General features: G+C 54.8%; 2 protein-coding genes across 2 annotated transcripts; both read right to left on the bottom strand.

Moving 5' to 3' along the window:
• Nucleotides 1-22,287: 22,287 nt before the first annotated feature.
• On the bottom strand, nt 22,288-31,506 carry RHOD (ras homolog family member D). Its single transcript, XM_047071614.1, has 5 exons — nt 31,373-31,506; nt 26,906-26,993; nt 26,003-26,112; nt 23,494-23,628; nt 22,288-22,941 (listed from the first exon to the last, which is right to left on the bottom strand). Exons 1-5 carry the CDS (start codon nt 31,502-31,504, stop codon nt 22,774-22,776), a joined length of 633 nt encoding a protein of 210 aa, XP_046927570.1. The 5' UTR covers nt 31,505-31,506; the 3' UTR covers nt 22,288-22,773.
• Nucleotides 31,507-38,940: 7,434 nt separating this feature from the next.
• Nucleotides 38,941-52,458, bottom strand: SYT12 (synaptotagmin 12). The gene is made up of 7 exons (XM_047070036.1): nt 52,425-52,458; nt 47,777-47,970; nt 45,406-45,798; nt 42,468-42,683; nt 41,813-41,933; nt 40,819-40,952; nt 38,941-39,114 (listed from the first exon to the last, which is right to left on the bottom strand). The coding sequence occupies exons 1-7, from the start codon at nt 52,456-52,458 to the stop codon at nt 38,941-38,943; spliced, it is 1,266 nt and encodes a 421-aa protein (XP_046925992.1).
• Nucleotides 52,459-69,444: the final 16,986 nt, after the last annotated feature.

The following is a 69,444-nucleotide window of genomic DNA, read 5'->3' as shown; positions in this document are numbered from 1 at the left end:
TAACTACGATGAGTGCCATGATGGACATCAGGTCTCTGCAGGATACATGCACGGTCTGTACAGGATACTGTGAGGGCACAAAGGTGGGAGGGGCCAATTCTGCACAAAGGGGCGGGGGAGGGGTGTGCAGTCAGGGAAGTCTTTCTGGAGGAGGTGATGCTTGAAAGTTACTGAGGTTTTGATGTTAACCAAGAAGACAATGGGGGAAGGGCATTTCCTATCCCTGACACGCTCTGGACGCAGCAGGATGGCCAGCAAGAGCTGAGTCTGCAAAGGTGGGGGGAATTCTATCCTAGAGGAGCCCTCACACCATGTTCAGCAAGCAGATGGGGGCGCAGTGACCCCCAGTCCCCTTTGGATCCCGGCAGATATCTGGTCATCCAGGCAGCAAATATTTACTGAGTATCTATTAGGTAGCAGGCACTGCCATAGGGAATACGGTGGACATGACAGACAGATGGCTGTTCTGAGAGACATGGTGTGGCAGCCCGGCAGGGCCCCTGGAGATGTGCTGTCTGTATTCCCAGTCTAGCTGCATCCTGCACTGATCACTTTGGTCAAGCCACGGAGCTCTTAGGGTTTCAGTTTCCTCATCCATAAAATGGGGATGAGTCCCTCCTCATAGGTGGTTGTCACAAGATCTAAACGGGTTAACACTCACCGTGCTAGAACAGCACCTGGAACCTAGCAAGTGCTATACAAGTTTGTGAAATAAACCTGAGCTTACAGTTGGGGGCACCACAGCAAATTATTTATTAGATAAATTCTGTGAAGAAAATAGGAGGGCATCTCTGAGGAGCTGACACTGGAGTTGAGATCATATGACAAAAAGGAACATTCCAGGGAAAGAGAACCGCTTGAGCCAAGGCCCTCAGTGGGACCAGACATTCCTGTACTTAAAAAGAAGTGAGCCAGGGGCGCCTGGGTGGCTCAGTCGGTTAAGCATCTGACTCTTGATTTCAGCTCAGATCATGATCTCACAGCTCGTGAGTTTGAGCCCCTCATCGCCTCAGCACTGATGTTTGGGATTCTCTCTCTCTCTCTCTCTCTCTCTCTCTCTCCCCCCCTTTCTCTCTGCCCCTCTGCAATTCTCTCTCTCTCTCAAAATAAATAAACTTAAAATTAAAAAAAGGGGGGGCACCTAGGTGGCTCAGTTGGTTAAGTGACTGGCACAGGTCATGATCTCCCAGTTCATGAGTTCAAGCCCCTGCATCTGGCTCTCTGCTGCGAGTGCGGAGTCCAGAGTAGGCTTCCGATCCCCATCCCCTTTGTTTTCTGCCCCCCCCTTGTTCATTTTCTCTCTCTCTCTCTCAAAAATGAATACGTACATTAAAAAGAAGAAAAGAAGAAGAAGAAGCCGCCCAGATTGGCCAAGGTGGAGAGGGGTCTGAGAGGGGTCTGAGATGACTCAGGCTGGTCGTACAGAGCTTGCCACAAGCTGGGAGTGTACTCTCAGGGCAGGGGCAGACCATGGTGGTCCTGGAAACAAGGGGATGACAAGATCAAATTTATGTTTCAGAAAGAACTCTCATGCAAAAGCAGAATGCTGGAGGGAAAATTAAGGTGTTCTGTCTCTCACTTTGAACTTGAGGCCATGGCCTCAGGCAGTAAATCTGGTAGAGGAGAGGGAAGGTAGAGGACAGCTCCCAGGGTCTGGCCACACCCAGGGCTGTGTGGGCAGAGGGGTTGTGCAGCCCCTGAAGTGAGGGCATCCGGGAGAAGCAGGGCCGGGGCAGGAGGAGGGGGATCGCACCACTCAGTCGCTGAGACTGGGGCTCTTCAAGGGCTGGGACAGAGGAAAGCAGTGACACCCAGACCCACCGTGGGAGGAACGAGGACCATGATGGCCCATAGAAGCGTAGGAGGAGGGACGCCTGGGCGGCTCAGTAGTTAAGTGCCTGACTTCGGCTCAGGTCATGATCTTGAGATTCCGAGTTCAAGCCCTGCATCTGGCTCTGTGCTGACCGCTCAGAGCCTGGAGCTGCTTTGGTTTCTGTCTCTCTCTCTCTCTACCCCTCCCCTGCTCGCACTCTGTCTGTCTGTCTCTCTCTCGAAAATAAACATTGAAAGGAAGTTTTAAAAAGTGTGGGAGGAGACCAGAATCTCAGGGAGAGGGCTGCAGCTGAGAGGACGGTGCACCTGGCCCTTTATCGGTCCCTGCTTCTTGCCTGAAGAATGAATGAATGTGGGAAGCGTCCAGCAGGGGAAGAGGAATCCGTAAAAGCAGCTGAGAAGGAAAGACCGAAGAGGTAGGACACGGGAAAGAGCGTGGAGGACAGTGTCCAGCAGGAGGGAGGGGTTGGGGGCAAGACACAGCTGGAAGACGTCCCCCCTCCGTGGGGAGCCATTATGACATCACCTTTGACAGCAGCGTCGGCGCAGATGGGGGTGGGGGGCCAGAATGCGATGAGCCAAGAATGAATGGGAAGAAAAGATGGCAAGTGTAACCCTCCTTGAAGAGCAGAGGGAAGACAGGAGTGTGATGGGAAAGAACCGAGCTTGTGTGTGGCCTGCAAGGTGTCGGTAGAGAGAGGGCTTGGAAATGGAACCTGGAAATACAGGAGGCTCCTTGTGTGGAACAGCCAGCGAGGGCGGACCGGCCCTGAGATTAGCTCCGGCTAAGACACCTTCCTCTGAACTTGGAGAGGCTGCACAGAGATGGTTTGGGGGGTGCGGGGGCAAGAGGCTAATGCATTTACACCTGAGAACCCCTGGAGCTGTCTTAGGGATGGAGAAGGCAGTGTGGTAGGCTTTCGACCCCCATCCCTCTCTCTCTGACAGAAGCCATGTCCTTGGATTTGGGGAGCAGTAGGGGGCTGGCGGGGAGCCTACCTCCTGTGACCTGTAGTCATGCGAGAGGTCGGTGAGGAAGGAGAACTTAGAAGAGCCCAAAGCAGGCCACATGGGTCCCCAGCTGACAGATAAACATGGGTTTTCTGCCTCCCTCAGGTTCAGCTCTACCTCCCTCCCATAATTGCCCTTGGACTTTCTGCAAAGCCTGGCACTCAGCCCTCAGCTCTTCCTTCCCTTCAGGTCTCCACTTTCCCTAACTTCAGATATCATCAAGGTGGGGGTGACTCCCACAGCTACAGCAACCCTGACCTTCCCACACGGCCTGGCCAGCAACTTCGCTGTTGGAGCTTCCCCTGGGACTTTCCCGTGAGGAATGAGTCTCTCGCATGATCCTCGCCTCCAAACAGGTTCAGGCTCTGCTCCCTCCTCCCCAGGCCCTCCTCTGCCCCCAAACATGTGCACCAGGCCTTCCCTGCTGCCCCCCACCCCCGTGGATTCCCACAGGCCTGTAAACCACCCACCCAGTTTGGCATTTACTGCACGACCTTTTTGCATTTTAAAAATCTCCAGTGAGTATGTTTCAGTCTCCCCCATGGAGAATGTTCCCTGAAGTAAGCCCCTCCTGGAGTAAGCCCCCCTAAGGGCTGGGTCTTACGTGCTGATTTCCTACACCGTCTCTGGAATCAGCCCTCGAAAAAAGTCATTTCCGGGGCCCCTGGGTGGCCGGGTCAGTCGGTTGAGTGTCCGACTTCGATTCAGGTCATGATCTCACCGTTTGTGAGTTCGAGCCCTGCATCAGGCTCTCTGCTGTCAGCACAGAGCCTGCTTCAGATCCTCTGTCCCCGCGCCCCCCCCCCGCTCCTCCCAGCTTGCGCTCGATCTCTGTCTCTCTTTCTCTCTCTCTCTCAAATAAATAAACATTAAAAAAAAGAAAATAGCCATTTCCTCACTCATTTCATGTAATACGAGAGCAGGCCACTGTCTGGGGACGGAGGGCACGGGGAACAGACTAGAGGGCTTGCCAGGAAAGAGGTGAACTTCATAAAGTAACTCTCAGAGGAGAACATCGCGGGCACAAAGTATTTGCATCTGAGTAGAGACTCAAATGGGATGAAATGATGGAAGAGGCCATTGAGTCCCTTTGTCAAGAAGGCCCAGCCAGTGGGTGGCGGAGACCGAAGAGGAAGAGGGAGCCAAGGGCCTGAGGAGGATCTGGTGGCGAGTTTAGCCTGGGATGGCAGCAGGTTGGTGGCCAATAGTCTGTCTCGAGGGGCTCCAGAAAGGGCAGTGTCCCATACTCAAGGCCAGAGATAAGAAAAGCATCTGTAACACCAGCTCTGGGCACCTGGTCAGCTGTCGCTGGAGGCGAGGCTGGTAAGGGGGAGGGTTGATGGTCACAGGCTAGACTGAGGCAGTGACTGAGGGACGGGAAGAGGAGTGGAAACCAGGCCGAGAAAGACCAGTGTTTGGCAGAGGGCACGGAGCGAGGAGGATGACAGTGACTCATAGAGTCGAAGCTTCGCCCTGCGAGCAGGAGGCAAGGCATGAACAGAGGAGAGGCCTATGAACACTGCATTTCTTGGTGGTCCCCATTCAACTCCATTCAAAAGGGTTGAAGAGAAAAGGTTGGAAAGGCCTCATGGGTGGTCTTAAGGGAGCATGGCGGTGCCTTCCCTCTGTGCAAGTGGAAGGGGCCAGCCGTCCTCACCTCATCTGACGCAGTCACGGGTGGGTGCGTGGCTTGCGACCTAGGTTTGACCCGGCAGACCTTCTATTTCCGAATATTGATCCTGAGCCAGGTGAAGCTCCCTGGCTTCCCGCCGACCCAAATGTGGTCCGCCAGTCCCCAGAACATTCTGAGAGCCACCTCCCCCACCATACACGCACACTTAGATTAAACTCCTCTCTGGTTGGCTGGAGTCCATTTCTGTCGCTTGCGACCAAGGACCAAGAACTCTAAGTCTGAGAGCTTGACCCTGTTGACTGAAGGTTGAGGATGCGGTCAGATTCCTATGCGGATGTGGAGTCCAAGGAAGAATCCAGAAGAACCACAGATTTGTTCATCTCGTCAGTTTTCCTATGTGCTAGGTACGAGGGATGGAAAGAAATGTGGCAGACTCTGGCCTTTTTTTTTTTTTTTTTTAAGTGTATTTATTTTGGAGAGACACCGAGACAGCATGAGCAGGGGAGGGACGGAGAGAGAATGGGAGAGAGAGACAGAGAGAGAATGGATCCCAGCCAGGCTCCACGCCATCAGCACAGAGCCCGATATGGGGCTCAAACTCACGGAACCATGAAATCATGACCTGAACTGGAACCAAGAGTCGGACGCTTCACCGACTGAGCCACCCAGGTGCCCCGACTCTGGTCTTCATGTAAACAAAGTGAGTGTGTCTTGATTTGAGTTCACCCAGAAGCAAAACTCGGCACAAGGATTCCAGTGCAAGTCGTTTATGTGGGAGGGTGGTCCTAGGAAGGACTGGTAGGGAAGTGCAGAAATAGGACAGGGAAGAGAACGCGGCCAACAGAAGGGGCATCTCAGGCGAGCTGCTACAGCGGGTCCCTGCAGCTCAGCCTGGCTGGGGCCTCTGGGAGGGTGGAACAGGCCTCAGAGTTTCACTTACCCACCAGATGCCATCTGTCATTGGTCGAGGGGTGCCTCCAGAGGCCATGAGCTCCTTAGAACTTTCACTGCCTTGCACGCGTGCAGAGTTAGTAGCTTAAGGAGCCCTCAGGCAGAGACACAGAATGTGGGCTGCTAGGGGGCCATGGATGGGCCACCACATCCGGGACTGTGGAATGCAGTGGAGAGAGAGAGAGTTCTATGGGTTCTCAGCGCTGGGACAGGGGCCGTGGGTATCAGAAGAGAGCAGTCAGTTCCAGAGAGAAAAGATCCTCAGATTAGTTTTTCAAAAAAATTTTTTTAACGTTTATTCATTTTTTGAGAGACAGAGCATGAACGGGGAAGGGGCACAGAGAGAGGGAGACACGGACTCCGCAGCAGGCTCCGGGCTCAGAGCTGTCAGCACAGAACTCACGAGCTGCGAGATCATGACCTGAGCTGAAGTAGGACACTTAACCGACAGAGCCACCCGGGCCCCAGAGATGCCCTTTTAAACCAGTCGCATTTCTTGGGGCACCTGGCTGACTCAGTCGGTAGAGCATGCGACTCTTGATCCTGGGGTCGTGAGTTCGAGCCGCCTGTTGGGCGTAGAGATTGCTTAAATAAATAAACTAAAAAAAAAAAAATACAGGTGAGGTCGTGTTCCTGCTCTGTTAACACACAGCAGGCTGTGTGTGTCAAGTGACAAGTGACATAAAATGAAGCTCTCCGAGGGCTGCTGGCTGCCTGAATGGCTGCAGGGGGCCTCCCGCGGGAACCTGACGGCCAGGCACGGGTGCAGTGCAGGAACACGGTGAGGAAGAAGCTTCCCTGGGCATCAGACTGGGGCAAGGCGGAAGAGGGACAGGCACTGCTGTGGGCCGGGGGATGAGACACGTCCACCCAACATGGGAGGAGCCCAAGACAGAAGTCACACCATCTCAGGCGCCGGAGAGCACTAGGTCTGCAAAAGGCGAGGAAGACTCAGCCCTTTCTCTCAAGCAGAACCACGGTCCAGTGGAGGAGATCAAAAAGGCCACGATAAGTGACGGAGGGAGGTGACGGCTGCCGTGGCAGGGCGTGGCAGCAGCCTGGGAGCAGACATGGGAAGCAGAGAGAGCAAGGTGGTCTGATCCTGCAGCGGAAAGACCAACTCTGCCTCCCCCTTCCTCACCCCCACACACCCCTCCCTCCTGCCTGCCCGCTCCTATGCACCCGGCGCCCGGGCCAAGGACACCTGCTTCCTCCATGCCCAGCAGCCATGCCTGCCCACCACGCATGCCCCTGCCTCTCCCCTCGCGAGGTTCGGCAGATTGCAGTTAACTGTGCTCTGGTGCTAGAGCCAGCAGCCAGAAGGTACCCCGTGTCCATTGTCCTCTTTGACCTCTGTTTGCTTAAGGACGTTGAGTGTCAGCAGCAGCCGGCAGCGATGTGCTCTCAGGGGCCCAGACGGGACCCGGGGGCTCATCGTCTTGTGACAAGTCTGAGGGCAGCGATCCCCTTGGATGAAGCCCCCAGCCAGCCGTCGCAGCTGAGCTGTGCCTGGGGTGACTTCGGGTGGCTCTTCGGGTACCGAGGCGATGCACCAGGTAAAGAGAGCTGCTCCTCACGGGGTGCCGATCTGGAGATACTTTGGAGCACACAACTCAAGCTTTTTTCATCCCCAGATGGGCGGGTATGACAAGTTTGTGAAGTTGAAATTCTGCTCATTTCTGAGCGAGAGCCCCAGCGGGGGGGCTAAGGTGCCTTTCCTGTCTATATGCCCCTCAGCAATTGTGCCCAGGGGGGCCGGGGGTGGCAGGGGCCAGAGCCAAGGGGCAGGCAGCGGAGGGTGGGTCCGCTGCAGGGAGGCTACTTCGTGCTCACAGGCCCGGTGACCACCACCCCGACGCCTGCCCCGGTCTCCTCGGGCTCCCGCCTCTGTCTGACCACTGGGGAGGAGAGGAGGGAGTTGGGCCAGGCAAGGAGGGGCTAGTCTGCAGGGGTCAGCGCAGCCTGTGGGACTGGGGCAGAGCCCAGCGGGGTACATGGTTTTGGGGGCAAGATCCTCTCCCAAAGGGAGGTTTGTCCTGGGTCTTGCCCATACCTCCGAGTGACTGTGATGTCCCAGCTGTCAGGTAGTGTACTTGGCGGGAGCTGAAAGGGCAGCTTCAGGAGAAGGGAGCCAGGGTGCGGGCGCAGGTTGGGCCTTTGCTCCTTAGGTGAAGGGTCTCGATCCTGGCCCCGACTAGTTTCCAACCTGGACATATGCTTGGGCAGCCTCCATCTTGCCTGTGGTTCTCACACCTGCTCTATCCCCAGCCCAGATGCAAAAATTCTCTGGGGTCCCCCTGCCTGGCTTAGCCCAAAATGTTTCCCTCACCTCCACCACGGCCCTCTATTCCAGGGCCCAGCCCCACGCACAGGTGACCACAGACCCCTGCTCTGTGAGGCTGGATCGGGTAGACCTTCAGCCAGAGGCTTAGGGAGGCCCGGGCAGGGTGAGCGGAGGGGTTCGGGGCCCCTTCTGGCCAGTGGCAGCAATGCCTTGTCCTCCAGCCGCCTCAGCCTCCCGGACACAGGCGCTGCGATCTCTGCCCCGCCCCGGCAGGCTTTTAATACTTGCCATAATCCCTTCTGCTGACGGGGGCTGGGAAGAGGGGCCAGTGAGCTTGGAGAGGCACCGGGACCTGCTCTACCCGCCGCCTGAAGACCCTGGGAGGGACGTCCTGGACCCTCACGGCCAGGAGTCCCTGGGGCAGGCTGCCAGCCCAGGGGCAGGGGTCATGCCTTGGGGCTCCGAATTGAGTTCATTGGGACAAACTACCTAGTTCTGATTTGAAATTGTTTGGATAATTGACGTGAACTGGTTTCCCCAGACTCCTGGGGTCAGGGGAACTTGGGCTTGGGCGGGTACGTCTGAGAGTGAAAACGTGTGAGCAAGCCCATTAGGGGGCTGTTTACATTTCTATTGTCAGCGGCCAGAGTCTGTTTGTTTAAACCCCAGGAGGTCTCCCCTGGTCCCTCTGGGTCTCTGCTCCAGTTCAGAACTTGAATTTCACAAGTCGGTGTGAATTGCACCCTTCTTATCTGTCTTGCCTGGAGGTGGGCAGTTCAGGCTTACATAGCCCACGTGCATTTATTTAATGAACATTAAAGGCCTCTGAGAGAGGCCTCCAGGGGGTGTCACTAAGTCTCTGAGACCTGCCCTCAGCCATTTTGCCGGGGAGACACCAGTCACGGTACCGCACGGGTTCCTGCTCTGACAGGGTCTTTAGAGGCTCTCAGCCGAGAGATTATGGGGCCCTACCCCAGCATAAATAATAGGATGTCCAAGTAACACAAGATTTCTCCTGATGACTAACTACTTGGATTAATGTTTTAAATAATCTTTTTTTATTTTAGAAGTTTTAGATTTATAGGAGAAGTATCAGATAAGAGTTTCTACGTACCCCTTCACCCAGTTTCCCCTATTACTAGTGTCTTATATTAACCTGGTACATGTATTATAAGTAATGAACATAGATATAGATCGTATTTAAAATTTTAAAAATTTTTTTAAGTTTATTTATTTATTTTGAGAGAGAGAGAGAGAGAGAGCACGAGCAGGGGAGGGGCAGAGAGAGAAAGAGAGAGAGACAATCCCAAGCAGGCTCTGCACTGTCAGCGCGGAGCCCAATGTGGGGCTCAAACTAAGACCACGACCTGAGCCGAAATCAAGAGTCGGACGCTCAACCAACTGAGCCACCCAGATGTCCCTAAAAAATTTTTTTTATTGTTCATCTATTTATTTATTTTTGAGGGAGAGAAAGAGAGAGCAAGCAGGGGAGGGGCAGAGAGAGAAGGGGACAGACAGAATCCCAAGGCGGCTCAACGCAGAGCCTGACGCGGGGTTCACACACACGAACCGCAAGGTCATGACTTGAGCCGGAGTCGTATGCTTAACTGATTGAGTCACCCAGGCACCCCCACCCCCTCAAATTTTTAAGTAGGTTCCATGCCCAGCATGGGGCTTGAACTCACATCCTCAAGATAGTCACATGCTCTACCAACTGAGCCAAGGAAACACCCTTAGTAATGAACCAATATTGATACATTATTAACTAAGGTCCGTACCTCATACAGATTTCCTAATTCCTTTTCTGTCCCAGGGTCCCTTCCAGGACACAACACTACATTTGGTAGTCATGTCTCCATAGGATCCTCTGGGCTGTGACAGTTTCTTAGATTTTGCTTGTTTTTGACGTCCTTGACGGTTTTGAGGAGGACCTGCCGGGTAGTTTGTAGAATGTCCTTCAGCTGGGGTTTGTCTAATAGTTGTCTAATTAAATAGGGCTGGAGCGCCTGGTTGGTCAGTCAGTAGAGCACGCGACTGGATCTCAGGGCTGTGGGCTCCAGCCCCATGTTAGGTGTAGAGATTACTTAATCGAATCTTCGGGGCGCCTGGGTGGCTCAGTCTGTTAAGCATTTGACTTTTTGGCTCAGGTCATGATCTCGCAGTCCGTGCACTCGGGCCCCCCGTCGGGCTCTGTGCTGACAACTCAGAGCCTGGAGCCTGCTTCTGATTCTGTCTGCCTCTCTCTCTCTGCCCCTCCTCTGCTCGCGCCTGTCTTTCTCCCTCCCCAAAATAAAAATTTTTCTAATCCAATTATTTCCAAAATCGTCCACTTTTCTTCTCCCTCCCCTTCATCCCTACCTTTTTACAAGTTTATCTATTTTGAGAGAGAGAGAGAGCAGGGGAAGGGCAGAGAGAGAGGGAAAGAGAGAGAACCCCAAGCAGGCTCTGAGCTGTCAGTGCAGAGCCCAATAAGCGACTCGAACCCACAAACCTTGAGATCATGACCTGAGCTGAAGTCAAGATGCTTAACCAACTGAGCCACCCAGCACCCCCCGCATCCCCACCTTCTTTCCTGCCTTCATCTTCTGTCTTCTGTGGTGCACCTGATTTGCCTGCCCCAAGCACTTCCTCCATCTGTCTGTTGGGTGGAGCACCGGACCTGGCCATTAGAGCTAAGGAGTTCAGGGGCAGGGCGCTCATTGAGACAGGAGAGGACCTGGAAGGCCTCTAGGGGCAGGAGAGGGGCCAGCGAGGTGTAGCAGTTGAGATCTTGGATTTCCTGGGTTCAAATCTCGGAGAGTCTCGTACTTTCTGCATCTATGTTAAGAGCGCTCACCTTGTCACGGTTGTTAGGACCATTAAGTGAGCCGGTAGAGAACAGACCCACCGAAGGGGATGCTTGAGGTGAGTCCGTGACGGGAGTGGTAGGGGGCGAGGAGTGACACTCCCCCCATGCCCTCCCCCGCCCCCAAAGGCCCTTCAGCAGCTGCCGCAAGGTCTGCAGCAGAAGCGCCCGCTGGGCTGGCTCTCTGGCTGCAAGGACGTCACTAATGACAGAGCGGCCTCCCTAGAACACCCACTAGGCTCCCATCCCCCGGGCACTCGCTAGGTGCTATGTGAAGTCCTCCCATACACGACCTCCAAGACTGTCAAGCCTGCGACCCAGGGAGGCGCTACCCCTGTTTTACAGAAGAGGAAGCTGAATCCCCACCCACATGTTAACTGATCTTGATCTGATAATATATCAATGCATCTGAAACCAGAAGTGTCATGGACAAAGCCAGAGTTTTTCCCTCTCTAAAAGCTTTCTTCTCTAGTTTACTGGACTCCCTTCAACAATTCTGAGTAAGAGCCACACTAGCACTTACGTAGAGAGTTTCAGTTGGAGAACCGCCAGCCACTCCAGTCAGGATTTAGGGGCAGGAAGACCTGAGCCCGCCTCCAGCCAGCACAGGGGACCAAGTCCCGTCAACTTTTTCCTTATCTGAACACCAGGGTGTGTGTGGAGGAGGTGGGGGGCCCCCGGGCAGTTAACACGCACTACTGATCATCAGCGCTACTATTAAATATCACTTTGTTTCTTTCATTTGGTGCCAAATTCTAGGTGTGAACCCGCGTTTGTTTTTGAAGAAGCTTTCTTATTTTCATTTCTTATGAAATCAGTTTTCTTACTTGTAAAACTAGAAACAGCGCAAATACATGTACAACAGCCAATAGGTATTTAAAACAAAAAACCTTGTTGTTACAATATTTACTAGAGAAATACCATGCAGGCGCTAAAAATGATATTCACCTAACTGTGCCATGCTATCCTGGACTGGATCTTGGAACAGAAAAGAGACATTAGTGGGGTGCCGGGGTGACCCAGGTTGAGCGTCCGGCTTGGGCTCAGCTCAGGTCATGATCTTGCGGTTCATGAGTGTGAGCCCCGCATCGGGCTCTCTGCTGTCAACGCAGAGCCTGCTTCGGATCCTCTCTCTTCCTCTTTCTTTGCCCCTCCCCCACTTGGCTCTCTCTCCGTCTCTCAAAAATAAATGAACATTAAAAAGTTTTTATGGGGGGCGCCTGGGTGGCTCAGTCGGTTAAGCGTCCGACTTCGGCTCAGGTCATGATCTTGCGGTCCGTGAGTTCGAACCCCGCGTCGGGCTCTGTGCTGACAGCTTAGAGCCTGGAACCTGTTTCGGATTCTGTGTCTCCCTCTCTCTCTCTGACCCTCCCCCGTTCATGCTCTGTCTCTCTCTGTCTCAAAACTAAATAAATGTTAAAAAAAATTAAAAAAAAAGTTTTTATGGGAGGGGCGCCTGGGTGGCTCAGTCGGTTAAGCGTCCGACTTCAGCTCAGGTCATGATATCGCGGTTTGCGGGTTCGAGCCCCGCGTCGGGCTCTGTGCTGACAGCTCAGAGCCTGGAGCCTGTTTCGGATTCTGTGTCTCCCTCTCTGCCTGACCCTCTCCCGTTGATGCTCTGTCTCTCTCTGTCTCAAAAATAAATAAATGTTAAAAAAAATTAAAAAAAAGAGTTTTTATGGGAATGAAAGCTGGTGCAGCCACTCTGGAAAACAGTATGGAGGTTCCTCAAAAAATTAAAAATAGAACTACCCTACGACCCAGCAATTGCACTACAAGGGATACAGATGTGCTGTTTCAAAGGGACACATGCACCCCAATGTTTATAGCAGCACTATCGACAATGCCCAAAGTATGGAAAGAGCCCAAATGTCCATCAATGGATGAATGGATAAAGAAGATGTGGGATACATATACAATGGAGTATTACTCAGCAATCAGAAAGAATGAAATCTTGCCATTTGCAACTACATGGATGGAACTGGAGGGTATTATGCTAAGTGAAATTAGTCAGAGAAAGACAAATATCATATGACTTCACTCATATGAGGACTTTAAGACACAGAACAGGGGCGCCTGGGTGGCGCAGTCGGTTAAGCGTCCGACTTCAGCCAGGTCACGATCTCACGGTCTGTGAGTTCGAGCCCCGCGTCAGGCTCTGGGCTGATGGCTCGGAGCCTGGAGCCTGTTTCCGATTCTGTGTCTCCCTCTCTCTCTGCCCCTCCCCCGTTCATGCTCTGTCTCTGTCTGTCCCAAAAATAAATAAAAACGTTGAAAAAAAAATTAAAAAAAAAAAGACACAGAACAGATGTACACAGATGAACACAGAGAAGGGAAGCAAAAATAATATAAAAACAGGGAGAGGGACAAAACAGAAGAGACCCTTAAATATGGAGAACAGAGGGTTACTGGAGGGGTTGTGGGAGGGGGGGATGGGCTAAACGGGTAAGGGGCATTAAGGAATCTACTCCTGAAATCATTGTTGCACTGTATGCTAACTAATTTGGATGTAAATTTAAAAAATCAAATAAGTAAATAAATAAATAAAATGAAGACAGGAAAAGAAATAATAAAATTTTAGAAAGAAAAGAGTAGTGAAAAACTGGTAAAACCCAAATAAGGTCCAGAGTTTAATTAATAGCGTTAATGTTAATTTCTTCATTTTGATAAAAGAGTGTTAACATTAGGGGAAGCCAGGTGAAGGGTTTGTGGGGACTTGATGTACTATTTTTGTAATTCTTTAAAAAAATTTTTTTTAATGTTTGTTTATTTTTGGGAGAGGGAGACAGACTGCAAATGGGAGGGGCAGAGAGAGAGGGAGACACAGAATCCGAAGCAGGCTCCAGGCTCTGAGATGTCAGCACAGAGCCTGACGTGGGGCTTGAACCCACGAACCATGAGATTATGACCTGAGTTGAAGTCGGAAGCTCAACTAACTGAGCCACCCAGGCACCCCCTATTTTTGTAATTCTAAGATTATGCTGAAATAAAAATTATAACGATATTCATGAGATGTTTGGAATATAGGAATGTTTAGGCTGAAATTTTGAAAGAAAAAAGCAGAATTCAAAATTGTATGACAGTGTGAGCACAACTATGTAAAAGATTTTCATAGAAAAAAAGGAAAAAATATGCAAATTATCAAGAGATGTTTGGGTTGGCCATGAAACAGAGTAATTTGAAGGTTATTTTTTATTGTTTTCCAATTTTCCCTTAATATGGGATCTCAAGCACTCAGATCTCTTCAGAGGCCCTGGACCTCAGAAGGGGCCGGTTAATTTCTGCACAAAGGGCCTTATGGAAAGGCTGTCTGATCAGTGTGAAGGCAGGGGAGCAGATCCCCACGGGCCAGGTTACGGCCACTGAATGCTGTCCGTGGCCAGGCCACCCCCACCCACCGGCTGGACAATGCAGGGACCCAGCTCAGGTTTAAATCCTAGACCAATTACTTGCTAGCTTATGACTTTGGGCAAGTTTCCTAACCTCTCTGCCCCTCAGTTTCCTCATCTGTAAAGTGGAGCTGCTGACAACTGTACCAACGTTTTATGGTGGTTATAAGGATTGAATGAGTATATATATATATATATATATATATGTAAATATATATATATGTAAATATATATATGTAAATATACATACATACATATATATGGTAAGTATATATATAGTAGGCATATATATATATTTTTTACTGACTAATATCACTTAACATAATACCCTCTAGTTCCACCCATATAGTTGCATATGGCAAGATTTCATTTTTGATTGCTGAATAATATCCCATTGTATATATATACCACATCTTCTTTATCCATTCATCCATCGATGGACATTGGGCTCTTTCCATACTTTGGCTATTGTTGATAGTGCTGCTACAAACATTGTGGTGCATGTGTCCCTTTGAAACACTTGTATCCCTTGGATAAATGCTTAGTAGTGCAATTGCTGGGTCATAGGGTAGTTCTATTTTTAATTTTTTGAGGAACCTTAATACTGTTTTCCAGAGTGGCTGCACCAGCTTGCATTCCCAACAATGCAAAAGAGATCCTCTTTCTCCACATCCTCGCCAACATCCGTTGTTGCCTGAGTCGTTAATGTGAGCCATTCTGATAGGTGTGAGGTGGTATCTCATTGTGGTTTTGATTTGTCTTTCCCTGATGATGAGTGATGTTGAGCATTTTTTCATATGTCGGTTGGCCATCTGGATGTCTTCTTTGGAGAAGTGTCTATTCATGTCTTTTGCCTATTTCTTCACCAGATTGTTTGTTTTTTGGGTGTTTAAGTTCTTTATAGATTTTGAATACTAACCCTTTATCTGATATGTCATTTGCAAATATCTTCTCCCATTCCATAGGTTGCCTTTTAGTTTTGCTGATTGTTTCCTTGGCTGTGCAGAAGCTTTTTATTTTGATGAGGTCCCAGTAGTTCATTTTTGCTTTTGTTTCCCTTGCCTCTGGAGACGTGTGGAGTAAGAAGTTGCTGTGTCCGAGATCAAAGAGGTTTTTGCCTGCTTTCTCCTTGAGGATTTTGATGGCTTCCTGTCTTACATTTAGGTCTTTTATCCATTTCGAGTTTATTTTTGTGTCTGGTGTAAGAAAGTGGTCCAGGCTCATTCTTCTGCATGTCGCTGTCCAGTTTTCCCAGCACCGCTTGCTGAAGAGACTGCCTTTATTCCATTGGACATTCTTTCCTGCTTTGTTAAAGATTAGTTGGCCATACGTTTGTGGGTCCATTTCTGGGTTCTCTGTTCTGTTCCAAGGATCTGAGTGTCTGTTCTTGTGTCAGTACCATACTGTCTTGATGATGACAGCTTTGTAGTATAGCTTGAAGTCCGGGATTGTGATGCCTCCTGCTTTGGTTTTCTTTTTCTTTTTTTTAAATATATATTTTTTTCATTTTTTATTTATTTTTGGGACAGAGAGAGACAGAGCATGAACGGGGGAGGGGCAGAGAGAGAGGGAGACACAGAATCGGAAACAGGCTCCAGGCTCCGAGCCATCAGCCCAGAGCCTGACGCGGGGCTCGAACTCACGGACCGCGAGATCGTGACCTGGCTGAAGTCAGACGCTTAACCGACTGCGCCACCCAGGCGCCCCTGGTTTTCTTTTTCAAGATCGCTTTGGCTATTCGGGATCTTTTCTGGTTCCATACAAATTTTAGAATTATTTGTTCTAGCTCTGTGAAGAATGCTGGTATTACTTGGTTATAAGGATTGAATGAGTCTCTCTCTCTATATATATATGTACATATATATATATAGTAAGTATATATATATAGTAAGTATATATATATATATATATAGTAAGTATATATATATAGTAAGTCAATATACGTATTATATATATATAGTAAGTCAATATATATATAAAGTATATATAGTAAGTATGTATATATATAGTAAATATAGATATAGTAAGTATATATATAGTAGGCCTATGTTTGTTAAGGAAAAAAGTATTGCCTGTGTCACCAGAATGAATGTAAATATTCCTCTCTGTCTCTCCGTCCAGCTTCCAAGTCTCAAGTGTGAGGGACAGGTTAAGGATGCCAGGTTAAGGGTGAATGAGGGTCCAGTGGGGGGGTCCAGCTTCCATAGAGAAGGGGTGCTGCCTCCCAGTCAGGCTGCACAGAGAATTGAGAAACCAGGGAGGGGAACAGGTTCCAGGCTGGGAGGTGCCCAGCGAAGAATTGTGGAGTGAATGACTGGATAGGCAAGCTGAACAAACACAGGCAACAACTAGGAGACTGAAAAGCTGGTTAGGGAGGAGGAGGAGAGGTGGGGACACAGAGCCGGGAAAGAGAAGCTCTTCATGATGTGTCCGGCTCGTCACCTCTAGGGTGATGGGGCGTTCAGACCCCTCCCTCCATGCTGTGCTCAGGGTGGACCTCGGCCAGGGGTGGGGGCAGAGATATAGGAGAGGCGAGGGAAAGTTGCACACGATGAGTCCAGGCACGCGACTGGTAAAGCACTCTTTTTAATTTGGGGGAAGCGTCGGAGTGGGGAAGTTAAAAACAGTTGGGGAGCCCCGGGTTTCTGAAGTTGGGAGACAGGCCAGAGGGAAGACCTCAAGGACCTCACCTGTGCTGTGGAAACGGCCCCTTGTCACAGGATTCAGCGCCTTCAGCTGGTGGGGACATTGGGGGAAGATGTACTCAACTCCGCTGACCTTTCCCAGCACCCTCCCGCCCCCATCACAGGATCTGAGTCTCTGCTTGCGGTCTAGGTCTAGTTCTCCTGTAGAAAGGACTCCAGGGTCCTCCAGATCCTCTCCTTCCCTCCTCCTACCAGCTCCCCAGGTTAGTTCTGGCCAACGTGGGGCGGGGCGTGCCCCCCAGGGGCCGGCCCACAGTGTCTTACTTTCTGGGAGCACTCCCTTGGGGTTCCTTGACATCCTTAAGTATTTTGATAATCTCCCACAACTATGTTATAAATTCTGGGGTGGGATCAAGAGAGAGGAAGTGAGGGGCCGAGACCCCACCTGCCTCCCCAGGTACAGCACAGAGGAAATTAAGCGAGCCTGGGTCACAGGGCTTCGGTGAAGAGAGGTTCTGCCAGGATGTCTCCTTTGATCTCACTCCAGCCCACGCACTGTAATCCTGTGGGCTGGGATTCTAATTCCGGGTTCTGACACCAGAACCCCAGCGACTCTGGGCAGCATGATTTTCGTTCTACGTCTGCCTGGACTGGCCAAAAGGTCAAGTCACTTGGCCACTCTGAGACTGTTTTTTCTTCGGTCAACTGTTGGGATGGTCATGGCTAGCGGGTGGCAGCTGGCGGGAGCGGTGTGGTGCCCCACGGTGCCCCAGGCAGGGGCGGTGGGACCAGGTCTCCACGCCCGGTACGCCTGCCTGCCAGCCTGCCCTGTCCTGGGGAAAGGCTCCTTCCTCTCCCTGGGCCCTGCTGCCCTCTGCTGGTCGAGGTCCAGCCACCTGGCCGGTGCCCAGGGGAGGTCAGGAGCCAGGGCTGGGAGTCCCATCGAGTGTCCAAGAGCCCAGCTCTACCGCTCACTGCTTCTGGCCCCACTCTTTAGCTTTCTGAACCGGTTTCGTCCTCTATAAAGTAAGGGCATTGTGAGGACCGAATGAGGGGGGATGTGCAGAATGTTACCTGCAGTGCCTGGCCAGACAGGACTCTGGGATGCTCTTCTGGAGGGCGGACAGGGGCACGGGTCCTACAACAACCCTGTTTCAGATTTGTGGGTGTGACGGGGGAGCTCTGCATGCGTGTCTTTCCTTCAGCAACAACCCCCGACCCCCACCCCGCTCCTGTGTATCTCAATGGCAGGAGCAGGCTGGGAGTGACTGTCAGACGCTCCCTCCCCCGCCGGTTGTGTCCACACTGGAGGTCCCGTGGAGGATGGAGAATGGAGGCTTAGAAGGTAAGGACCACGTCCTGCTCACTCGCGTACCCCCGCTGCTTGGCGTTCAATGTCTAGAACAGGAACCGCACGTGCTAGGCAACCAATACATACGTATTTCCTAATCAAACGCATCGAGTGTCTGCCCTGAGATTAGCACTGGTCCAGTCTTCGTGTTTCTGCAGATGTGAGCTCTGGAGGACATCCCAGCCCATCCTCCTGCCTCCCCTTGGAGGGTCGGGCCAAATCCAACCTGTTTAAACAGAAGCATTTAGCTGGAGGTCCAGCCTTTAGAACGCAGGGTGAGCCGTCAGCTATCTGGCTCTCTTTTGGATCTCTCTGTCCCTCAGCCTGCTTTCGGGCTTGGTTGGTTCCCAGCCAGGGGCTTCGGGGTGACTTCCTGGGGTCCGTGAGTTTTCATCCTCCAGGGGAAGGGCCCCCGGGGGCAGAAGGAGGCCCGGGAAAACAAAGAGGTTGACCTGAAGTGGGGTGATCTGGCAGCCACCCTCCCCTCCCTGCACCCGGATGTGGTGCTGTCCAGGCAGAGGGAAGCTTCGTGACTCACAGAGTGTGCCCCACCCTCCCCACCCCCGGGATGCTAGGGAGTGGCCTAGTCCTGGAGGAGGTGACTTGGGGTCCCCACCCCCGCCCCCCCCCCTTGCCTTCCCGGCAGGCAACCCCAAGACCGGTGGAGGCGGTGTGGAGAAATGAAGACACTGTGGTTTGTGGCTCTTGGCCCCAGCTGGCCTCTGGGCTGTGCCTTCGCCTGGCTCCCACCAGTCTGGCCGCCGCCCTGCCAGGCGGGCTTGTGAGGAACTGAAAGGGGGGCTTGGCGGGTGAGGAGGAGGAGAACAACAGCCCATAATAACAACCTGGCTCCTGGCCAGGCGTCTCCAAGTGCTGCCACTTGCTGTGCCCTCCTGTGACACCTGGGATGGCTGCGTGGGGTGGCCCGGTGGGATCCGCCTGCCTCCTCTCCCACTGCCGGGGGAAGGCGCTCGCCTTCTCCAAGTTTCTCACGCAGGGGAGAGGACGGCATTCTTCCCTCACAGTGTCCCCACCCTTCCCACAGTCCACCATGCCGCCACCACGGCCTCCGGCCCAGGAGTCACCCGGCCTTGACCTGTGCGGGCTTGTTTCTTCTGTAGTGTCTGGACGTCTGTGGCTGCCCAACTGGTCTGCTCCCGCCTCTGCCTCCCAGCCGTCCTGCCCCGTCCATCACCAGACTCTCATCTTCAGGCTGTTCCCACAGCTGGGAAGCAAAGCCCAATTCCTTAGCCAAGGGGCCTGTGCAAAGACAGTGGACCCTTTGGGGTGTGTGCAGTGAGCAGGGGGTGAACAAGTCGGCAGGTCCACAGGCTTCCTGGGAAAGGTGGTGTCGGAGCTAGACTCTGAAGGATTTGGGGACGGAGGGGGAATTTGAATAGGCAGTGATCAGGAGGAAGGGCACGCCGAGGCGGGCCAACAGCCTGAGCAACCGTACTGGGTCCGTGGTGCTCCCTGGTGCGGTCCCCCACGCGTGGCTGGAGTGTCAGGTGTCTGGACAAGAAGTAGGGGAGGTGGCCTGCAGCCAGGATGCAGGAGACCCCAAGTCCCCGTCTGGGGAAGCAGGACGGCCTTCTCTGGGCAGAGGGGCTCGGGTGACGTGACTGGATCCGTGCTTCGGAAAATGGCTGTGCTGGTGGTGGTGAGGAGGATGAAGGAGGCAGGGAGGTTTATGCGGCAATCCAGGCAGGACGAGGTGTGAGCCTGAAGTGGAGCACTGATCCTTTCGTCCAGCCCAGGCTTCTTTGTGCTTCCTATAGGTTGGGCACTGCTTGAGACACAGGGGGTTCCAATAAACCCAGTCTGGGCTCTTGGGGAGCCCGCAATCCAGCAGGGGGGACAGACAGGACCAGGGCACATGGTGAAGAGGGTAAAGAAAGTAAAGGAGAGCAGCCAAGGGCGGGGCGAGGCAGAGAAAGCTGATGTGTGTCCCCGACTCAACTGCTCCCCTGCAGGGACCCCGTCAAACCAGGCACAGTCCGCTTCCCCTGCTGTGTGGTGGCTCCAGAAGCCCCTTCCCCGTGCACCACTGTGCCATCCACCTCCCTGACCACCCCCCCCCCCCCGCCGACCCCCGGCCTCCCCTCTGCTCAGAGATCAGCTCTTCTCTGCCCTTAACCTTGCAGCATGTGTTCTGGGTGCGACGCAGTGACCGCTGAGTTAAGCTTCAGGCCTACCTCCCGCCATGTGACCTTCTTCCTCAGGAAACCCGTCCGGTAAGGCCTTCCACTGATTGGATGAGGCCCACACAATACGCAAGGTCATCTCTCTACTCAAAGCCTACTGACTTAAATGTTAACTACATGCAAACAATATTTTCAGGGGCAGCATCCGGGCTGGTGTTCGTCCAAACGACCAGGCACTGTTACCTAGTCAAGTTGACACGTAAAGTAACCTTCAAGCCTGTTTCTTTCTCTATCTAATCATCTCATTCCTGGTAGAACACTGACTGCCAAGAGATAAGAGGCAAGGAAGCGGGACCCAGTCTTCCCGTTTACCAGGTGAGAAGACTGAGCCCGTCCCAGGACCAAGCACATCACTCCTTCCACCTCCGTGTTAATCCTCTCAGCCCCACATCCTTTCACTCTGCTTGCCTTGCAAAACTTCACACGGCATCTCAAGCTCTCAGGTCACCATGATGGGACACGTGTTCCCCCCTATGCTTACGTGTGGTCCTCTTTCCGGGGAAGGGCTTTCTCTCCAGGTAACTTCCCAACCACCTCTTCAGGCTGGGGTTGGGACCCCTCCTGTGCTTATGCCAGGGCACTGTAAACACACCTGGCTTTGAGGGCACAAACTGCGGTTCCCGTGTATTATCCCCAGCTCTTGTCACAGTGTGGGGCACACCAGAGAGCTCGTGAGACACCAGGCTGTTGAAGGAACAGATGACAGTCCCTGGTTGTCTCAGGGAAGGAGCCTACGCCCCCTCCCCCGTCTCCTAACTTCTTGTTCAACATCTTGCCCTCAAGTATAGGACATACTGTCCAGCCCAGCCGTACTCCGTGCAATTCATTCCATGCTTCCTGCATCTTCCTTTATGGCCAGCACTGTGCTGGGTAGCGGACAAGCATTTTGTCACTTTGTTCCCATAGCAACCCTGTAGGATGGGTATGATTGTTCCCATTTGCTAGATGGGGTATTGAGGCTCAAAGAGTGTTAACTCTCATAAAATCACATAGCTATGGAAAATGAGAGCACTGACATTCGAACCCAGATCTGCCACTGACTCCAGGGATGGAACACTCATCAATGCCAAAAGGCCAAGCCACATCCTCAGCTAGGAGCTGGGGGACAAAAAGATGAAGCCAATAGGATCCTTACTTCAAGGAAGTCAAGGTCTAGTGCAAGAAGACAGAGGCACAAGAAGTCAGTGTGAAAAGCATCATGGCGACATAAATGTCAGCGCTCCAGGAACACGTATTTTGGGAAATTACAGAAGACAGCGGTCTGAGCTGGGATTGGGGAGGGCAGGAAGCAGAGAATAGGGAAGAACATTCTGGGCATGGGGTATGCTTGGCGGGGAGGAAAAATCAAGCTAAAATCTAGGCCAGGAAAAGCTATTTCCCATTCCTAGCAGTTTCTAGTAAAACCCTGAAGCAGAGCCTGTAATCCACGTGGGGTTTTTACAGCGGGCCCCTAACACCATTTCACCTGCCTCCGTTCAGTTCTGTAACCCAGGCTGTGAGCCCTCACCAGGCAGAAGTGCTCCCTCCCTCGAGCTTTTTCTAAAGAAACCGAAGGGGTGTGTGTTTGTGGCTGGTTCTACGTGCTGGGACCTCATCCGATCAGTCGAAGGCCTTAAGAAAAATGACCGATTTGTCGAGGAAGAAGGAATTCTGCCTCAAGTCAGCAACACGGAAAGCCTGCCTGAGTATCCAGCCTGCCGCCCTGCAGAATTCAGCCTCAAGACTGCAACATCAACTTACCTGAATCTCCAGCCTCCTCCTGCTGGCCCCTCTGATCATGTGAGATAATTAATATAATATCGAGTATATTACGTATATTACAGCTCTGCAGTATTACATATTTATCATAAACCAAAATAAGACTTGTGAATGTTCTGTGAGCACTTACTGTGTGCCAGGCACCTGCTAAGTTCTTTGCGTGTGTCTCATGAGGCTCTTACTCATCTAAAGGCTCCATGACATCATTTGTGATTGGTCCCATTTCACAGATGAGGATATTGAGATGCAGAGGGTGGAAGTAATTTGCCCAAGGTCCCAAGGTGACAAAGCCAGGTTTGGATCCAAGAGGTTCCCCTCCAGTGCCTACAGGTGGTGAATTCTTACCTGCTACGGAACATGCGTGTAAAGCAAGAGACATGATATAACTGACAAAAGATGTTGTTTTACTTGTTATAGTTACCACTGGATGGGTAAGGGGGAAGGGGGAAGGGGGAAGGGCAAGGTGTGAGTTCTGACCCAGGTTCCTAGAAGCGCAAGGTTCTGAAGGTGCAGCCCTGGGAACAGCCGCTAGGCGGCACCAGGCTGCACAGGCTGCTTCCGGATGTGCGGTCCAGGCTGGGGGCTGGGCGTCTGGTAGTCATTCTAGGCCACTCCGGGGCTAGCCCCCACAGGGCTGGTGGGCTCTGGAATCCCCTTCCTCAGGCCTCAGGGGGGTTACGCTCCAGTCCAGGGACCACAGACCCGGGGTCCGGTGCCCGGCCTTCATGGTGTCCATCTGTTTTGAGGTGCAGTTCGGTGGTCACAGCCTGGGGACTGGGTCTAGCCCAGTCAAGTGGGCAGAAAGAAGGTCAGCACCCAGCTCCTTCCTATGCTGCTGGGGTGGTGGGGGCAGGGAAGGCCTCAAGATGTCAGGTCAGCACACAAAAGCTCCGGGTAACCCTCCTCCAGAAGTTGCGACTGCGGCTGCTCAGGGCCACCTCGGCTGCTTCCTGGAAGACCGCGTGGACGTTTTCCTGGAGCAAGGCCGAGCACTCAAGGTAGGCCACTGCGCCCACGGACCTCGCCATCTCCTGGCCCTAACAGAGAGAGGGCACAGGGCTGCCGTGAGGTACAGGACTTGGGGGCCTCACGTCCCGCCTCCCCGCAGCCCTCGTGGTCATCCTAGGGAGTCTCCAGGACAAAAGTGGAAGGCGAGTTTTTCTAGGACCCCTACAGCTCCTGCCCCCGATCTTGACTAAGCACTCTCGTGGCTTCGTTGGGTTTCCTGCCTCAGCTCCAGGATGGGTCCCTGCCTCTCAAGGCACCAACTAATTGACTTCCCAGGTATGTAGCGGAGAGGGGCCTGCAGAAGAGCTAAGGGTTCTTCTCCAGACCTCAGGTTCCCCATCTGTGAAGTGGATGGGTAGGATTATCTGAATGTGCACACCACTGGCTCTCTCTTCCATAGGCAGAACCTTCCAGAGTGTTCTAGGTACCACTTCCAAGCCCAGGCAATTCTGAGATGACCCCTGCCCTGACCCACTCTTAAGTGTGCTGGATGTCTGGCCCTGCTGACAGGCTGGGCTACATCAGCGTACCCAGAAGTTCCCCCCGCCCCCAGAACCGGGCCCCTGGGCAGAGTTTCCTACCCTGTGGTAGGTAACAGGCTCCAGTCTATTTTTCCGCAACTTCTTCACCAGCGACTTGTCCTTGCGCAGGTCCGTTTTGCAGCCCACGACAATGAGGGGCACCTCCTTGCAGAAGTGGTTCACCTCTGGGTACCACTGCGGGGAGGGGGGCAGTGCAGGTGTGTATTAGTCATAGGGACTGTTCTTTTCTGCAGATGGGGAGGATGGGTCACTCTCCTGCTCCCCAGGCAGACTCCAGTGGTGATAATCAGTACAGCCAACATTTAGGGAGAACTACTCTGAGCTAGGCTCTAAGACTTCACATGTATGATATCATCAATCCCCCAAGTCCCTGTGAAGCAAGTTCTATCATCAGTCCCATTGTACAGATGCACTAACTGAGGCTCGGAGAGGCTGTATAACTTGGCCTTGGCCACACGACTAGAAGTGGCAGGATTTGAGTCCAGGGGCTGGGGCCCAGAGCCCTGCTCCCACCTGGTCTAGAATCCTGCCACTCTGCAAGGTAAGGGCTCCCAAGTCCACCTCCCAGCTGGGTAAGATATATAAGGAAATAAGTCATCCTTTAAAAATAAAGCAGCTCACAAAATGGATGCAGCAGCTGTTTGCCTGTCGGAGGGAACACTTCTGTTCTGTGTCAGCTGCTCTTTGGAATGTGAGGCTCCGGGGCCTGGTTATTCCAGCCTGGACAACGACTGGGAAGTCTAGAATCTGGAGACGGGGGCTTTATATGTCCAGGAGTGCATGCCTGCTCAGTTTGTGTTCTGGAAAAATACTGGCATCAAACCGTCTGGCTCCTGGAGACAGATGGGGCTCAGGTGGGGTCCTGGGCTGACTCCCCAGACCCCAACCCCCTCCACACAACTGCACTTGAAAACAGTCTCCAAAAATGGTCTCCACCGTGACTTCACCTTGCTAAATCCAACAGTGAATCCTCAGCCTTCAACCTACCTGAGCCCTGGCACCAGCCAGGGATCTCTCCCTCCTCTACGACCTGGGTGGCGCTTTGCCCTAGGACCCTGCTCTCTTGGTTCTTCTCCTTGGGTCTCCAGGGGTCCTCCCCACCCCCACCCCATCTTGTCCAAAGCTGTTCCCCACTAGCAGTCCCCAAATGGATCTGCCCAGCCCGGCCTGGCCCTCTCCTGGGAACGGCAGACTAAGACCTCCGCCTGTCTACCTGGCCCTCCACTGGGATGTCCAACAGGCCCTCATCTCCCACCTCCTCGCCCACCCCTTGTTCCTTCTCATCTCAGCGGGGGGAAATGGCAAGGCTACCTTCCACTTGCTCTGGTCAAGGCGTCTCTCCCACCTACATCCAATCTGTAAATCCTGATGGCTTTCCAAACAGGGTCTATACCCACCCACCTCTCACCACGCCCCCTGCTAGCACCCTGATCACAGCCACCACCACCCACCATCTCTCCTAGGGCCCCAGCACCTAGAACAGTGCCTGGTGCACAGATGTGTTGCCATTTTATTTTTATTAAATTAAAAGAAATTTTTTAAAATATTTATTCATTTTTTGAAAGAGAGAGAGAGAGAAAGAGAGAGAGAGAGAGAGCGCGCAAGTGAGCACGAGTGGGGGAGGGGCAGAGAGACAGGGAGACACAGAATCCAAAGCAGGCTCCAGGCTCCGAGCTGTCAGCACAGAGTCCGATGCGGGGCTTGAACCCACAAACCGCGAGATCATGACCTGAGCCAGTCAGATGCTTAACCAACAGCGCCACCCGGGAGGCCCCATCAAGGCTGCCACTTGAACAGATGTGTATCTTGGAGCAACGGATCCATTCTGGAGATAATACCACTATGGGCTCCATCAGGTTGTTAGATGGAGTAAACGAGTGAACGTGTGGAAGTGCCCGCCCACAACGGTGCGTGGCATAAGGAAAGTTCTCAATAAATATTATCATCGTCACTGTGGTCAATGTTACTGACGCTGTCACCAGCTGTGCTCCGGAACCCTGACGCACACAGTTCACGTGGAGGCCTGGCAGCAGTGGGGTAGGAGCAGAAAAACTCCAGGGACCACATCCCTGACACCTGGGGGCAGGGAGAAGCCTTGGGAACCCCCGACATACCTGGGGGGTGGGTAGTTGGGGAGGCTGCTAAAAGCTAGCGGTCATACAGAAGGGGGCTGAGCTGCTAGAAGCTGACCATTCACGCATCCTTGGGCAGGCCCAGGCTGGGGAGACGCAGGCGCCCCTGAGTCATCCAGTATTCTCAGGCAGGGTCACCATGGAAAGAGCCACAGCATTCTGAGTCCAGTACAGAGCAGGCAAGGAGCACCGGACTGGGGATGTGAGGCCAGACCCTGCCACCAAATCCCTATGGCACCTCTGGCAAGTTGCTGCCCTCGCTCTGGGCCTCGGTTTCCCCATATATATGCTAAAGACGCTGGACTGGATGCCATCCAGGGCCTGCCACACTCTGGCAGTCTGCTGAGTCAAGGGTGGGGGCAGAGCGGAGTGGCCTGGTTATGGGGACTGTACCTCCCCAAGTCCCTGGTACCTACCCGGTTAAAGATGTTGTCAAAGCTGTGTGGGCTGGTTACATCAAAGCAGAGGAGCAGGACACTGGCGTCAGGGTAGAACAGGGGCCGCAGGCGGTCATAGTCAACTTGTCCTGCGGAGAGTGGGGGTGGTCACTCCCTCCAGATCTCCCCCAACATCAGGGAGGTCATCCCACCAGACAGGGGCGTCTGGATCAGGGCCTGGTTGTGTGCCTCAAGGTCTTAGCAGATTCAGTGCTTAGCTGGTCATTCCACGTGAATGTCTCCCTCGGGGCAGTGTTCCCCTGGCTTGCCCGTGGGATGTGCCAGCCCTGGCCTGGGTGACACCGCTTGCTGAGAGAGCCCTGTTCTGGAAGGAGCGGAGGGGAGGGCGGAAGCCCAGTCTGCAGGGACTGAGCCCATCCCGCAGAAGCCTGCTTTGCCCCGGGCATGGGGCTGAGGACTAAGAAGCGGTAGGACCCTGGGGAAAGGCACCTTGGCGCACGCATGACGGTAAGGGGGCTGCTGGGCCTCCCTGGGGTTAGCGGTCAGCTCTGGCATGGATGTGACTGCACCCTCATGTAGGCGAGGTCAGGAAGCTGGAGGGCAGAGGTCAAAGTCAGGCAGTTCTTACAGAAGCTAAAGCCAAGGTGGAATGCTCAGGAGGCCAGGAACAGTTCACCCCTTGAGAGGAAAGCGCTCTGGATTCCCCCTTGTCTGCAGGATGCACTTGGCTACCCTGGGCTGGGGGAGGCAGCAGACACAGGCACAGAAGCAAAGTGGGTTCGGGTTCCTGGGGACCCTAACCCTGGCCAACACCTGTCCCTTGGTGATTGGTTGGCCTCCCTGGTTCAGAAGGAAAGGAGTAGGGCTTGGCTTCTGGGCATGTGAGGCTCCCCTCCCGCCCTGGCAGCCCTGCATACCCACCTGCTGTGTCCCAGATTTGGAGGTTCAGGGGTTTGCCCTTCATTTGCAGATTAACGGTGACCCGCTCAAACACAGTGGGGGTGTAGCTCTGAGGAAGAAGGGGACAAGATGCAGGCTGTGAGGACAGCTTCTGAAGCAGGGTGGCCCGCACTGCCCAGGCCAGAGAGAGCCCACGAATGCCAGCAGCACAGCTCCGCTTTGGGAGTCTGACGGTGTGAGGGAGACAGTCTCCGGGAAGCAGGCTGTGGCCAGCAGGGTTGAGGCCTCGAGCTGCCGCTTCCTCCTAACTGTTTGCCCCAGCAAGGCCCTGAACCTCCCCGGCCTTCTTGACGGTAAAGTGGGAATATTAAAAGCACCGAATGCAGGGTGCTGCTGTAAGGATTCAGTGAGAGGCTCTGTGCAGAGCCTGGCACAAAATAAGCACTCTACACATGCCAGCCACTGTTATTTTTATCTTTGTCCCCCTGGATGGGGGACTGTCCCATTTCTGAGTCTTCCTTCATTCTGTCCCCTCCTCCTAGAATGACATTAACCTACATTTGTTCGTTTGTTCATTCATTCATTCGTTCGTTCACACATTCATTCAGTAAACATCAGCACCTTCTCTAGCTCTGGATATTGGGGAACAAGTAATAAACAAGGCTCACTGTGTGCCCTGGGGAGCTTGCAGCTTTTGGGGGGGAGGGTCCCTGCTTTGTCTCTCAACCTCTCAGGCCCCTGCCCCATGCCACGTCCCCCAGGATGCCTTTCTGGAACCCTTCCCACACCCTCTCTATTTCTGCCTTTCTTATTTGCCCTGCGGGCATCAGGAGGAAGTCACCCAGACCACATGCCCTTCCTGCCCAGGCCGAGAGCCTGACTGCATTCCTTCTCCATAAAGGCTGGGTGAATGGAAACAGGGTGGGTTTTGTGCACAAAATGCAGAAATGAGAAGGGGAAGCTTTTACGGATAGGGTCTGAGCAACAGGTGAGGAGGTTTTCAAAACTCTACCACAACACAAGCCCTTGGCCGGAGTGGGAAGCTAGACCAGCTACGTCTTGGGTCCCCAAGCCTCACTCGCTTGCTCAGGGTTGGTTGGTGGGATCACAGCATAGGGAGACCCTGCCCTCCCCACATCCAATGCCAGGTGGGGCCCCCAGCTGTCTGTGACTCAGGGGGACTTCAAGCCTGCCTGTCTGTCTGCCCGCTGGCATTCTGAGTCAGGCCCTGGCTGCGTGGAGGGGCGGCCCCTTAGTGGTGGGTCAGTGCGGTCCTCCAGGCCACGTGGGAAGGTACAGGGGGAGGATGGAGAAAGGTGAGTCCCAAAGTGGGCAGATGGGGAAGTCGAGGATGACCCTGGGATAGAGGTTCAATCCGCCCTGGACCCTAGCCACCTGTCACTCTCTCTACTAGTAGGTACAGACGAGGGCTCCACCCACCTCCCCAGCACCCCCCTGCCCTGGCCCCCTCCCCTCAGGCCCTTTGTCTGGTGGGAGGCAGCGTGACTTGGTAGCTAGAAGCACTGGCTTTGGAATCAGATGTTCCTGGTTTAGGACTGGCTCTGGCCCTCACCAGCTGTGTGACTTTGGGCCCGTCCCCTCTCTGGTTAAAGAAGAGTGTCCCTTTTTAGTGTAGGGGAGACCGGCTGGCAGGTAAGGCCCAGCATAAATGCCCACTACTTAGAAAGCTGGTCGCCAGGGGCAATGTCCACGCCAGCTGCCATCCATCCCTCTAGGTGATGCGCCCTTCCCCTGCCTATCACCGTGGAGGGCACTGACACCTGCTTCCACTCACCCACTCACCTGTGGCAGGACCCCTCCTGATGTGACGTGGAGGGCAACCTGCCACAAAGCTCTTGGGAGACACGTGTCAGTACCTTGCAAATGCCTGTGGAGATGACAGCGTCGTGCACATTTTCTAGGCATCTACTATGCGTGGCCCTCCATGTGTACTGTCCCTGACCCTTGCATCCTTGGGAAGTGGGCACTATTCCCATTTTCCTGATGAGGACAGAGGAGGGAAGTGAATTGCCTGAGGTAACATACTAGACAGCCGGCTAAGGATGGAGTCAGGTCTTTCTGGCTCCAGAGGTCAGGCTCTGTCCCCGGTCATGTGCCTTTTCCTGAGGTCACCGACTCTCTGGCCCCTGGTGCCAGGAGTGGGTAGGAAAGCCCCATTCCAAGCTTCGTGGCTGGGTTGCTCCCGGGGCTTGGAACTGTCACAACCCGCCCCCCTACTCTGCAATGTCATCCTGGAGACTTTTACACCTTCTGTTGTGTTCTTTGAACCACCAGGCAGGGTCACTCTGACCATTAAGTGCCTAATCTTATCTGTTAAGCTGTCCTCAGCCAGGATGGCAGGGTGAGGCCTGAGCTAGACTAGGGCGGAGATGACTCAGGCTTGGATCTATCCTCATGGGGCTCACAGACAGACAGATGGGTCATTATAGGACAGGAGAACGTAGGTCGAGAAGAGAGTCAGGGGTTTCACACCCATGAGGGTCCCTGTGCGGACCAGGAGGGGCTCAGCTGGTTCTGGAAGGTAGGGCTGGTGCTCTCTGCCCCCTCCCCTCCCCACTCCTCCATGGGACCCCTGGGCTTTGGAATGGTTGCTGAGCCAAATGTCAGCCAGGACTGGGCAGAGGCTGGTGCCCAGCCTGGACTTCCTCTGCCTCAGGAGCTCTCTCTACTCTGTTCCCCTGCCCCAAGGCTGGGCCACAGACAGACAAGAGTCACTGAGGCCCCTTTAAATCCCAGCCTACTCTCTGCTCTTTGGGGGACTCCAAGTCTTCTAGCTGCTGGCTCCCATAGCTTGGAGGGCTGCCAGGAGGAGGAGTTTAGGGGCAGGAGCAGAAGGCTGGTCTGGCAGGCAGAGCACTGGGGGCTATGAAGAGTATTCTGGTCAGGGGCGGGGAGAACTGGGCTCCTGACCTGCACTGCCACCACTGGGCTCCCTAAGGCAAGACTGTCCCTCTGGCTTCACTTTTCCCACCTGTAACATGAGGCCTTTCCAGCACTTGGACCTTGTAGTTCTCTTAAAAGGAGAGGTCTTTCTTGGGCCTGGAGACAGAGGGGTCCCTAAACAGATGAGGACAGGTCAGGTCCATCCCCCCTGGTGACAAGCATGTCCTCCCTTCTCCTGGCCAGCTCCAGCCTATCCTTCAAAACACACATTCCATCAACTTCCAGACGACCATTTCCACACCGCCACCTCTCTGGAATCAGGATGAGCCTTGCCATCAGGGATGTCTCAGAGCCCAAGATACTCCTCCCAGCTGGTCTCCTGGACCCTGGCTGGCCTGGTCCCTCTGCGGGCACTCTCCCCACCATGTCGTAATTGTTGGGTTCCCATGCGCAGCATGTGGGGGCCCAGAAACTTGTCCAACCCAACTTAAAAATGTGACTGGCCAGCGGAGGTGACGTCAGCTCCATAAACCACAAAGCAAAAGTTGGCTCGATGCTGCCACAGTGGAAAGGAAGGTCTGACATTTTACCAGGCCTGGCCTCTCCTGCCTCCCCCCGTCGGACTCCCAGGGCTTGAGCAAACCTAGGGGTTTGGAGGATGCTGGGACAGGCAGGAGGGAGAAGAAATGCTGGAAGCAAATCCCCGGACTCCCAGGAGAACTGGGCTGAGAGGTGGCACAGTGAGTGGGTCCAGCCCCTGTCCTGGTGCCTGTGAGTCCGCATAGACAGTCGATGAGCATGCTAGTGAAGGACTGAGGGCCCACGTGCCCAGAGCGTCCAGGATGTGCCAGGTACACAGGGGCTGTCTCTCAGCCTTACCTTAATTCTGCCTCGCCACCACTCTTAAGTCTCCTGCCCTATGAGATTGTGTGAGGAAACAGAGGCTCAGAGAGGCTAAGCAAGTTACTGAGGGCCACACAGTTTGTTAGAGGACAGCTGAGGTGCCAAACAAGCTGCCCGACCTGAGTCTGCTATGCTTTGGCCCTCCAAGACAGAGCCCACGACACGTCCGTTGTACAGGCAAGAGCTGGTGGAGAAGAGATGACATCTGCCAACTTTCGGTGAGTCTTCCTGTCGCCGGCTCAGAGGTGAGCCCTTGACCCGCACTAACTCACCCTTCACAGTGACCCTGGAAGGTGGGCACCATCCTTATTCCTCTGATGCGGTTAAAACAGGCACAGAGAGGGTAGGGAACTAGCCCAAGGGTGCACAGCTTTAGGTGGCAAAGTCGTAATTCGAGCCCAGGCAAGGGTGGCTCCAGTGTCCTCAGTCCCTCCGAGCCATGCCACGCCACCAAGTGCTCTCTTAGGATCTGCTGGGTACGCAGCTGGCCCAAGTCCGTCCCACGACACCTCTCCCAGGTAGGTGCCATTCTTGCCACTTTGCAGATGATACCACTGAGGCCCTCGCTGCCGATGGCGGAGCGAGAAACGCCTTGGCGCCCACGCTCTGCTGGGAGACCCCTTGGGAGGCCGGGGTTGGGGGCGGGGAGCGCGCGAGGCGGGGTTGGGGGCTGCCACTCACCTCGGGGAAGGCCCCCTCAGTGAAGACCATCAGCAGCGACGTCTTCCCGCAGCCGCCGTCGCCCACCAGCACCACCTTGACGGACCGTGCGCCCGGCGGCGCCTCGGCGTCCGCGGTCTGGGCGGCCTTCATCGCGGGCCGGCGGGCTTCGGCGGGCTTCGGCTCGCGGCGCGCGGGGTGGCCGGCGGGGCAGGAATGTGGAAGGGGCGGGGCGGCGGGAGGAAGTGCGCGCCCGCGGCCGGGGGGCGGGGCGCGGGGCCAGGTGAGAGCCCGGAGGCGGGGCGAGCGGGCGCGCCGGCCCCTCGGGACGCCCTTCTGCAGCCCCTGCTGAGGGCGGGGGCCGGGGCCGCGGGAGGGGGCCTCCCCCACACTCTGCCTCCGTCCTCGGGAGGGCACCCGGGGCTGATGCGGAGAAGACAAGGAGCTGGACAGGGTGTGGGGGCGGTGTGGACGGGGAAAGACGAAGGCACCCGGCCCCCTTCCCCTGGGAGGAAAGCGGTGGGGGGCGGGGGGTGGGGTGGAGGCGGGGGTCAGCCCGGTGGGCCTACCAGCTTTGCAGGGACAGGAGCTGGGTCCCTGGTGCCCAGCACAGGTGGGGCACCGAACAGGAGCCAGTGACTTTGGATGAATGAATGAATGAATGTGCATTTCCCCCAGGGCTCTGGAATCAGGGCACACCACAATCCTCCCTCCAGATATTGAAGGCCAGGTGGGAAGGGGGTGACCCGGCCATGCCCTAATGGGTCAGTTGCTGGCGCTGCCAGGCTGGCCTGCCCTGCCCTGCCGTAGCCAGCACCAGGAAGTTTCGATGCAGGTGGCTGACCACCTGTCTCACCTCTGGCTGTGGCATAATCTAAGGAAACTGAGGGAACCTTCCATCTATAAACTGTTTAGAGGAGCAGGGTCTGGTGCATGGTTGGTGCCATGTGTGAGTGATCTCTATTATTTAACCACCACTGACGCCCAAGGGCCTGGGGACCCTGAACTGTTCAAGACGAAGTCCCTATTCTGAGAAGCCCATGCCTAGGATGGGAGACAGGGAGGATGTCGGTGTGATTAGAGCTGCAACAGAGATGGGGACAGGCAGCAGGACAGAAGCAGGGAAGAGGGGCTCCTTATCCAGGTGGGGTGGGGGTCAGGAAACCCTTCTGAGAAGAGGGGGCTGAGTGTTGAGGGGGAGGGAGAAAGGTGTTCCAAACTGAGGGAGCGGTACATGCATAGTATGGAGGCAAGAGAGAGGGGGCACCTTGGGGGGTTTGCAGTCCTTCCCTGTGATGGAAGGTGAGGTCGGGCTGGGGAGCTGGTGTCAGGAGAAGCTGAGGTTCAAATGGGGCCTGGATAGTGGAGCACTCTGGATGCTGGGAATAAATACAGAACTGAAATGAAAACTCACTGTCCCCCGACTGCCCACCCCTGTTAGCAGCCAGAATTGAAATCTTTTGAAAATGGGCACAGGGGTCTCCCCAGAGTCTGGACCGACTGTTTTCAGTGAAGCTCAAAGGAACAGAGAGGGTAGAAGTCTTTGGGTTTCACACCCCCTTCCCCACGCAGGTCATGACGTCATCCCTTGTGGTGTACAAAACTGGGCAGGTGGAAAAGCACACTGAGCCCCCATTGGACCTCACTGTGGACCAAAGAGGCAGCTGGGGCAGGAGCCACTGTCTTCGTTGCACAGAGGTAGAGCCCAGACCCCTGACTCTTATTCCAAGCTCACCCAGGGCCATAGGCAGCAGGTTGAATGGAGCCTCACCTGGATAGAGAGAGCATCTCATGAAATCCCCACCCTTTAGGTGCCCTTTCCTCCCCGAAACTGCCAAAGGGCTGAGCAGTGACTTGGTGCTGAGCTGGGTGTGTAGCTACGGAGCAGGGCTCCCCGCCCCAAGGAGTGGTTGGGAGGCGCCCAGTTCCCCAACGATCAGCTGTCAGCCTTGTCATCCCCACTGATGCTGTCATCAGGCTTTGGGTGGCAAGGCTAGGAGGCAGGTGGGGCCAGACTGGGGGTGGAGGGAGCTGAGAGTCAGGCAGAGGCGTTTGGCCTTGGTTGCTATAGGGATAATCATTCTAATGATATCCTTGACGTCTGTCATGCCTTACAGTTTCACTGAGCACTTCCTAATAATAACAGCGCCCATTAATGGATTGCTAACCCTGTGCAGGCGCTGTCCCTTCGCAGGTGGGAATCATTAGCCCCATTTTACAGATGAGGAACCTGGAGGCCAGAGAGGTTCACTTCCCGTTTGAGATTCACAGCTAGTAAGAGGTAGAACTTGAATTGGAACCCGAGTCTGGGCACGCAGCAGGGCTCTCTCCCGACATCATACCTGGTATGCAGTATTTCATTCAGCCATCAGACTGTGAGGTGGGCAGAACAAGGGATCTGCTTTCTTCATTCTACAGATTTGGGAACTGAGGCTCAGAGAAAGGCAGTGGCTTATCTCAGCCTAGCTAGACACAGTCAGGATTTGAACCCAGATCTCCTGATGTGAAGCCCCAGCCTTACCTCCACTTTATGCTCATGCTTCTGCAGGAGGGAGCTTAGTTACTGGGTAAGGGGAATCTGCTCTGGTTGGCCAGGGATTTCCCTGAATCTCAGACATTGCTGGGCCCTGGACAGCACCATTTTACTGGGGCTTACTTTGGAGGTGGCCCAGGTCACAGTCTGCCTGGCCAGGGTACTGTTTACTGTTTTCTTGGGGGGGGGGGCTATCCTTGAAGGCCTGTGGATGTCTCTGTCCCTTGAGACCCCACCAGTCCCAAGTCCAGAGCTCTTCTGCCACTCTGCACAGTGGGCAACTGCCTTGCAGACCCCAGAACATCAGAGGTGGCCAGGCTGGCCCTCGGCCTGCCATGGAATCCTCTCCTGGGGATGCAGGTGGCCAGGCAGGATCTTCCAGCCCCCAGCCTTGAGCACCTAAAGGCCAGAGACCAAGGCCAACCTCTGTACCCCTAGACAGCAGTGCCTGCCCCAGGCTGGCACCCAGCTGTGGCTCAAGATGTTATGTCCAACTGACTGCCTGGTTGGACAGAGGGGAAAGGAAGGAAAATGGGGCAGAGAGGAGAGGAAGGAAAGAAGGAAGATTGGTTGACTCAAAAGAACAGACAAACTTGGAGAAATGAAAACAGGAACAAATGATCGCATAGTTGAGTAAATACAGTGCATGACCTGACTGCAGGGTCAGCAGACAGGTGACCACCCTCCAGCCTCCATCTGCTCAAGCCCACCTGGCATCCCACCCCATCCACCTTGAGGCCGGGAGTTCCCTGGGGCCCCAGCCGAGTCTCTGCTGCCGCCATGTGGCCGCTCTGCTCCCTGCACCATCATCATGAGGGCTGTGGGCTCTGCTTGGAGTTCCTGCCTTGGGGCGTGGGGTGCGGATGGGTGGTTGAAGGAGAGGGAACGTGGATGCCGGTGGTGCATGGAACTTCAGAGGTCCAGTTATGCACCCTTGGGATGCCTTGGTGGGATCTTTGCTCCTCCCGCCTCCCTATGTGCCCTCCCCTCCCTTTCATCTCAAACACCAGATCCCAAGAGGTCTTGCCCGTGGCCAGAGAACTCTTTCACCCAAAACCCTGGCCGCACGTTTACTGAGCATCTCCTGGGTGACATACACTTGGCACGTGTACATTTCATTCCATCCTATTATGTATTATTCTTATCCTTTGACAAAGGAGGAAACTGAGGCCTAAAGAGGACAGATAATTTGCCCAAGATCCCACAGCTGATACGTGGAGAAGCTGAGATTCTAACCAAGGCATTTGGGGCCTTAGAGCTCCTCCACACAGAATCCCCAAAAGTCAGAGGTGTGGGGAGCCTTTAGAGTTCTTCTTGTTAAGACAAGAAGGGGACAAGATGGGGAAACTGAGGCTCTCAACAGGAAGGGACTTGTCCAAACTATGGCAGGTAGAACCCAGAAGTGCCTCTTCTCCCAAGGTCCCTTCTGTCTGGTCTCCCCCAGATCAGCTCAACTCCAGCTACCATTTAACTGGACTTCAGGGCTGGGGAGGCAGGACTCCTGCCCTTGCCTCCTCTCCCCGCCTCCCCATTCTCGATCCTTCTGGGTGGAATGAGGTTGATAATGGGTGAGGGTGGGCAGAGGCTGAGGGGCCCTCGTGGCCCAATCTTAGTGTTTATTTAGCCTTTCCGTTTGTCCCTTTGGGTGTCTGCAGGCATAGATGGCCGGGGCAGGAGAGAGGAAGTGAAGGTCTGAGCGGCAGTCGGCTGTGGATGATACAGTGGCTCGCCCTGCCCCTCCACACGCAGGTGTGGCCCAGCCGCTGCCGAGGTCAGGTCACTGACCTCCATACCTGTGCTTTTGGGTGCGGCTCGGCTGATCCCTGAAGGCTCCCAGATGGAGGGGGCCTGGGACACTGGGGGCAGGCCCACGGGCCTAGGGCTGGGAGGGGGAAGAACGGGTGGGGTGGGGGGTATAGGAGAAAAGAGAGGTCAGTAGTGCACTCTGGGCTGTGCGGAATGAACCTGAAACTGAGAAGCAGCTCAGACTGCCCCGCGCTGACCAAGAGCAGCGCTCGCCGGTGTCCCTGCGCATCACTTCCAAAGCCGCTCAGAAGCCTCTTCCCCCCTCCCTCTGACCTGCTCCTCTGACCGGGCCCAGTGGCTGTGTGGCTCCCCAGACACATGCGACACCAAGTAGTTCCCCTGACTGGTGGAGTAGTTCTCCTCCACCAGGTGCACAGTCCTCCCTGCACTGCAAGGCTCCTGCTTTCATCTCCTCCAGCAAGAGGGGGAGTCCACGAGAGCTCTTCACAGGCTTCCTGGGGGCGGCTGGTAATCCCCACCCAGGTCATCCTCCAGCACTTGCTGTGATCTTCCAGGGCAGGGGAGGGAGAAGCCAGAGCAGCCTGGGATCCACAGGGGCTTCTCCGCTGCCCCTCAGCCCCCCCTGGAGGACTTGGTGAAAGGGGACAGTGTAGCTTGATGGTTAAGGGCCTGAGCTGTGGAGCCAGACAGCTGGAGCTTGAATGCCCGCTCTGAGACTTTCTGGCTGTGTGATCTTGGACTAGTTGCCTAACTTCTCTGAGCTTCGGTTTCCATCTGCAAAAGAGGGGATGACCACAGTACAACGGTACCTCCCTCTAAGTAGGTAGGGTTGTGGCTGGTACCAGCACGCACTGAACTTGCACGACCCTCCTCCCCTCTAAGCCTTTCTTCTGGCTCCCTTCTCCCCAGCCTCCCCCAACTTTGCTCTAGCAAGGTTGACAAATTGGCCAAGTTTTTGCCCACTCCTGCCCTTTTGTGCGTGTTGTTCTCTCTTCCAGGAATGCTTTTTAGGCCTTATCCACCTTTTTCGACCTTACACTTCTTTTTGCCCTGAAGACAACTCAGCGATACCACCAGGAAGCCCTCCGTGATATTCCCTAACGCTATCCTCCCCGCCAGACCTGACTCAGGGTCCCCCTCTTAGAGCTTCCCAAGCAGTCTGATGGCATTGGTCCCTGTGGTGGTCTCCTTTCCCTCTGGGCACCCAGCAGCAGGGTAATCGACTCAGAGTAACCCACACAAGTCCCTGATTCCTGGAGAAGAGACCAAGGTGATTTGGGGCTGAGCAAGGCTCCCTGGAAGCCCCCTCCTTCCTGCCCCAGCTTTATTTTGGTTCTAGAATCATTCCAGTCAGCAGACTTGGTCCCCACCATGCCCATCTCGGGTACACAGTCAACATTTCATGCAGTCAGAGGGACAGAAAGAGGGGGAAGAGAAGGTGGGAGTAAATGGCCTATACTGCGGAGCCACTGGGGCAGAAAAGAGTCTGGCGTCTCCCCAGCTCCAGAGGCTCACCAGCTGTGTCCCCGGACCCTGTGCTGGCCTGGGCCGTGCAGACCTCCTGGTATGGGCCACAGGCCTGGGCCACAGCTGTGTTAGGCGGGGAGAGCCACAGTTCTGCCTCCAGCCCATGACCACTCTGGGCTCCCGCCGCATCACTGGAGATAACTGGTTGGGCCTGGGTCTCTGTAGCTCATCAGGACCAGAGGCAGCCAGCCGGAGGGCCCATGTCCTGACCTGAGGGTGGCCCCTGGGAGCAGATGCCACAACACGCCCCGCTCCCCACCCCATCCTGATGAACCAGCAGGGGCACCCACCCCTCTGGGGCTGCCTTTGGCGGATGGGAGGCGCCTCAGCCGGCGACATCTGGAAGGTATGCACTCTTCCTCCAGCTGGGGTGGGGTGGTAGCCAAAGCCCTGTGGGGGCAAAACAGCCCAGCCCGTTTGCTTCTGGGCAGGACCCCTGTGGGGTGCCGGTCACAGAGCTCCTCCATCAGACTTCAAGCCATCAGCCTGGAGCTAGACACTCCTAAAGCCACAACTTACTTAGCTTCTGTCCCTGCTCCCTGGCTTTCCTCTCTCCCCTACAGTTTTCTCCAGAGGGCTCCCTGCCTCCCCCGCACCCCCACCCTGCATAAACCCCTCGCCTGAGAATCTCAGGGTCTGCTTTTGGAACTCGACCTAGGACACCCAGTGCCACCTCCTTCCCCGTCTGGCATTCAAACCTGCCCCCACCCCACCCTCCATCCGGACACCCCTCCACTTCCCCTCAATGCCCCAGCTCAGGCAGCCCCTTTCCTCCAAGGCCCAGCTCGAGGGCCTCCTGCTACACCACGCACCGGCAGCCCACAAAAGCCTCTCCCATGGGCCCCCTGCAGTCTGTATTCTGGCCCTCCCACTGCCCTCCAGCTCCCTAGAGGCCGAGGCATCTCTCTTCCCAACAGGGCCTAGCCTGGAGGTACCCCAGCAAACGCCGTGGAGCCAATGCCTAATTCAGTTGGGACCGAACACAAGGACCTGGCTCTGGGCCTCTTCAGACCTCTGGGCTTTGCAAGGGTCACGGTTCAAGGGAGCAGATTTCGTAGAGCGTGATTCCAGAGCCAGTGTTTGCCGCACCCTGCAGGCCTCTGCTTGGCCTGGTCTCCTGGTCACTTCTCTTGCGCAGAGAAAGGCCCTCGTGTCCACTGCAGTAGGACAGTTTGTGATACGGAAGTTCATGTCCCTGCCTTGCTGAGGCTGGCTGCCTGCCTGGGACACATTTAGTTCTTTCCCTGCCCCTCAGGGCTCGGCTCCCATCTCGTCCTAGCAGACCCCAGAGCCCTCCCAAGTCCACATTCAGCACTGAGCAGATCCCCAGGGCAGGGGGTCTTGCCCTCCGGACATGCTAGGGGCTGTGTCCTGTTCATGTCACGACTGCTGGTGCCTAGCACAGCACCTGGCCCCCAAGACTCACTCGGTTCCTGCATGTGGCCGAGCTTGGCACTGGCCTCCCAGCAGCCTGTTGGGGATCTTAAAATGGGGGCACAAAGGGCCAGTGCCAGGCTGCCCGTTCCTGGGTCACAGCCCAGCCACAGCTGGTCCTCAGTGGGAGAAAATCCTGGGTCCCTAGACACCTGGCCAGGCCTGTTCCTCCACTGCAGTCTGGACAGACGGACCAAGATGGCTCATGGGGGCTCCAGTGGGGGACCCCAGCATTTATGGCTCCTGCTGGACTATGGAGGGGCATCAGAGCGGAGCTTGCGCCGGGCCCCAGGCAGCTCAGTGCCCACCCTGGCCCGTTCTCCAGCTGCTAGTTTCGCCGAACAGGGTGCCACATGGACACGGGCCTGCGCAGCGTGGCCAGCATCTGGTTCCAGTGCGTGGTGCCCATGCCACTGGCTGACGGCCCGATGATGACATGGCCCACGTTGTCCCCTCGGCCATCGCTGCTACTCTCAGCCACCGTCACACGGAGAGACAGGTCCTAGGGAGGAAGTGACATGGGTGCTGGGGACCGGGGGCAGTCCCGGAGGCCCTCCGTGGCTCCCAGGACCCTGTCTACAGGTGCCAGGCCCCAGCGGGCTGCCAGGAGTGGCTCCCTGAATCTGTACCCCTGATCTGCCTATGCCCACAGGCTTCTGCTGCTGCCTCCCGACACAGTGGCGGCTCTGGACTGCCAGGTTCAGATGCTGGCCTCACCACCTCCCTTGCTGTGTGACCTTGGGTTCTTCCTACTTAGCCTCCCATCTGGAGGATGGTAATAATCGTAGTTCCTACCTGTACCGGGAACAAAATGAGTTAAAATGTGTCGACTGCTTAGAATAGTGCCTGTACACAGAGCATCTCAGATGTCTGGTTATTCCTAATATGATCACATGTTGGACTCACAGCTGAGGAAGGAAAAGAATGTGCTTGAGATCGAAGTGGAGAGGTTGAAACCCAAACCCAGACTGACCCTCTCTCTCTTCTCCTCAGCCCCGCTCTCCCTCCTCCTCCACCGCCGCCCTGGCCCGAAGAGGTCTCCCACCCTCGGAGGCTGTAGACTAGAGGCGCTACAGCCGCTCCGAGGGAAGTAGGGGACAGATGGACAGTCTGTCCCACGAAGGTGGCAGGACAAGGCAAGGACACCCAGCACCAACTCCAGGCACTGGGATATTTGCCTGGATTAGGAGCTTCCAGAGTAAGGCAGAGTTCTGGGCTTTCAAATTCAGATGGGGTGTCAGATTAGGTGGGTTCTGTACAGCCCCGTGACTCAGGGGCAGGTTTTGGCTCAGGGCACAAAAGGACGTTCTCACTGGCAGGAATGCCCCAGCATGGAAGGAGGTAGTGAGGGGAGGTGGTAAGCTCCCCATCCTCTGAGGCATGCAAGCAGGGCCACCGGTGTGGCACAGGCCATATCCTCTGTAACCCCCCACCCTTGGTCTGTGACATCTGTGCCAGGAGAGGGGTCTCCCTGGGGCCCATGACCTTCTGAAATCCATGGAGGTGTGGGGAGCTCGGCAGGGTCTCTGCAGGTAGAGTCTCCAGAGACTTCGGGCCAGAACTGTGGGCCCTTGGGCTCCCCTGGCTCATCTGCAGGCCTTTGCAGCTCCTTCCACCGGGAACCGGCTTCCTCCAGATCTCGGCTTAGCTAAGCCCTCTCGTTAAAGCCTCCCCGGGCCGCCAAAGTCTGGCACGCGCTTAGTGGATTAGGATTGTCTGGAGAGGCGCCTGGGTGGCTCAGTCAGTTAAGCATCTGACTTCAGCTCAGGTCATGATCTCATGGTTTGTGAGTTCGAGTCCTGCATCAGGTGAGTACGAGCCCCTCTTCGGGTGAGCCCTGCTTCCCTCTCTCTCTCTCTGCCTCTCATGGGATTCTCTCTGTCTCCCTCTATCTACCCTCGTTCACTTGTGCTCTCTCTCTCTCTCTCTCTCTCTCTCTCTCTCTCTCTCTCAAAAAAAGGATTGTCTGGGGATTTTCCACCTTCCCCTTGTGAGCAACAAGGAAGCAGTGCCTGTGTCCCAGCACTGACCACAGGGCTACTACCTAGTGGGTGCTCCATAAATGCCTCTCAACTAGAAAGGGAGGGCTTGAGACAAACCAGTACCACCTGCAGGAACCCTAAGAAGCTAGGCCAAGGGCCTGGAGTGGCCCCAGAGCCCAGGAGCCACCTGGCCTGGCCTCCACCCCTGAGCCATCCCCCCTCACCTGGAGCACGATGGCTGGCACCGAGAAGATCATGGCTTCGTTGAACACTGGGTTGGGGTCATCCCTCTTCACGGCTGTCTTCTTTTTGCTCATCTTCCTCCCATCCTGAAGCAGGTACACTTTGACGAAGGGGTCTGTGGGTGAGCAAGGGGTGGGGGTCAGGGCCAAGGCCACATCCACTTGGCATAGCTCTGCCTGGTCCTCGCAGCCTGCTGGCTCCAAGTTCCCCGAGCCTTCTCTGTTGCCATTATCTCCTACAGTCCTGCCATTGGGCCTTTATTTCTTTCCTATTTTACAGATGAGAAAACTGAGGCTCCTACACGAGTCAGGAGAAGAGCTGGGCCCTGGGCTCAGGCAGACTGCCTCCCGGCCCACACAAGTGCTCCCTTCACGTGACGCTCTGGGGAGTGGGAAGGACCCACCACTTCTCATTCTATAATGAGCACAGACGTCAGGCCTGAGTCACCCTGCGCCCGCTCAGTGGAGCCCAACTCTGAAATAATGAGTCCCTCTCTACTTGTCACCCTCCCCGCACTGGGTGTCCTTGCTGTACCTGCCTGGACCATGGATCCCCCGAGGCTCCCGCTAGGTCGTTCCCCCAGCCCTTGGTTTCTAGTTCTGCTCCTGTAGACTAGGGGCATCAGGTCCTGCCTGGCACCCACACCCTCCTGGTGGCCCTGGCCCCCATGTGGGATCTGGGATACAGTCCAATTTCTGGGAGTGGAGCTTCTGTCATGAATTCTAGTCCTGGGAAGCGGGTGTCTGTCTACCGTGGTTTCTTCCCCGCACCCCAGGCACCTGCTCTCAGACTCCCATCTCCCCCACCATCCTGAACTCCTGGGCTCCTGGCTCCTGAGCTCGGCCAAAGCTGGGGGTGGAGGGGCCTGGTACGATGCCCCACACCTGCTGACGCCTCCCGCTGCCCTTGGCCTAGCAGCTGGGTCACAGCTCCCACCAGCCACGTGAAGGAGCCAGCCAGCCAGCAGGGCCTTACCTGCCGTGGTCTTGTCGTTGGTCCAGATGAGATTCTTGGCCTTCACCACCACCACAGTGAGGCGCTCAGCCGTAGGGAGGTAGCTGAGGGACAGCAAGATCTCGCCCACAGCGTCGGCAGCCTGGAGGACAGGTGACTGGCTCAGAGGGCTTCCGAGGCCCCCCTGAGGACTTGAGAGGTCCAGGGAAAGGCAGGAACTTCCTTCTCCACTGAGAAGTTTTTACTCTTGCCCTTACATGAGGCACCAGGCTGGTGGGATTGAGAAAGGGGCCCCACTCCCCGCTCCACGAGGCATGCGCCAGCCCCCCCCTCCCACCAGGCCTGGGTCCTGCCTTGGAAGGAGGACCAGAGGTTGCCTGTGGCAACCAGAGGCAGTCCCTCATTCCAGCCCAGGGAAAACATTCTGTAGCAGTAGCACACAGAGGTCCAAGTGGACTGGGTTCGTATATCCTCTGCTTAAATAGCAACGACAGAAGAGTGGTAAACAGTAATTAGGGCATTTTTGCTTCATGCGGTAAACAGTTTCTGTGAACGTGGCTCAGGCCTCTCTCTCTGTCATTTCCTAAAGAAGTCAGGGCTCGGGCTGTCGTGGAGGACAGTGGACTCCCCGCTCGGAGATGGGTGCGTGTGACGCTCTCTTCATGGGTGGACTGACCTTGTTCTGGTCCTGTAGGTAGAGCCAGCCGCTGAAGGGCTGTAGCGGGAGGTCGAGCACAGAAAGCTTCAGCTCCACCACGCCCGTGCTGATGTTCCGCTCGTCCTCATCGATGCCAAACACGGAAAACCGCAGGCTCTTCTCCTCCAGGGCTGCAGGGTCCAGGGGAATGGAGAACTTCTCGTCAAAGAAGATGGAGTAGGCATTCCTCTGGATCTGCACAGAGAAAGGGACGTGGAGGGAGCTTCAGCTCTGGGGAGGAGGTGGCAGCCAGACGCCCGTGAGGCCATGGTGGGGAGAGAGCACCGGACAGAGAGTCCAGAGGCCTGGGCTAGAGTCCTGGCTCTGCTGTCCCACGACCTCAATGCCAATTCTTTCTTTGGTGGCTCAGCCTTGGGGATTTTTTTTTTTTTTTTTTTTTAAGTAGGCTCCACACCCGACGTGGGCCTTAAACCCCCAGCCCTGAGATTTAAGAGTCGCGTGCTCTACTGACTGAGCCAGCCGGCCACCCCAGCCCTGAGGATTTAAAAGCCCCCTGTCCTCCTCTCAGTGGCGGCACTGGAAGCTTCCACACTCTGACACCAACTGATTCCCACCCTCAGTGCGCACGGCTCCACAGAACCCTCGCGATGCCCAGGAGAGACTGGTCTCCTCTTTGTCGTGTGTGTTCAGGTCCAGCCCTGGGCCAGGCGTGCAGGAAGTACAGGTAATTGTGGAGTCGAGAGCTGCTGATGTCCCGGCCCCCGCAGAGCCTGGCCCAGGATGGTCTGAATGTTGTGGGATGGACGGACGGATGGAGCGATCGGGCGAGGCTGGGAAGACTCCACTTCCAAGCCCCGTCCTGCCTGGTGGGTGCCTCTGGCCTCCTCCCAGGAAGCTGTGGGCACACCCCCCCCCCCCCGGGAAGGTGTCCTGGTGGGCACGGCTCCCCTTTCCCATTGGGGGTTGCCTTAGTCACTGCCTGGCGATATTTAGAGAGGAGCTCTCATCTCCGGCACTTCGCCTGAGGCTGGGGGGCTGCCCAGCCTGGGGGCAGCCACCTACTTGCTGGGACTAGCTGGGCTAGGATGCTGAGAAGCCTGCCTTCCTGGGAATGAATCTGTCAGCACCTCCAGGCGCACTGAAGCACACTCTGGTCACTGCCTGGCTCGTGGGAAGGTTCCTCTTCCACTGCTCCCTGGGAGCCACGTTCCCCACCCAACTGCCTGATTGAGGACCTTCAAGGGCTCCTTCCCCTGTGGGATTAAGTCTACCTCCTGATCTTGACCTTGGCATTTAGGCTTTTCATGATCTGGCCCCATCTCTCCCTCCTCCTGCCACATGAGTCACTTTGCTGTCCCTTGTCCACAGGGGCTCGGGTTCCCGAACTATCCATTCTCTGTGTGTTATGTTTTATGAGCACACAGGTGACGGGAAATGGGAACCCCCGGGCCAGGTCCTGGGGACGTGTTGGGCAAAGCACTCTCCTGAACCTGTTTCCTCATCTGTAAGATGCCCTCGGTCCATCCCACTGGGGCTAATGAGAGAATCACGGATGGGTGGGCTCTGTGAACCAGACTCTCAGCACACATCAGGCTGTGGTGGCTGCTGTCTGCTAATGTCCCTTCTCACGGAAGGTGTCCAGAACCACCCAGGATCTCCCAGGCAGTCCAGGCCATAGGCAGCGTGGATCCAGGCTCAACAGGGACACTTCATGGTCCTGATACACAACCTGTTGATCACTTCCCAGGGACTGGGCTGAGGACTCTGCATATAGTAGCACACCCCTTCCTCAAGAATTATGTTGCTCATATGACAGATGGGGAAGCTGGGTCGCAGAGAGCTTATGGACTTATCCAAGGTCACGCTACTAGGAAGTGGGACACTGATATTTCAACCCAGAGGGTGAGGTTTTAGGGTCCTGCTCCTTACCACTCACCAACTGCCTCTCTTGGGCCCCACATGCACAGGGTTGTGGTCAGTTGTTGACCATCCTGGGGTGAGGGAGGCAGGGTGGGCTGGGAGAGGGATGATGGTGTCCACCCCCGAGGGACAGCCCGCTTCAACACTGTAGAGTGACTGGACACAGGTGACTCTTCAGAAAGCACTAGGTCCTACAGACCCTCAGGCTCCACCTGCTTTGGTTAGAGGCCGCTGGGCGTCAACCTTACCCACCTCAGAGGACTCCCAACCGTGGCATCTGGGCCCCTGCTCCCCCTAATCCAGCCTGGAGTAGAACGTGTCTCATGAAGGCTTTGCTCCCTCCCTTGGCGAGACAGAGGGACCCATGGAGGGCTAGCCTGGTGGGGCAGGGTGCTGGGTGCCTTCCCCACCCTGTTCTCACCCCCAGGAGCTGACCTCCATGGGCTGATCAACAGGCTCCTTCGGCCTCTGGCTTCTGGTGGGGTCTGGGGTCGGACAATGGGGGTCACTCCAGGGAAACCAGAGGACCCAGGGAGCTGGGGGTGCTCTTTCCCTAGGTCCTTCCCTGCGGTACTGCTGTGGTCTGAGCATGTCCCCTAACCAAAGGGCACAGCGCCTATCAGTGTGGCAGCCCCGCCACGCACCTCTCCCCTTTGGCCTCCCCTTCCCCTCGCCCCTTCAGACGAGGGTGCCGCTCCATCCCTGAGGCCGCCCCACACCACTGTTAACAGTCCTGTCATTAAGCTGTCCCCAAATTAGCCAACTTGAACACGTCACCCCTTTCCTAGCCGGACCCCAAGCTGACCCGGGGGACAGGCATGGGAACGGACAATTGCCACCCACTGGATATACGTGGTAGGATTGCCGAGAACCGCGCACGGCGGGAGTCGTCAGGCTAGTGACACCTCCGGCTCTGGGATTAGCACCCAGAGCTGTGGCGTAGCACCCTCCTCACATCCGGCCCGGCCCCGCGGGCCTGGCGGCCTGGGGAGGGTTCCCCGAGAGCCCCGCGCGTGCCTCCCCTGCCCCCACTCACCCGGGAAATGCCCACGATCTGCTCATCGGGCAGCAGGCTGACGCGCATGAAGCAGGACTCGAAACCGGCTTCTTCGCGCTCCAGGAGGTCCTTGCCCTGCAGCACGGCCACGTGGAGGGTGTGGGAGGTGGCATCGTAGTCCATGCTTACTTCCACCTGGCCCAGCGTGAAGTCCTGCCCGAAGGTGTTGCTCACGGAGGAGATGGAGTTCAGGGAGTCGGCCGACTGGGACTTGCGGAGGGTCCCGTAGGGCGCCAGGTCCAGCTCCCGGCCCATCAGCTCCAGGGGCCCCAGCTCGCTGATGCTCTCAAACGTGTCCTCGATGCTGAGGCTGCCTTTGCGACTGGGCGGTCCCCGAGTGCTGGCCCGCCGGGCATTCCAGGCAGGCACTCTCTGGGGGAGAGAAAACGGGACGTGGGAGCATGGCAGATGCAACAGGCTGTTGGTTGGTCTCCTAAGCCCTGTTCATTCAAGGCACCTCCGTTCCCTGTGTGCAGAAACGGTGCCTGCCCTAGTCAGGAAGTTCTTTGTTTAATGCCATTTCACATCACTCACCTTTCTCTCCCGAACCCCGAGGGAAGAAAGCTTTTTCTCAAAACGCTTCGTGATATGGACTGAGTTCCACGCACAAAGATGTTCACTGCAGTGACGTTTGTAAGAAGGAAAAGTAGTAGGGCGCCTGGGTGGCTAAGTCGGTTACGCGTCTGGCTTTGGCTCAGGTCATGATCTCACAGTTCGTGAGTTCGAGTCCTGCGTCGGGCTCTGTGCTGACAGAGCTTTGGATTCTGTCTCCTTCTCTTTCTGCCCCTCCCCCACTTACACTCTGTCTCTCTCTCTCAAAAATGAACAAAAACCTTAAAAATTTTAAAGGAAAAGTAGTTAGCAGGGGGAACGGGTAAGAATAACTAGACGATAGCTACTCAACAGATTACTGGGCAGCCTCCAAGGATGTTTACCAAAATGTTCACAACAGAAGGTTTTTGTGTTGGGTAACACTCATCCTAAAACTCAAATTTTTCCTTTCACTAAGTTGACCTCAGGATTTGGGAAAACAAAAGTCTTTGTGCCACAAGCATCTCCCATGCTGTTGCATAGCCCTCATTTTACCATCATTAAAAAAAAAAAATGTTTTTTAACGTTTACTTATTTTTGAGAGAGAGTGACAGAGCGTGAGCAGAGAAGGGGCAGAGAGACAGGGAGACACAGACTCCAAAGCAGGCTCCAGGCTCTGAGCTGTCATCACAGAGCCCGAGGCAGGGCTCGAACCCACAAACCGCGAGATCATGACCTAAGGTGAAATCAGACTTTTAACTGATGGAGCCACCCAGGTGCCCCCCATTACTATCATCTTAAAAATGGGCCACCAATTTGTCCCTGAATGGACAGCTGTGATTACCTTACAGACCCCCTGTTGGACATTTATGTTGTTTCTAATTTTTCATAAATATAAATAATGCAGAATCAAATAGCTTTCTTAAAATCCTAGCTCAGAGGACACAGTCCTTTCGAAAGCTGCTGACACATGTTGCCAAAATGCTCTTTGGGAAAGTTGTGCCAATTTACAGTCTCCGCCTCTCTCTCCCCTCCTCCCTCCCCCCCCCCCCACATGGGAGATAGTCCCTTCACACCCCAAACGAATGAGCATGTGGGGCTGCTATCTGGTAAAAGATTCTGGCTGTGGTCTCTGGAACTCTATATGATACTAGAAAAATTCTCTGCCAAGCGTCTAATGATGAAGCATTCAGCAGTATATATTGAGAGCCCTAAAAGTGTTTGTAGTCCCTGACACGTAATTCCACATCTGGGCATCCATTCAAAGTACATAACCCTAATGAAGACAAAGTTTTACATATACAACATTCACTGCATTATTTACAATGGCATTTAGTAAATCATGGCACGTACATAAAAAAGGAATCTGACGCTAAAATAATACTTATGACGGGGGCTCAACATTATGGGAAAATGCTTTCGGCTGGGAGATGAAAAGAGCAGGGTATAAAATTCTGTGTAGAAATGACACCCGTTGTATAAAAACCTATGCATGGAAAAAAGACTGGAGGATACATTAAAAATACCGGAGAGAAAGAAATCCAAATGTTAACAGTTAAAATACAGTTAACAGTTATTTGCCACTGGGTGGTGACATTTGGGGAGGGGTTTTGCTTGTTTTTTTCCTGTATTTTTCCCAGGATGGTTTTTAAAATTGAAAACTTTCAGTCCCTCACCGAGTATTCACTGATTTCGCAGCACTGGGCTATGTTGGAAACGTGGAGGAGGACCAGGGTGTCTGTTCACAGGAGGAAATTAACCAGGAGAGAGCAAGGGAGCGGGGAGGGAGGGGAGGCCACCGCCGGGACAGAAGCCTCACCTTCTGCTTGGCCTCTGCGTACGTCTCGCCATACTTCTGCTGAAGGTACCTATAGTCGTAGTTAGGGAACGGGGAGGGGCTGGGGAAGCTCCCCGATGTCCAGAGCTTCCACAGGCTCACGGCCGCAATGCCCAGCAGCGCCAGGGCCCCAGCGGTGTAGACACCCACCTCCCAGCCAGGAGGGCTCTTGATGACTGCAAGGGAAAGGCAGCCTCTCATTAGTAGGCTCTGGGTCCCCCAGTGGTTAGAGACTCCCACCCAAGAAGCAGGCAGTTCAGCACTGACTTATTTATTCACTGAACAAATATTTATTGAGTGACTACTGTGTGCCAGGCTCAGTACTAGGTGCTAGGGGATCCAGTGTTGAATAAGACATAGGTACCTTGCGATTTCTGCTTCTATCCCCTTTTCCACAGAAGCACCCATTCCTACCAGGGGTGGAATGGGGGTGGGGACACATGGCCAGACCAGACAAAGAGTTGTGAACAACAGTTAAACGCTCCTTAGGCTTTCAACAAACGGGGTTCTTCTCGCTTCTTTTGAGTTCTCTGAGCTCATAGCCTTCCAGATAATCAAAGCAGCCTTTTGGGGTCTGGAGGAAGAGGGAAGGGGTTTGGGGAGAAAAGAAATGACCCCATTTTTGCTTTACCCTCATTTAGAAGAACCCAATGTCCAGCAACTGATGGATAGACAAAATGTAGTCCATCCACACAACGGAATATAATTTGGCAACATAAAGCTACTGATACACGTTGCAATGTGGTTGAACCTTGAAAACATCATGCTAAGTGAAAGGCATCACAAAAACCCACATGTTGTAGATTCCATTTATTTATTTATTTATTTATTTATTTATTTATTTATTTTTAATGTTTTTATTTTTGAGAGAGAGAGAGACTGAGAGCGATCGGGGGAGGAGCACAGAGAGAGGGAGACAGAATCCAAAGCAGGCTCCAGGCTCTGAGCTGTCAGCACAGAACCCAACGAGCGGCTCGAACTCGCGAACCACGAGATCACCACCTGAGCCAAAGCCAAACGCTTAACCGACTAAGCCACCCAGGGGCCCCATGTATGATTCTATTTATTTGAAATGTCAAGACAAATCTGTACAGACAGAAAGTTGATTAGTGATTATCTGGGGCTGGGGGGACTGGGGCGGGGGCAACACAGAATACAGGGTTGCTTTGGAGGATGATGAATGTATTCTAAAAGTTAATAGTGCTGATGAGTACACAAGGTGTTAGGTGCACTGAATTGTATGCCTAAAGTGGGTAAATTGTATGGTCTGTGAATTTTATCTCGATAAAGCTGCTACCAAAAAAAAAAAAAAAAAAAAAGAATCTCAGCCAGAAGTGAGAGAGAGGTAGCTTTTAGGCTGTGCAGGGCTTGGAGACAAATCCAAATGCTCAAATGCGCTTTCTTCATTGATAAATAAATAACTTTCCCTGAGTCTCACTGTCCCCAGACATAGTAATTAACTGCCCCCTCAAGTGTGTTGGGTGAGCCCCCACTAGCAGAAGTGACCTTCTGTTGGCAAATAGAATTCTCGAAACCATTCTCCGTGCTGCCTCTATACTCAATTCAAATGGGGAAACGGGTGCACAAAGATAAACATTTACAAAAATAAATGACCTTTTGCCCAAGGTCAAAGAGGCAGGAAGGAATGGCACTGGGAGGCCAGCTGTGGCAGCCAGACTTCAGGCCAGGCCGGAGTAACCACTGCCCCACACAGCCTCGACCCAGCACAGTCCCCAGACTATGCAGGGTAGAAAGAGGTGGGGAGGGCATTTCAGGGGTGAAGACTGACGACTGCACATCCACTGAACACCTATGGTGTGCGAGCACCCTGGTGAGGGAGTCCGCCCCAGCCCCAGGCCCCGTCCTTAAGCAGCTCACAGTCTAGGGATGAGGTAGGTAGGCAAATAAATACACAAAACAGAGTGACGAGAACAGCCCAGGAGGGCTTCCTGGAGGAGGGGCATCTGAACTGAGATACGAAGGAGGAGCAAGAAATGTACCAGGCCAAGGCACCAGGGACTGGGAGTTCAGGGCGAGCAGAGGAGGGGATGTACAGAGCCCAGAGCATTCAGTGTCCAGTGGGGGAGAGAGTGTGGGGCATTTGGGGCTGGGGAGCTCTCTGTCACCATGCCCCTGAAGCCCGGCTGCAAAGGTATCAGGAAGCAGTGGCAGCCCCTCTGGGAGTGGGAGGCCTCACCCTGCCCGTTCCCCTGAGCCCAGCCAACTCCAGTCAGAATCCACAATGCTAACTCATTGTAGGTTAGGGGCAGGGCAGAAGGGCAGGGCCCGGCCCGCAGCCTTGGCTCGTATCCAGCATGTAGCACCCTATGAGGTCTCTCCCTCCACTTGCTAGAGTAGGACAGCCGGGGCTGGGAGAGGCTAGTGAGCACACCCAGCCATTGGCCCAAGGCCACAGGGTAAGAAATGCAGAGCCTGGCCGCGGGTGCCCTGGCTCCTTGGGCAAGCCACCTAGCCACTCTGAACTTGAGCGTCCTCATCTGGAGAGTGGAGATGACCACGCATCCCAAGCAGCGGTCCCGCCCTGGGGAATTTATCTTGCGGAAGAAATCCCAGCAAATTTTATGTCTGCTGTGAGTCATCGAGACTGTATTTATAACAGCAGAAATGTGGAAACAGCCTGAAGGTCCAGCTGAGGGGCCAGTGGGGGCTGGTGGTGCTGACTTGGGAGGGAATATCACTGGCCTTTGAGAACCGAGGTCATTAGGATGTCACTGTGGCAGAGCAGGAAAACGTTTCCAGCATTGTTAAAAGAAAAAAAAAATCAATCCATGACACGGTCTAACCACACAATTTTGACATAAAAATCACAGGACCTATGGATAAAGGCTGGGTGGGGACCAGGGACAAATGAGAGAAGCTAGAAATCAGGATGGAGGGGCTGTGAGCAAGCCCTGTTTACTCCTGACTTCTTGACAGAATGTAATTTGTGGGCTGACCCAAACCACAACAGAGATCTACGGAGGGCCCCAGGCGAGCCCTGCCGAGGCACGAAAGTTCTCGGCGTCTGATGAATAAGGGATGGCCTGGTAAACTGGAGAGTGAGATGTCCATGTGAACCTCAGGTGGCTCCCGGCAGGGCCTGGGTGGTCCCAGGGGCAGGGAAGCAGGTGGGCCTTGAGTTCTGAGGTCCTAGCAGATAACGGTCAAGGTGACCCGGCACAGTGGAGCCAGGCTCCCCTGAAAGCGAGGATCTGGGGGGAGGGAGGGCCTGAGGGCGTGCAGCCTGCATCCTGCTTGGCTGGGAAAGGGGGGCATTGAAAGGAAAAGCCCCAGGAAGGTGACACAAGATGATGACTGTTAATGCTCATTTATTTATTCCTTTTATTGACTACAGCCTCGGGGTGGTATGGGAAGAATTCCCAAGGGAAGTGAGGCCTCAGCTGAGACCAGAAATGAGGAGGAGGTGGAGGCGGACGAGTGGCGTGGCGGTAATAATAGCTTCCTTTACTGTTTACTCTTTGCCAGGCCCCGTTCCAGCGCTTCATTGCATATTAACCCACGGAGACCCCGGAACAGCCCTGTGAGGAAGGTTCTATTATTACCCTCATCGCCTAGATGAGGAAGCTGAGGGACAGAGGAGATATTCGCTGCCTGACAGTCTGGTTCCAGATCTGCACCTGTGACCCCCGCACAGTCCTGGGAGCTTGGCCAGGCAGAGGCAGGGAAGCGCTCCGGGCAAAGGGAAGGGCATGTGCAAAGGCCTGCTTTGGGAGAGAGTTGTGTTCGCGCTGGGTTGGGCACTTTGTGTAACTTAGGTCACCGAGTCCTCCCAGCAGTCCTTGAGGCAGGCCTCACTGCCCCCCGTTTTACAGATGAGTAAGTGGAGGCTCAGAGAGGTTTCATCATTTGCCCAAGGCCATGCCAGGGCCTGGGCCAAGGCCTGGGAGCCTGTAGGTGAAAGTGTGGTCCCTGGTCTACCCTTCAGCTCAGCTCTGGGCTGGTAGGGGGCTGAGCCGGGGGAGCAGCTAGAGTGTTGGGGAGCACTGGCCTGGGAGTCAGAAGACCTGGGTTTGTGTCCTGCACTGAGCCTCCCTTCTCCCATCTATAAATGGAGAGGGGAACCCACGAGAAAACATGGCAAGTATGTCTCAGCTCTGACACCACCCACTATCAGCTGGAGAGCGGCTGCTATCTCGAGGCAGTTCCCAAGCTCAGCACCCACTGGGGCACACACAGGAAGGTCGGGGCTGCATCTCAGGTATTTGCCATCCCCGGACTGGGCCACCTCTGAGCTTATTGTCCTGTGGCTCTAACATCAACCTTCTTGGGTTTCTTCTCACTTGGCTACTCAACAGGCTCTAGGAATGGCCCTGGGGGAGCGGATTCTGCATCTCAGTTTCTCCTTAGGGAGCACGGGACATGGGCCTCCTGGGGGACTCCTCCAGTCAAATGTAGGGAGGTGGTTCCACAGGAAGGAGCCATTGGCACAGGAGGATGACGAGACCTTAGACTGACTGGTCCCCGCCCCGTGTCCCCAAGGTTGTGTGGCCTCGGGCAAGTCACTGTCCTTACTGGTAAAATAGGGCCATTACTGACGTCCCACTGACACCCCCTGCCCTAGGCCTGGTCGGGGAGCCCCGTGAGATGGCATGCTTCCACTGGGACTCACCGCTCAGGTGGTATTCTGCCACGTCCATGGCCATGACGCCCACTGCAGCGCTGGGCCTGGAGGGGGAAAGAGAGTCAGCAGGGAGGGCTTTGGAGGGCCACCAACCCCAACCCTACGCCTTGACCTCCACGATGCCAATGGGCCTGTCATCCAGCACTCAGACTCAGCTGTGAGGAGAGCTCAGCCAAAGGTAGGTGGTTTTTAAATAGCATTAAAAAAATTTTTTTTTAATGTTTATTTATCTTTTGAGAGACAGCATGAGCTGGGGAGGAGCACAGAGAGAGGGAGACAGAATCCAAAGCAGGCTCCGGGCTCTGAGCTGTCAGCACAGAGCCCGACGTGGGGCTTGAACTCATGGACTGCGAGATCATGATCTGAGCTGAAGTTGGACGCTTAAGTGACTGAGCCACCCAGGCACCCTTAAATACCATTTTAAAAAAATGGACTTTAAAGCTCTTTTCAACCAGTCTAAGACCATCTTACTGTCAGGATTGCCAGATAAAGCACAAGATGCCCAGTGACATTTGAATTTGATTCATTTTTAGTACAAGTATGTCCCATATAATATTTAGGACATGCTTACGCTTAAAAAAAATATTCATTGTTTATCTGAAACTCCAAAGTTCCTGAGCATCCTGTATTTATATTATATCTGCTAAATCTGGCACCCCTACCTCATTTCCATCCTACCAACAACAGGCTGACCAGCAAGGAGGCTTTGATTCTTTGCTACTCATTAGCGTGGGCCCTCGAGGTGTTCACTAAGCCTTACTTCAAAAGCTTTTCTTTCAACTGGAAAGGAAAGGCTGCATTTCCACAATATTCTATTATCAGTCCTTCCACTACTCAGGATGGTTTCCTCCCCACCCCACCCTCCACTTCCAAGTTTTGTGAATGCGGAAGGTCTAGGTTGTTCTAGAAAGGTCCGGGCGTCATGCAAGCCATTACCTGAACCCAGGTGACTGCTCATAGTTTTATTACTGTCCTTGCTGAGAAGTAAATGTGTCTCACAGACATACTCGAAGGGACTGGAAAGGGGAGGCCGGGAGGAGCTATATCAGCCTCAGCTCCAGGGGCACAGAAGGACGGGACGGCCCCTGGCCCCGCAAAGGAGGCTGCAAACAGGTCACCCTGTGACAACTACAGAGTGCTTGCCCACCCAAGAGCCGCTGCTCTTCCGTTCCCAGGGGATGCCAACCCTGTATTGCTGGATCTTCTGGCTTTTTATGTTTTCATTTCATTTTATTTTTTAAAGATTTTATTTTTAAGTAATTTCTACACCCAGTGTGGGGCTCAAACTCACAACCCTGAGGTCAAGAGCCGCATGCTCCACTGACTGAGCCGGCCAGGCGTCCCAGTCTCGTCCCGTCCCGTCCCGTCCCATCCCGTCCAGTCCCGTCCCGTCTCGTCTCCCCTCCCTCCCTCCCTCCTTCCTTCCTTCCTTCCTTCCGGATTTTTAAAGCAAAGCCAGATTCCTGGATTTTTTTAATGTGCAATTTCCTGATTTTTAAATGTAACCAATTCACACACAAAAATGTAAATACTGTTCAGGCACAGGGCAAAATACTCCTGGGCTGTGGCTTGGCTAGCATGTTTGCAACCCACTCGAGCATGCTGTGGGTTCCCTTTGGGACTGGGGTCAAATCAGAGGGCAAGCATTTTCCTGAATCCTGGGGATCCCCCCAGTCTGTGGCTCTGGAACCAAGAAGTTAGGGTGCTTTGGTCTAGACAGAGTTATCTAGCACATATGGGAGTTGTCCGAAGTCCCTGGCAGGAGGCCTGGAGAACTGGGGCAGGACAGGGCCCTGGGGCCAAGTTCTGCAGGTGCTCAGACAGCTCCTTGCTACGCAGAGGATGACCCAGTGAGGTGTGGGTCCTTCATGGTGACAGGAGGGAAATGCTAACCAGGGAGGCTTCACTCATGCTGAGGAACAGAGGCTCATTCCTGGGACCTGGGCAGGAGACTGTGATGACAGTTAACCTCGCTGAGCACTCCTTACGCCTGAGAGAGCGATTCTAAGCACTAGTCAACACAGGCCATCTGGCTCCACACTCCTAACTTCTGTGCCTTACTGCGGAAGGGTATACAGTTTCAGAACTTTCCTAAGAACCTGCAGGACCAACTGGTCACTGTGAACAAGTCCAAGGTGGCCCTAGTTCCTGGCAGACCACGGTCTGGATACACCAACACGCACATGTCCCAGCCTACCTCTGCCTTGCTGGGAATCCAATGACGCCATCAGCTTTCTTTCTGCTCACTTGGCACAAGCCGACTTCGAGAATGAGGCTATGCTAGCGTGGGCTGGGTACACCGCGGTGGCCAGTGCACACGGCATGGGTCAGAACCCCGTATCTGCTGTATCAGACCTAGAGCAGTTGAGGGATTCCCAGCCCTCTGGGGCCGGTCTAGCTCAGACCCCAGACTATATCGCACTGCCACCTTCCCCCCTACACCCCTCATTGTAATACCCCTTGCCCGGGAGCTGTGATTTCACTGAAGATGTGAATGATTCTGAGCACACCCAAGCCCCAAGTGGTCCCGCAGGGGTCCCCAGTGAAGGGACAGAAACCAGAGCACATCTGCCTGAATGGAGGGAGGAGAGAACTGGGGTGGGAGAGGGGTCAGGCAGCCTGAGCACAGCTCTGAATCTCAGATCTGCCCCCTCACTAGCTCTGAGCCTCAGTCTTCCCATCTGTAGAATGGGGCTCAGGGCTGCCCTATCAGGGTGCCAGGAGGGTAGAATGAGAGGTAAGTGTAGTCTGGCTTGGTAAATATTAGCTGCTGCGGTTCTTGGCCTCACAATCAGCCCAAAGGCTAACTAACCTCCCTGTGTGGGTAGCACTGCCAGCTTGCAGGTATGTTTTATTTGCCTTAAAAATTGGGGAAATTCCCATTAAAAATTGATTTCTAAAAGAAAAAAAAAGCTGGATTCACTGCTTCCCTTTAAAAGTATCTGAAGACAGTGGTCTGCATCCCCCTACCCCCGCATAACAGCGGGGCTGGAGCTGAATGGGCTCTGTCCCTTCGGACAGGTCTGGCACCTCCCACCCCTCCATTCATTTCCAGAACCTGCTGGCCCCTGGAGCATCTCTGCTCATGAACCTGGTAAGCAGGCCTTTGGACGAGCTATGGGAGGTTCAGAAAGGTCAAGTGATTTGCCCAAAGCCACAATGCCAGCAGTGGTAGAGCCATGTCCGCGGCCCGGACCAGTGCCTCTGCCATTAGTAGCCACAGCCCCCAAGGATTTCACCTATGTGTTTCCATCACCTCCCCCAAGACCCCCATGGGACATATCCTATTACTGACCTGATTCCACAGAGGAGGAAAATGAGGCTCAGAGAAGGGCAGTGAATTTGCCCAAGGTCACCCAACCAGTAAGCAGGGAGCTGAGCCTGGACTAGATCTGGCTCTGTAGCAAGTGCCCTTCCTAATGGCTTTACTCACCATCCCCGAGTGCCCCTGACCCCATCTCACTGACTACCACCTCAGCAGGCTCCCAATGGCAGCCTGGGGGTCTACCAGGCAGAGGGGCTGAGGCTCTGGCTCGCAACAGGACGCTGACAAGGCGCATCGGGAGGCCAGGGCGGACCGCGACCAGAGTCTCCCGAGTTTCTGACACACAGGAAATGGGCCACAACAGGGACGAGCCAGGGCTGCCCCAATCTCACACCCGAGCCCCGCGGATCCACGGCCCCTTCTCTGGCATCTTTCCCCACCTAGTCTATTCGTTCTGGCCCCAATCTCCCAAACTCGAAACTGCATGAAGTTTGCTCACTGGAAAGAGCTCTAGATTCGAATCCAGGCTTAATCAGACCTACCCGGCAATACCTACCTACTGCTGTAAGCATAGACATGATATATGCCAAATGCTCAGCACGGTGTCTAGCCTGTACTAGGCACACGATACAGACCTGATGACTGACTGGGTAAGTGGATCCCCATTTTATAGATGAGGAAGCTGCAGCCCCAGGTCACTCAGCATTTAGTAGCAACACTGGGATTGGCGCCAGGGTGTGATGGATCTGGGCCTGGGCTCTTGGCCGTGATGCCACCTCCTGACCCAGCCTTTTGGGGGTGGAGGTGGGTGGGAGGAACTGTCACTGGCCTCATCGGAATTGGACCACAGTCGAGGCCCCCTCCTGGGCTTGTCAGAGAAATGGCTTTCCAGGAATTTTGTGCCTCTTCAGGGAAGACGGGCCCCATGTCTCTGTTCCCCCCCACCCTGTTTCCTTGCTCACTGTGTCCCCACATCACGTCTGTGGCCAGCAAGGTGTTGACTGCCCCCCCCCGCCACCCTATGGTCATCAGGTAATAGGATGTGGGCACAGGGCAGCCCTCAACCTCCCAGGCTGCAAGCCTCTTTAGGATCTTTAGGTTTGAGATCTTTTCAAGTGCTCCCCCCATCCCTGAAATAATCACATCCTGCTACCATCCCCCCAAAGCCCGCAGAAACCACAGTGCAGACCAGCTAGGGTGGTGGTGGCTGGCATTTATTGGCATCTATCATGTGCCAAGTACCGTACCAAGGACTCGCCATGTTTTATTTCAGCAAATCCTCGCTGCCTGTCCCTGAGGGGGCTGCTACTCTGCCCATTGTACTGGTAGGAAAACCGACACTTGCCCAGCGTCACCAGAGCTGACAAGAGACAGAGTCCAAACTTGAACCCTAGCCTGGGAACCTCCACGCTCCCAAGCTGCTAGGTGAAGGTTTTGGATTCCAGAGTGGAGAGGGCAGGGGGTTTGGGCACTTGTCTTGACTCTTCTCCAGACTGGTGAGTTAACTTGGCTGGAACTCCTGTCTGCCCTGAGCCTCGGTTTCCCCACTTCTAGTAAGAAGCACATTTGCTGCTGCTCTCCACACCTGCCCCTGCCCCTGCCCCCAGCTTGGAGAAGGGGCTGACGCTCCAGGAGCAGCTTTCCCAGTCACTCTGGAGTGGCCTCACTGACTGAGCAGCGTGGCACACAGTTCTTCTGCAGCCCCGGAAAAGGGTCACCAGGATGGCTGGCTCAGGGCTCCTCCACCCACAGGCCTGGCTCCAGGTCCCCATGTCCGGCCCTCCTCTACCCCCTCTTCAACCCAAATCTATAGCCCAGGGCCCAAGACAGGGCAAACTTCCTCTTCCAAAGAGCAGCGGCATCAAGGGTTCCCAGGAGCCCCCGGAAAACCCCCACGCAGGCCAGTGACACTGGTCCGGGCTGGGGATCCTCTCCCAAGCTCCGAGGGCCTCCTGGCGATGGGGTGCGACATGCCTCTCCGGATCAGAGCATTTCCCGAAGACCCAGCACCCCTGCCGCGGGAACCCCTAGGGTATCTGGGGAGCGGTGTGCGGGGGTGGTCTGACCCGGGAGAGTCGCGAGCGGGTGTGCCCCAGGGGCGGTGGGGACAGTCAGGATGCTGAGTGTGAAAGTGAGGGGCGCTCGTGCGGCGCGGGCGCCGGGGAGGCGTGTAAAAGGCCGGGCGAGTCGCGTGTGTGCACACGCGGGACGGGCGTGCGGGGCGGGATGCGATGCGCAGTGCGCGGAGTGGCCGGGCCGGGGAAGGGCGCCCGGCGTGCGCTGTGCCCGGCGTACGTGTGCAAGCGCGGCGCGGGTGTGCAGACGCGCAGAGTGCGCGGAGGCCGGGGTCCGCGGCGCGGGGAAGGGTGCGCTACGCGCGTCCGCGCGCCGGACCGCTTCCCGGTGGGAGTCGGGGGCGGCCGGGTGCTACTCACCCCGGCTCCGCGGAGGGGCCGCTTCTACGCTCCGGCTCCGGCTCCTGGCTCGCGGCTCCCGGCCGGCCTCCCGCAGCGCGCACGCACCGGCGCCAAGCCCGGCCGTCGCCGGCAACGCCACCCCTGCAGTGTCGCCCGGCGCCCGCCTCGGAGCAGCGCGGCGCGGGCCGGGGGCTCGGCCGGGCCCGGGAGGCAGACGGGAGCTGCGCCGCAGTCCGGGCACGCTCCCAGGAGCCCGCCGCGCGCTCCCTCGCGCTCGCCCGCCCCCCTCCCGCTCCCTCTTTAATTTAAAGCGACAACCCCGAGCGCTCTCTCCGCTCCCGCGAGCTGCGCACCGCTTCCGGGGTCTGAGCCGAAGATCCCCAAGCGCGCCCCGCAGTCCCGCGGGGTCGCCCGAGGCCGAGCCCAGCCCCTCACTCCCAGGCCAGGGGACGAGGGTGGGGTGGGGATGCGCTCACCAGGTGCTCGGAGAGGCAGGCGATGCGCTGGACGCAGGCCCAGGTTCTAGCCCCAGCCTGCAGCACGCTGGGCTATCCTGGTCCCTTTCTGGGCCTCAGTTTCTTTTTCCGTTAAACGGGCCTGATGCTGCGCACCTGCTAGAAACCGGTAAGAAAACAGGTGGTAGATGGAGCCGCGGGAGGTTTCCCCTTTCCTGAATGCATAATTACCCCTCCCACCGTAATTGGGCTGTGGGGCAGGCCAACATCATCTCACTTAACCTTCACAAAGATCTAGTGGGTTCGTGGTCACTCCGTTTTGACATGAAGAAACAGGCTCAAAGAGATCCAATGACCTTCCCAAGGCCACAGAGCCAAAGATCAGAGCCAAGACTTGAATCTACGTCTGTGTGACTTCAAAGCCCATGCTCTTAACCGGTTAGAGGTCGCGCTTTCTCTCCCAAAGGGATGAATGAATCATTCAGGAGATATTTATGACGCCCCCGCTGGACTCTAGGCAGAGTGCCAGGTGTGGGCGATCTTCCATGTTCCTGGAACAGGGGGACAGGTCCCACCCTACCCTCGCAGTCTGGCAGGGAGGCACGCACTCATCAGGGGCTGCGCGCGTGGGGGGGGGAGGGGCAGGTGCCACAATGCCAGTGCTGTGGGCACAGTGATCAAGAGAGCAGGCTTGGTGAGCACCTGGAAAGTCCTCTGGGGAGTGGGGGGGGGGCGGCGCTGGAGGATCTGGGATGAGGTGAAAGGAGAAAGGATCTCAGACGGGGAGTGATGTAGGAAACAAAGGCAAAAGAAAAAATTTATGTTTCCTAACTACCAACAACCCACAGACAAGTCCTTGAAAAACACAGAGTGACCTTCCTTTGGGAGCTCAGCTGCCTTGATGTTGACACTTTGCTGAGGGCAAAAGGCAATCTCAGCTTAACATTATTCTGACCCCCAAGATCCTGTAAGTCTGCTTATAAAAATTCCTTTGGAAGGGCGCCTGGTGGCTCAGTCAGTTAAGCCTCCAACTCTTGATTTCGGCTCAGGTCATGATCTCACAATCTGTGGTATCAAGCCCTGTGCCAGGCTCTGGGTTGACAGCTCGGGGCCTGCTTGGGATTCTTTTTCTGCCCCTCCCCTGCGTGCATGCTCACGTGCTCTCTCTCTCTCTCTCTCAAAATAAATAAACATTTAAAAAAATTCCTTTGGAAACTTCCTTTATCTCTACCATCCAAATATATGTTAGCAATCATCCTCCAAGCATATGGCCCACTGATGTACATCTGAAGGGTCTCATGACCAAGGTTTTATTAGACAGTAATAAATGACCTTTCCCTAACAACAGCTAGCCCCTCAAGGTCCTGGAAACCTTGCTTCCAAATTCCTTAGAGACTTCTGCTAACCCTAACCCCCTCCCAACTTGAAAGTATATAATCAGTCGCTCCTCACAACCCCAGTGCAGCTCTGTGTGCCCACAGGTCCCGTCCCCATTCTTTAATAAAACCACCTTTTTGCACCGAAGACATCTCAAGAATTCTTTCTTGACCGTTCACTCTGAACACCATTTCCACAGCAGGTAGCAAGTGTGTAAAGGCGGCAGTGGTTCCTGGATCATCTACCCTCTGGGACTTCAGGGCTGAGAGCAACCTGTGGGCACTCCTCTCAGTAGGAGCTGGGTCTATGCCGGCCTTATGGGGGAGTGGGCTTCCTTGGCCTGCAAGGCCTGACCCTGGGAAGCCAGGGGTGCAGTTTCACTTATACCCACAGGAGGCGCCCTTGGTTTTTGCTTATTTTCTGGGTCTGGAAGAAAACAGAGGCAGGGCATTACTTATGACCTTGGAGGTAGGTACCAGGCACTGGGCCGTGGGCTTTCACTGCCATTTCTCATTTAACTTAATCTTCACATTCAGCTGCAGCTTTGGAATGATTGAGCCCATTTTCCATGTGAGATCACCCAAGCCTGAGGAATGACAGGGTTCCCGTTTGGGCGGGTGTGGTGAGTTAGATACATCATCAAGCCCATTTCTGGGCTTCTATGGGAGCCGCAGAAAGCTGAAGTTGAGGCTGGTCTGGTTCTGGTGTCAGCCCTCCAGGCTGATGCAGGAAGTGCCCTGAACTTGGTAAGAAATCTTGTAAATTTCATGCTAAACCCTTCCTCCGGCAGAAAAGCGTATGCACTGTGCACCAACGTCAGGAACCACAAGTGCCTGTCAACAGGTGTGTGAATGCATCAGGGTATAGTCACATGGCAGACATGTAGCAAAGGGAGAGAAAAACTACCACCACCTGCAACAAGGTGGATGAATTTCACCCGCAGGTGGTGGTGAATGGTGCTTATCGTGTCAAGTGAAATAAGCCAGACACAAAAGAACACATGCTGTATGATTCCATTTACTTATTCCATTTATATGTTAAAAAAAACCAGGCAAAACTACTCTCTGTTGTTGGCAGTCAGGATGGCGGTTACCATGAGGGTGGTGGCTGGGAGGGCCTAAGGGGATTCTGGGAGGCTCCTCATGTTCTGTTTTGTTGTTGTTGTTGTTGTTGTTGTTTTCAAGTTTACTTATTTATTTATTTTAAGAGAGAGAGAGAGAGAGAGAGAGAGAGAGAGAGAGAGCGCAGAAGCGGGAGGAGGGGCAGAGAGAAGGAAAGACAAAAATCCCAAGCAGGCTCTGCACCATCGGCACAGAGCCCGATTTGGGGCTGGAACTCACAAACTGTTGAGATCATGACCTAAGCCGAGGTCAAGAGTCAGACGCTTAACCAGCTGCGCCACCCAGGCGCCCCTCGTGTTCTGGTTTTGATCTTGGTGTTGGCTCCTGGGTGTGTTCATTTTGTGAAAATTCCCAGCATTGGACACTTACAGTTTGCATGCATTTCTGCATGCATGATCCACTTCTGTATACAAAAACAAAAGCACCTCCTGTGCCTGCCCACCACACTGGAATAAAAGCCAGACTCCTTTCTGTGGTCCGTAAGGCCCTGCTGGTCTCTCCGACCTGTCCTACCGTCCTCCTCCTCACCCACCGATCTCCCGCCTCTCAGGCCTTCTGGTGTTCCTGACACCTGCCAAACCATTTTCCACCTCAGGGATTCTCGCTTGCTGGTTCCTCTGCCTGGAAAGCTCTTTCCCTGATCGTGCTCCCTCTATCCCCTCAACATTACCCGCAAGCAGTCACCTCTACAGAGAGGCCCTTCTGACTACCCCACAGAGAATCCTCCACCCACAGTCATTTCCTTCAAAACACCAGCCGTGATCTGCAATTATTTCATGTATTTGTTTACAGTTAATTTTCTGCCTCCTCCACTAGACTAACAGTCGCAAACACACGGCACAGTTACTGTTTGCCAAGTGCTCTTCTAACATTGTATTAAGGCATTGAGTCCCCACCCCAACCCCATGGGGAGACACTACTTTTAGGCCTATTTTACAGTTGAGGCAACTGGGGCTCAGAGAGGTTATGAGGTTACATGTAACTTGCTCATGGTCACACAGCTGAAAAGCAGCAAAGCTGGGGTTTGAACCCAGGGAGCCTGGCCCCGGAGGCTCTGCTTTAACTCTACAGTTTGACAATGTTGCCTATCTTCTTCCTTGTAACCTAGCTGGGATGGTGCCTGGCATACAGTAGGTACTCAATCAATGTTTGCTATGTGAATAGTAAATGAACGAACGAGAGAATGAAGGGTTAGTGGAAAGTGGGGGGGAGGGGCTTGGATCCCAGAGTGGGTGTTGAGGAGAGGAGGTGTGCAATGGTATTTGGAGTCCCAATAGCAAGCTAACCAGGGAACTGAGAGCAGTTGGAGGTTCTGATACAGTTGGAACTAACTGTAAGCCGTGGTCAAGGCCAAGGCCTTACCTGGGTCTGGGCTCAGGCACATCGCCTGCCGAAGTTGAGCCCACTTTCAGCTTCCCCTACAGACGCTGCAAGGCACAGAGGTCTGGGGCTTTGGTGCCCCCTCAACCCCACAGTCCACACTCTGAAGGCCCTGGCTCTGGAATCGTGGGTCTCCACTGTGGATGTCCTGGGTGTCACATTCGCTCCCATTCGGCCATTCCCAAGAGTCCCACGGCTCTTCGGACTCCCTCTCACCCCACCCCCAGAAGCCAGGACCACCCCAGAAGAAACTCCCAGTTCTACCTGTGAGTTCTGGAAAGTTCTCTGTGCTTGGTCTCAGTTTTCCCATTCCCTTCCATAAACTGGGATCATCTGTCCCGATATCACCAACTGTTGTGAGGATTACACGGTGTAACAGCCAAGAAAATACTTTGCTTGAATCCCAGTTCGGTATGATTACTTCAAGAAAATATGGGGGCAGGTAACAGCGGCGGCTCCCATTGGCTGAGGGCTTGCTGTATGTCACTCATGCGCCCCTTTACTGCCCCTCCAGCCCTGTGAGGCTCATCCCCGTCTTACGGATGAAGGCACTGAGCTCAGAGAAGGGAAGCCACTTGCACATAATGGGAATTCACGTTTACATCTGCCTGACCTCAGAGCTCATGCCCAGGGGCATTAGGGCTGAGCCTGTCCAAAAATGAAAGAGTCGGGCCCTCGGAGGTGACAGGTCTCAAGATGCAGGGCAAGGAGTGGCCAGCCGGGGCCTGGACAATGTAGAGACGTGCTGGGTTCCCTGCCAGGACCCCCAAACCGGCTGGCTGGATTCGTGCCTCCCATTTTCTCATTCACTCTGTCACACTCTAAGGCTGATGGGGGAAACAGACAGAGCGCAGGAGAGGAGTCATGCCATGAGTTAACGGTGGATGGGGGTTGTGGCACTCTGTCTCCACCCCCACCTCCAAAGCCCAGGCCCTTGTAGGGTGCCCGGTGCCTCCCCCACCCCTTTCCCAGGCTACCCACCCCTGGTGCCCTCTTGGCCACACTCTGCTCCTTCCGTGGCATCTCCCACCTCAACCTCATCTTTGCCTTGGCGGACTACAGTGCTGGTCTGAGGTGCGAAGGCGAGCTGGGGACACCATTAGGGGCCCCAAGTGCTTAGAGCTAGGGGGACCCGCTCAGCATTGGGCAGGCACCGAGGCTTCTTAACCCCTCGGCCCCAGTGGCCCCTGGGTCTGCGCAGGGTGTCGCCACAGACAGTAGCTGGGAGCCAGGATGGTGGGGGATGTGGAGATGTGCAGAGTAAGCAGCAGCAGAGGAGGGGCAGAGCTGGCGGCGGGGGCGGGGGAGGGGGCAGGGGAAGATCAGGCCCTCACAGCCGTGTTAGTGATTTTCAAACTTTATGCCCAGAACCCTTTCTTTATGAAACAAATCAAAGGGATCTGTTCCTACTGAAGCCAGAGCTTCCTCTCCATCCTGGGGCTCTGGGAAGCATAGTCTGAGGTTCAGTTCACTGAGGTCTATTTTGGGGGTGCCCAGGTTGTAGCTGAATAATGGCCCTCTGAAGATGACCATATTCTCATCCCCCAAACCGTGAATATTACCTCCCGTTGTAAAAGGAAAGTTGCGTGTGTGGTTAAGTTAAGGGTCTTGCGATGAGAGTATCCTGGATTATCACCGTGAGCCCAGCGTGATCGCAGGGGCCTTTATAGGAGCGAGGCAGGAGGGCCGGAGTCAGAGAAAGAGAATAGGCAAGCGACAAAAGGCCAAGTGATACCGGGCCATGAGCCAAGGAATGAGGACAGCTTCTAGAAACAGGAGAAAAGCAAGGAAATGGATTCTCCTCTCAAGCTTCCAGAAGGAACTAATCCTGCTGAGATCTTGATTCTAGCCCTGTAAGACCCATTTCAGATTCCTGACCTCGAGACTGCAGGAGAATAAATTTAAGCCTCGATTGTGCAGTAATTTTTTATTTTGTGTGGCAAAAGGAAGCTAATGCACCCAGGCGGGTCTTGAGTAACCAGCTTCAGGAAGGCCAGAAGCAGGCATGGGGAATGGGGGGGGTGGTGCACTGCCTTCTGCAGAGACGTCTGGGAAGAGGGCTGGCTTGAGGGTGAATCAGTTCCCAAGCTTCTGGTGGCTCTAGTATTTCGCCATATTCTGGGATCATGTCGCTCAGCATAACAAGTGTGGCTTATGCCCTGGCCAGGGACTCCCTGTCTTCTCCTCTATCTGCCGCTTTCCTGGACCCAGGAAAGGTAGGGCCAGCCAACAGGTCTCCTGAAAGGAGGCAGACAGGACCCTGCCCCCGGGGCTTATACTCTAGTGAGGAAGATAAGAGGTGAACAAGCAAGGTAACAAGATACTTAACGGATTTTGATAACTTGACCAGTAAGCAGGGTGACGTGACAGAGAGTGGCTAGGTGGTCAAGGAGGGCTTCTGAGGAGGTGACATTTGAGCTAGACCTACAACGATAGGACTCTGGGGCAGTCCAGGCAGAGGAAACAGCGAGTGTCAAGGCCCTGGGGCAGCAGGGAGCCTTGTGCAATCAGAGGGCCTGGCAGGTTTAGGCAATGGCGATAAAAGTCCCCTCAGAAGGAGTAGGGACCACCATGATCTAATGTCAGTTTTCATGACTTCTTCTCTGGCTATTCTGGGGAACAGGGATAGAGGGCAAGAGTTTGGAAGCTATTGCAGGATTCAAGCAGAGAAGGTGAGAGCTTGGAACTGAGTTTTTGTTTATTTTTTAAATGTTTATTTATTTTTGGGAGAGAGGGGAGGGGCAGAGAGAGAGAGGGAGACAGAGGATCCGAAGGGGGCTCTGTGCTGTCAGCACAGAGCCAGAGGCAGGGCTCAAACTCCTGCTCTGTGAGATCATGACCTGAGCCAAAGTCGGATGCTTAACTGGCTGAGCCGGAACCGACTTTTGTCAGGAAGAGGAGTGGACAGATTTAGGGTCTATCTTGGGGGCACAACAGCCAGTTAAGAAGAGAAGGTGCTGTCATTCCTTCTACGCCATCCATGAGGCTCATAAAATAGAGTGTAGTTCCAGAACAAGCTTGCCTCGGGGAGATTCTGTGATGCCCCTTTTTGATAATATGTGCCACTTAGAGACTCTGTCTTCCACGTTTAAAGAAACACTAGTCTAGCATCTGAAATGGCTGAAAAGTTATTTACATTTTTCCAAGAGCTTCTCTAGAAAATGCCAAAGAAGTGCATAAGGCCCAGCAAAAATCCTCTCCTCCCGTCTTCTCTTACCCATGCCTCCTGCTCCCCAAATCTCTCTCTACCTGGCTCCAGACTCTGCTGAGTGCTCTGTTTGGGGCTCTCGCACCGCCTGCCCTCACCCTGCCTCTTGGTGCGATGATGTTTCTCTCCAGCCATGAGCTCCTCAGCTTCCCAGTGACATCCAGCCAGGCCTCCCCTGCTTTCTCCAGCCCCCCTCCTCCCCGTCCTTGCACAGTTTTTTCCGCTCACGTACAGGGAGGAACTTCATAAAGATCCAAACGCGAAGGGATTCCAGTAGTGAAAGCCACAACAGCTGGGATCTGTCAGGCCTGTTTCAAACCCTCTTTATATTTTCACGATCTCATTTAATCCCACCAGGTTGATGCTATAATTAACTCTTTTTGCTGACAGAGAATCCAGGTCCAGTAAAGCTGAAATCACGGTCCATGTACAGCCCCCGTACCTGGCCCCAGATCCTGGACGCTGTCTCTTTCCAAGAAGCCCCTTAACTTCCCTTTGTTCCTAGTTGGGGATCCCATCGTACCCGAGGGCACCCACCCTGCCTGGTCCTGCATGCCTCCCTCATCCTCGTCAGGGTGAGGATGTGTCTCCAGCACAGCTCCTTGGAGAATTCCCCAGTTGAGTGCAGAGAGCATGAGGCCAAGGGGCTGGGACCCAGGTTGGGGAGGTCCCGGAGATGTGTGTTTGGGGGCAGGGACTCGTTCTCCCCAGCTCCACTGTTGTAACACTCCGCTCAGGGGACGATGAGTCTCTGCACCCACAGGACACCCAGGCTGCCTCATTCATGCGTAGTTCAGAGCCTCTTGGTTGAGGGAGCTGCCACTGACGTTAGGGCAGAGGAAATTCAAGTGGAAGTGTAGCTCTGGATGTAAGGCGAGGTGGGGGGCCCTTTCCAGCCACCCAGGACGTGCCCACAGAGACCTGTCTGCCAGCCGCTCTCCCCTGCTGGGTATCTGTCTGTCCATCTGCCTCTGTGGCTTGGAGGCCCAAGTTTGCTGTGACTCTTCCCACCTCCCTCTTGAGGCCCACGTTCACCGGCTGGGACTGTCCTTGCATTACTCCTGCCCCTGTTTTAGGCATTCCCAGCTGCCAGGAAACACCACTGTAGGAGGTGTTCCCAGATGCCTGTGGAGGGCAAGACAGGATGCTTAGGCCCATCTGTGTCCTCAGACGCCCATGACAAACCTTGTTGCTGCCTCCATTTGAATGAAAACAGCTGTGTGACCAGCCCAGCACCCACCCCTTTCCTTCCCCTCAGCCTTTATTCTCCAGCCTGGGTCTCACCAACAAGGCTCCAGGTTCCCACCAGGTCCCAGTTTCCAGGGACATGCCTCGCTCACAGCCCGGCCTCGGTGCCCAGGCAGAAGGCAGGCTGGCAGGGGGCCCTTCTCTAGCCATCTCCAGAGAAGCTGGTGCTGGGGAGGTAGGGAAGCTAGCCCGTGGTGTCTGTGGCCCCCCATTCCATCCACTCACCCCCCCAACCTCCCAGGTATCTGCTCTGGGCACACTGTTTGGATTCCCAGTCACTGAGTTCATCAATAATGTTCTCCCAACAAGCACTGTCTATGGGGATGCAGAGGCGAAGGCGACACTGTTCCTGATCCCTGAATGCTCCTAGGCTGGTGGGATAGTGTAGCTGCATGAACTGTGCAACCGCCCCCTCCGCCCCCCAAAGATATGTCCGAGTCCTGACCCCCAGCACCTGTGAATGTAACCTTTTTTAGGAATCAGGTCTTTGCTGAGATAATTTAGGATCTCAAGGTGAGATTGCCTTGGATATAGAGTGAGCCCTAAATCTGATGGCTGGGGGCCTCTTAAGGGAAGACCACAGACACAGAGACACAGAGAGAAGGCCGTGTGAAGACGAGGCAGAGGGTGGATGTAGGAAACCCAAGCGAAAAAAGGGTTGCTGGTCACGACCAGAAGCAGGGAGAGAGGCCTGGAAGAGAGTCTCCCTCAAGCCTCCAGAGAGAACCGAACCAGCCCTAACAACACGTCGATTTCAGACTTCTGGCCTCCAGAACTGTGAGAGGGTAGACTTCTGTTGTTTTAAGCTGCCGAGCTTGTGGTCATTTGTTGTAGCAGCCCCTAATACAGATGGCACGAACCCCAACCTGTGCCAGAGCACCGAGCAGAGTGCCACGCGAGTCTGGGGGCGGAAAGGCCCAGAGAAAGCTTCTCAGCCAAGGCCGCACTTGACATGGGCCTGGAACCACGCAGGGAAGAGAAGGGTCGGGAGGACCTCATACTTGAGGGTCCAAGGCAGGACCATCTGGTGTGCTCAGCGTCCAGCTAAATGGCTGATGGGGCCTCGGCCCAGGGAGGGAGGTTGTGGGCCAGGGGCCCAGGGGGAGTGAAGGGGATGAACCCAAGGCCTGAAGGCCTTGAATGGCAGGGTTGGGGCAAAGAGGAGAGAGGTAGGAATCTTGGCTGAAAACCAGAAAGGTCTGGATGGCTCACTCAGCTCCGGAAGGGCTGTAGGGAGAAGAGGGAGGTGTGATCCAACTGCGCCTTGAACACCACCTGTCAGAAGACGCTTTGGGAAGCAGATGTCAGCTCAGCAGAAACAAGAACTTGCTCACGGTCAGAGTCTCCCAAAGCGGAAGCATCCCCAAGAGGCACCAAGCTCCCACCAAAGGAGAACATAGATAAGAGACCTCAGCACTGGATGGGGTTTGTTACAGGTGATCCGTCAGGGCCTCTTTCCGTCCCGAGACCCTATACTTTGCCTGGCTGGGCCTCTCTCCCCGGCAGCCAGCTTTGGGTCTCTCCCTACCCCACCCAGTGACTTGATTACCCTGACCTACTCTGGCTCAAGCCACCCACACGCCCTTTCCTGCCAGACTCTGGAGCCTGTCACCTGGGAGACATAGATCTCATCCCCTGAGGCCCAGAACTCAAGAATAACAAATAGCTTCTTGCTGCCACTTCCCAAAAGAAAGGCTGGCTCGGGGCGCCTGGGTGGCTCAGTCGGTTGGGCGGCCGACTTCGGCTCGGGTCACGATCTCACCGTCCGTGAGTTCGAGCCCCGCGTCGGGCTCTGTGCTGACAGCTCAGAGCCTGGAGCCTGTTTCGGATTCTGTGTCTCCCTCTCTCTGACCCTCCCCCATTCAGGTTCTGTCTCTCTCTGTCTCAAAAATAAATAAACATTAAAAAAAAAATTAAAAAAAAAAAAAAGAAAGGCTGACTCTCCTGGACCTCAAAGCCCCAACTTCTGTCCCAAGGGTCCCTTCTCCTTGGGGAACAACCACTTCAGCCCCCTTTTAGCATGTGCCTATGTCACACTAAGACTCTGCCATCTGCTAACTTTCTCCACAACCTTCAGAGGCAGCACGTGTGGTTCGGAGCACCAGAGTCACCGTGTGACCGTGGGTTGAGCTTCCTGACCTTTTCTATGCCTCAGTTTCCTCAAACTGCCAAACAACCATAACTGCCTCCTTAGACAAGTTAGAATCTGGAGTGTGGCTCTTGTAAGTGATGGCTCTTATCATTTTTGTGGCCCATGGTGCTGATTTCAAGGCTCTTTTGCCCCATTCCCCTGCTGGCATTTTAAGTGCCTACATTTTCAGATGAAGGCTGGTCTGAGCGCCCATGAATGAGACAGACCCTACCCTCTTGAAGTTCACAGTCTGACAGAGGAGGCTAACTTGTAACCAAGAAGGTACAAGACAATGTGATAAGGGAGTACAGAGCATGGTGGGAATGTAAAGGAGTGTGGCTCACCCAATCTGAGGGGGAAGGGGTTCACCAGAGGGCTTCCTGGAGGAGGTGACCTTTAAGCTAAG

Source organism: Lynx rufus, unplaced genomic scaffold (genome assembly GCF_022079265.1).
Source record: "Lynx rufus isolate CCGP_SWC_20201006 ecotype Redwood Valley unplaced genomic scaffold, mLynRuf1.p SCAF_9, whole genome shotgun sequence".
NCBI classification, from domain to species: domain Eukaryota; kingdom Metazoa; phylum Chordata; class Mammalia; order Carnivora; family Felidae; genus Lynx; species Lynx rufus.
This window is presented reverse-complemented; position numbering and strand designations above follow the sequence as displayed.

Bases quoted from the DNA above. Each gene is read 5' to 3' on its own strand.
- RHOD (XM_047071614.1), bottom strand. From the start codon at position 31,504: ATGAAGGCCGCCCAGACCGCGGACGCCGAGGCGCCGCCGGGCGCACGG. The intron at 26,994-31,372 runs GTGAGTGGCAGC...CTTCTTCCTCAG, and splicing joins CTGAGGGGGCCTTCCCCGAG to AGCTACACCCCCACTGTGTT. The intron at 26,113-26,905 runs GTGGGTATGCAG...CACTCTCCGCAG, and splicing joins CCAAATCTGGGACACAGCAG to GACAAGTTGACTATGACCGC.
- SYT12 (XM_047070036.1), bottom strand. From the start codon at position 52,458: ATGGCCATGGACGTGGCAGAATACCACCTGAGCG. The intron at 41,934-42,467 runs GTCAGTCCACCC...CCTGTCCTCCAG, and splicing joins ACCTACAGGACCAGAACAAG to GCTGCCGACGCTGTGGGCGA. The intron at 39,115-40,818 runs GTGAGGGGGGAT...CTTCCTCCCTAG, and splicing joins TGCCAGCCATCGTGCTCCAG to GACCTGTCTCTCCGTGTGAC.